At 42.3% G+C, this 72,089-nt stretch overlaps 2 protein-coding genes across 4 annotated transcripts in view; both read right to left on the minus strand.

Annotated features, from left to right (window-relative positions):
- Positions 1–8,895: 8,895 nt before the first annotated feature.
- Positions 8,896–48,431, minus strand: LOC110489431 (brevican core protein). Of its 2 annotated transcripts, none has more exons than XM_036971024.1 (14): positions 48,212–48,431; positions 30,224–30,303; positions 29,140–29,526; positions 28,749–28,923; positions 28,240–28,367; positions 26,965–27,258; positions 23,529–25,271; positions 19,917–20,897; positions 15,779–15,886; positions 14,443–14,601; positions 13,792–13,874; positions 13,509–13,653; positions 13,013–13,195; positions 8,896–11,965 (listed from the first exon to the last, which is right to left on the minus strand). In XM_036971024.1, the coding sequence occupies exons 1-14, from the start codon at positions 48,229–48,231 to the stop codon at positions 11,886–11,888; spliced, it is 4,566 nt and encodes a 1,521-aa protein (XP_036826919.1). In that variant the 5' UTR covers positions 48,232–48,431; the 3' UTR covers positions 8,896–11,885. The 2 variants fall into 2 exon arrangements, with proteins under 2 accessions (XP_036826919.1, XP_036826921.1); XM_036971026.1 differs by lacking the exon at positions 48,212–48,431 and adding an exon at positions 31,884–33,040.
- Positions 48,432–68,659: 20,228 nt separating this feature from the next.
- The window catches only part of mrpl24 (mitochondrial ribosomal protein L24), a 4,912-nt gene continuing 1,482 nt past the window's right edge, over positions 68,660–72,089 (minus strand). For both annotated transcript variants that reach the window (XM_021560413.2, XM_021560414.2), the window contains exons 3-6: positions 72,011–72,089; positions 71,223–71,326; positions 70,600–70,730; positions 68,660–69,138 (exon numbers count right to left, since the gene is read on the minus strand). The exon at positions 72,011–72,089 is cut by the window's right edge and continues 17 nt beyond it. In XM_021560413.2, coding sequence (XP_021416088.1) covers positions 69,002–69,138; positions 70,600–70,730; positions 71,223–71,326; positions 72,011–72,089 — 451 coding nt within the window. In that variant the 3' untranslated portion in view covers positions 68,660–69,001. The remainder of the gene's footprint in view (positions 69,139–70,599; positions 70,731–71,222; positions 71,327–72,010) is intronic.

Genomic DNA, 72,089 nt, shown 5'->3' on the forward strand with positions numbered 1-72,089 from the left:
TAGACTGAGACCCGAAATTCCACATTGCTTGTGCAAGTATGGTACACTAAATTAGAAGGGTTGCAGCCAAGGGGTGGGGAGAGTCTGTGAAGCCTACAGGGAGAGGTGCGAACAAGTATGGAACACACACACATAGTTGACAAACCTACAAAAGAGCAAAATTAGAAAATCTGTTTAAAAAAAATAACATATCACTTCTGGATATATCTGGAGTCTTCTAGCTATAGAATGAAGTACAACGAGATGGAGCCTGAGAAGCTGGTTATATAGACTCAGAAAAGAGACTAAACCACTCCCTTTCCAATACAGCCACTGATTACTAAAACAAGTCACAAATTGCCCTGCCCCTTGATCCTGTTTGATGTGTAAACAACTATCTGCAAATGATGAGCAGTCAGCAGTTCACACACCAAGTAGGCTACTGGGAGACAGGCAGCACTTAAAGTAGATGGCTCTAGCTAGCAAAAAGACAGTACTAAACAACAGCAGATAAAAAACTTTTTTTTTAAACTTCACGATACCAGAACCATTTGAACAGTTTGCTGTTACAGTGGATGAAGGAGCAGAAAGAGAGTGAAGATGTGGAAATGGAGAACAAGGAAGAAGGTAAGGAGTGGTGTGGTGAAGAAGATTGGCGGCGTGTACAAAAATTTAAAAAACGTACTCTGGTAGCTCAGAAATCTAGCCTGGCGAAAGTGAGGATGAATTACCTGCGGTGGCAGGTGTGGTGAAGACCGCCGAGTTTGGGCCTCGTTCTGATGATGACGGATGATTCTGGTACAGTCAGAGTTAAGAAAATGGACCCTTACCTTCTGGCTGATCATATGTTGTGTCAGGATGGGTGGAAAAGAGGTTGTGAACTGTTGAAATGGGGAAAGTAAGTGTATTCGTGATGATTTTTTTGTGTCTTCCATCCAGAGGTCACAAGACCTGTGACTTGCTTTGCTCTCTGGAGTAGGGAAACGAGTGATAACCGGAGTAGCATTAAGTGTTGAGGAGGACCAACTGAAATTTAAGATTCACAGTGTTTGTTACGCCCGCTGTTTGGTGCGAATCAGACCTGGTGGAGAGCGTGGTGAAACCAGAAAGACTCTGTCTGTCCTGCTGAGTTTTCATGCAGAGTCTTTATCCGACAAAGTCAAGTTATGTGTCAGTTATCCCGTGAGGCTTTTGTTCCCGAACCAATTACAGTATTTTAGGTGCCAAGCTTTTGGTCATGTTGCAGCAGTGTGTAGGGGTGAGATTCCTAGAAGTGAGAAGTGTGCAGGAGGGCATGAGACAAATTAATGTGTAGTATCGGTGGAAAAAGCCGTGTGTGTTAACTGTAGGGCTACCCATGGCGCTGGAGATCACAAGTTTCCGGTGAGAGAAAGGCAGGTCGAGGTTGCCAGGATCAGAGTAGTGCAGAAAGTCTTGTATGCTAAGGCAGACATTGCACTGTTCCCATGAAACGTGTCTAGAACATTAATATCTTATGTTCTAAAACATGCCAACCATGTTCTGTGTTGCGGGAACGTTGACAGAATATTCTCCTAACCCACAGAAAACTGGACACTAATGTGTTTTCAATGTTCCCATGAAACGTGTCTAGAACATGAATATATAAAGTTCTGAGAACATGGTAACCACATTTTGGGTAAGTTCCATTTGTCATTAAGGAAATGGTCCATTGGAAACATTCCTTGCACATTACAGGAACATTCATATGAAAACACAGTTAATGAGCTAATGAGACTCTTAAGGAAACTAAAGTTGGGGGAACACTTTTTGTTAGCTGGATTACACTTTCAATATTGCACAGTTTGAAAATTGAAAATCCCAAAATGTTGACTAATGCTCTAGTTATGACCTTTGAAGCAGCTTTTGCCTCTGTTGGACACTGAAGGTACACATTGTCCACATTGGCCTATTTAGTTATGCAGTCCTAGTTTCTCTGTCACGCAGTTTCCTGGTTAGCAGCTATAACATGGGATACAAACTCGCTCAAAATGTCCTCGCTCACCATCTTTTCTCCATTTGAGGAGTTCAAGTTATCAATGCTATATGACTCGCTTCTTTTCCCGGAAATTGTTCATACTCCCTCCTCCTTTTCCTGTTGAATACTGTTGAACCTGTAACCACGAAAACTACACTTTATGTAAATACTGCATGCGACCGTGTGCCTGGAGTTGGACCTTCCATTTTGGGCCTAAGGATCATGGGAACCATAGTTCTATGATGTGTCCAAGAACCTGGCTGTACCATGTCTTTCACAAAACCTGCAACATAAACTAGAAATAGGTTAAAAACAACAATTTGCGAGCATATGTTTTAACTGAACAAATGTGTGTTTTGACTCAACTGTCACTTTGATATTCTCACCCAGGGAACCTTTCCTGATAATTTTGATTCTAATTATAGCTCCCTGAAGCCTTCACTATGTGTTCAGCATGGTAGACATACTGAAGAGCTGAGATCGGCCACCAGTCATTTTTATATGGCTGTTTAATGGTATGATTTAATGCTGACCAAGTTCGATAAACCTAATTTATTGCAACTTGAAGCCTCAAGTAAATGTGGATTATAACTGCAACATTATCAAATACATCAAATGTTTTTTAAAGTGGTATACACTTGTTCTTGTAAGGTTCCGTATGTATTTTCTTAGTCAACCAGGTGTTCTGTTTCGTTGTGATCTTGAACGTAGCCTGTTTCTTTGTGCTCTTGAACGTAGCCCTGTCTTTAATTTCTGTTCATTGATTTCACCTGTGTTAGTTACTCACCTGGTCTCATCAGCTCCTTCTGTTTGTGCTTTTGGGAGGTATTGTTCGTTTTGACTCTACAAAGCCTATTCCTAGATTATTTGCGAGAACCAGTTACAGCCTTCAGTCCTAGTTTTGATTCACCTGCCTGGTTTCCTACCTGTGTATGACCATTGCCTACCTGTGACCACGATTCCTGCCTTCTGCGAAGATGAAATAAACACCTGCCGCGTTCTGCACATTAATCTACACCTTTTTCTCCCTGAGTATTTATTAGTTCTTCATTGTAAGAACTTGGTTTAAGTGAACACTGTAGTGTTTTTAAACTAAACTAAGATATTAACAGTATTTTACACTGCGTTTGATAGCATTCACTGCATCTGGTAAAAACAATTGTAACAAGGCACAGTCTCTCACACACACTTGTGTCATTTTAGTGTTAGCACACAGTTAGGCAACGCACTATCAAGATACACTTCCACATTCCATCCCCAGGGGGCAGCAGCAACCAGTTTAGGGGATGTGCTCCTGCCAGGAAGCCTTGGTAATCATTCAGGTGTGGGCAATCCGTATGATGGCCAGAACCCTCTCAGCTGGCCATTGTTTCTAAGTTAACCTATTCAGTTGGGCATGCCTTGTATTTTTTTTGTACATATTTATTTTGTCACCATGAACATATGAATAATCTGCTTGGACAAGCCGAAACCAAGAGGTCAAAATGGTGCTGGGCCTTAATTCTCTAAATTTGCTGTCTCTTGGTCACATGTACATACAACACAGTTCTCATACGCTGATTTCTCACATAGATGCACATCTTAAATCAGGTTACAGACCAGTTAACTAGGCCGAAGACCAACTTAGCAAGTGTGTCAATATTAGCAGGCTAGTTATTGGTTTCAGAAGATATGGGGGGCTCGTCCGGGATAAATGTTGGCTTTTGTGGCACGGTAGAACACGGTTGCAGCAGTGTTACTGTGAGTGTCAGTTTTCTGGCTAGCAAGATAGCTCATTGTTTGGGGTGACGGCCATGTGTTTAGTCAGTTGTTTACAGCTGGTAGTCGCTAACTACTAGGGCTGGTGAGGTGTTTTGCTCATGGGCTAGAACATTTTGTGTTAACTGTTTTTGGCTATGGTTTTGGTAGCTTTTGTTGGCGCTGTTTGTAGGATTGGATTTCCTAGTTTGGAGTGTGGAGGACTCTGTGGCACATGCATTTGTGTTAACCACTAGCTAGCCTAGTGCTAACTGTTTAAATCAAATCAAAAGTATTAGTTTACAGCAGATATTAAAGGTGCAGTGAAATGCTTATGTGCTACCTCCCTTAACAATGAAGTACACTAATCAATAACAACAATGAAGAGTTTAGTCAAGTAAAAAGTAACAAATAGACTGCTCAAAAAAATAAAGGGAACACTTAAACAACACAATGTAACTCCAAGTCAATCACACTTCTGTGAAATCAAACTGTCCACTTAGGAAGCAACACTGATTGACAAATTTCACATGCTGTTGTGCAAATGGAATAGACAACAGGTGGAAATTATAGGCATTTAGCAAGACACCCCCAATAAAGGAGTGGTTCTGCAGGTGGGGACCACAGACTACTTCTCAGTTCCTATGCTTCCTGGCTGATGTTTTGGTCACTTTTGAATGCTGGCGGTGCTTTCACTCTAGTGGTAGCATGAGACGGAGTCTACAACCCACACAAGTGGCTCAGGTAGTATTGCTCATCCAGGATGGCACATCAATGCGATATGTGGCATGAAGGTTTGCTGTGTCTGTCAGCGTAGTGTCCAGAGCATGGAGGCGCTACCAGGAGACAGGCCAGTACATCAGGAGACGTGGAGGAGGCCAACAACCCAGCAGCAGGACCGCTACCTCCACCTTTGTGCAAGGAGGAGCAGGAGGAGCACTGCCAGAGCCCTGCAAAATGACCTCCAGCAGGCCACAAATGTGCATGTGTCTGCTCAAACGGTCAAAAACAGACTCCATGAGGGTGGTATGAGGGCCTGACGTCCACAGCTGGGGGTTGTGCTTACAGCCCAACACCGTGCAGGATGTTTGGCATTTGCCAGAGAACACCAAGATTGGCAAATTCACCACTGGCGCCTTGTGCTCTTCACAGATGAAAGCAGGTTCACACTGAGCACGTGACAGTCTGGAGACGCCGTGGAGAATGTTCTGCTGCCTGCAACATCCTCCAGCATGACAGGTTTGGCGGTGGGTCAGTCATGGTGTGGGGTGGCGTTTCTTTGAGGGGCCGCACAGCCCTCCATGTGCTCGCCAGAGGTAGCCTGACTGCCATTAAGTACCGAGATGAGATCCTCAGACCCCTTGTGAGACCATATGCTGGTGCGGTTGGCCCTGGGTTCCTCCTAATGCAAGACAATGCTAGACCTCATGTGGCTGGAGTGTGTCAGCAGTTCCTGCAAGAGGAAGGCCCGCCCGTATGGACTGGCCCGCCCGTTCCCCAGACCTGAATCCAATTGAGCACATCTGGGACATCATGTCTCGCTCCATCCACCAGCGCCACGTTGCACCACAGACTGTCCAGGACTTGGCGGATGCTTTAGTCCAGGTCTGGGAGGAGATCCCTCAGGAGACAGTCCGCCACCTCATCAGGAGCATGCCCAGGTGTTGTAGGGAGGTCATACAGGCATGTGGAGGCCATACACACTACTGAGCCTCATTTTGACTTGTTTTAAGGACTACATCAAAGTTGGATCAGCCTGTAGTGTGGTTTTCCACTTTAATTTTGAGTGTGACTCCAAATCCAGACCTCCATGGGTTGATAAATTGTATTTCCATTTCTAATTTTTGTGTGATTTTGTTGTCAGCACATTCAACTATGTCAAGAAAAAAGTATTTAATAAGAATATTTCATTCATTCAGATCTAGGATGTGTTATTTTAGTGTTCCCTTTATTTTTTTGAGCAGTGTAGTAGAAATAAGAGAAGATGTAGTATGCATAGTAATAATGGACTATATTTACAAATATAAAGTGGGTAGGGGAATCAATCAATCATTAATAATAAAACCGCAGCGTTGACTGTGTGTGTGTTTATGGGTGTGTTTGTGTAAGGCATGGATGTGTGGGTAGTCAGTGCAAATCATTTCTAAAATGCAAATAGTCTCTAAGGTGCAGGTCTGTGCTGGGAGATGGCTAGGTTTAGCTTTTCAGCAGTTTGATGGCCTGGTGGTAGAAGCTGTCTCTGAGCCTGTTGGTCCGAGACCCAATACTCCTATACCACTTGCCAGATGATGACAGAGTGAACAGTTTGTTACTCGGGTTACTGGTCCTTGGCAATCTTTCGAGCCTTCCTCAGACAACGCCTGGTGTAGATGTCCTGGAAGGCATGGAGATTGCCCACAGTGATGCATTGGGCTGTTCGCACCACCCTCTGTAGGTTCTTCCAGTTGAGGGCTGTGCAGTTGCCGTACCATGTGGTGATGGAGCCAGTCCAAATGCTCTCAATTGTGCAGCTGAAGAACTTATTTAGAATCTGAGGGCCCACTACGAATTTCTAAAGGCGCCTGAGGTTGAAGACTCATTGCTGTGCTTTTATCACAGTGGTGGTATGATTGGACCATGTCAGGTTCTCTGTGATGTGCACGCCGAGGAACTTGAAGCTTTTAACCCTCTCCACTGCAGCCCTGTAGATGAGAACAGGGGCGTGCTCTCCACCACTGTGTCATGGCTCTAACCTCCTCCCAGTAGGCTGTCTCGTCGACGATCAGGCCCACCACGTCGTCATCTGCAAACTTAATGATTGTGTTGGAGTCGTGGGAGTACAGGAGGGGGCTGAGCACACACCCCTGGGGTCCCCCAGTGTTGAGGATCAGTGTGGCAGAGGTGTTGCCTACCTCACCACCTGGGGTCAGGAAGTCCATGATCCAGTTGCAGAGTGAGTTGCTCATACCCAGAGCCTTGAGCTTAGTGTCAAGCTTGGAAGGGACTATGGTGTTGAAATTGGAGTAGGTCCAAGGTGTCAGGTAAGGTGGAGCTGGATGTGGGCCTTGACCAGCCTCTCCATGCACTTCATGATGTCAGAAGTGAATTCTACAGGGCAATAGTCATTTATGCAGGTTACCTTAGTTTTCTTGGGTACAGGGACAATTTTGGACATATTGAAGAATGTGGGGACCATAGACTGGGACAGGGAGAGGATGAATATGTCTGTGAACACCAGTCCTCTCTGAGGACATGGCTGGGGAGGCCGTCTGGGCCAGATGCTTTGCGAGTATTCACAAGCTTGAAGATCAAGAGGTCGTGGCTGTTCTTTTTGTATTCATCCATATCCTCAGCAATCCGACTGGAGTTGAATGTGTTGGTCCGTTCTCTCAGTTTTGCACGATGTCACCATTTACCCATGGTTTCTGGTTGGGATATGTGCGGATGGTCAATGTTGGGACAACATCCTCCATGCATTTCCTGATGAACCCAGTGACTGTATGTATACTCGTTGATGTTTTTGCCAGTGGCAACCCGGGAACTTAATTATTGAACCATGCTCCTATGCCTTTATTTTTCCCTCTGTTTTTGTTTTTGTCCATGAAATGTACAAAAAACCCTGCAGGCTGTATAGCCGTGTCAAGTACCTCTCCCGTTAGCAAACTTTCTCCATGATGCACTTCCACACTCCATCCCCAGGGGGTAGAAGCAAAGGTTTAGGGGATGTGCTCTGCCAGGTAGCCTTGATAATGACTCAGGTGTGGGCAATCAGTATGATGGTCAGTCCAGGAGAGGGAGGCCAGAAGCCTCTCAGATGGTCTTTGTTTGTTTCTTCGTGTTAAAGGGGAAGCCTGAAAGAGATTTGGAGGAGAAATCGGGAGAACCTGGAACCTTACCAGAACAAACTAGTGAATAAATTATTTCCCCCCTGATTGTCTGTAAAATAGGAATGTGGTGAGGGCTCCTCCTCGCACTTTGTATCCTGTTAATGTGTTTGTTGGAGGAGCCTGGAAGGTTGACATAACTAACTGGTGAATAACCTTTTCCCCTGGCCCCTGGATTTACAGTTCATATAAGGAAATCAATCCATTGAAATGAATTCATTAGGCCCTAATCTATGGATTTCACATGACTGGGAATACGGATATGCATCTGTTGGTCACAGATGCCTTTACAAAAAAGGTAGGGGTGTGGATCAGAAAACCAGTCAGTATCTAGTGTGACCACTTGCCTCATGCAGCACGACACATCTCCTTCGCATAGAGTTGATCAGGCTGTTGATTGTGGCCTGTGGAATGTTGTCCCACTCCTCTTCAGTGGCTGTGCAAAGTTGCTGGATATTGGCGGGAACTGGAACACGATGTTGTACACGTCGATCCAGAGCATCTCAATTATGCTCAATGGGTTTGGTGAGTCTGGAGGCCATGGAAGAACTGGTACATTTTCAGCTGCCAGGAATTGTGTACAGATCCTTGCGACATGGGACCGTGCAATATCATGCTGAAACATGAGGTGACAGCGGCGGATAAATGGCACAAATAAAGTCTCAGGATCTCGTCACAGTATCTCTGTGCATTTAAATTGCCATCAATAAAATGCAATTGTGTTCATTGTCCATAGCTTATGCCTGCCCATACCATAACCCCATCGCCACCATGGGGCACTCTGTTCACAACATTGACATCAGCAAACCGCTTATACACGTGGTCTGCGGTTGTGGGACCATTCAATTCTCTGGCAACAGCTCTGGTGTACATTCTTGTATTCAGCATGCCAATTGCACAATCCCTCAACTTGAGACATCTGTGGCATTGTGTTGTGTGACAAAACTGCACATTTTGGAGTGGCCTTTAATTGTCCCCTGCACAAGGTGCACCTGTGTAATGATCATGCGGTTTAATAAGCTTCTTGATATGCCACACCTGTCAGGTGGATGGATTATCTTGTGGACAAAATTGACAGAATGAGAGAGAAGCTTTTTGTGCGTATGGGACATTTCTGGGATCTTGTATTTCAGCTCGTTTCATGGGACCAACACTTTACATGTTGCGTTTGTATTTTTGTTCAGTGTAAATACAACCTCTGGATATAGTCTTCATCATCACCTGGACTGTTAAATAAATTCCACAATGTTTATGCATCTGAACCTCTGACTACCTCTCAACAGTTGATGCTCCACGTCAACTAAACAGCCACACAAACAGTCACAGAAACGTTCTGTTATTTTATTTTGTTTATAAAGGAAGAGTGTTACTGGAAAAGATACTTATAAAATCGGAAAATAAAGAACAAACAAAAAATATGTCTGAAAATGGCTTTGTGGTTAATACTGATTAAGTCCTTGCTTTATTCTACAAAACTTTATTACAACATAAAGCTTTTCATAGGACTGTATCAGTAAAATGTAGGGCATCTATCACAGGGAAGAGTGGACAGTAATTCAACAATATTTTGAAACAAAATCTAACCAATATCATTGATACGTACAGTAAAGACATTGTCACCCTTGTAAAAACAATTGCAGGCTACCCACTCTAGCCTTTTTTCACCCAAAAATAGTTAAGAGTGAATAAATAAACCACTGTGTGAAATGTACATTTTAGTTTGATAATGGAATTGGCTTTATAAACATGCTGTGTTTGGAGTCGTTTGTTTTGTTTTCAGTTTGTTTTCTGACATCCTACTGCACAAACGTGCCATTTTGATTCTTTGCGATTTAAAAGGAGGTCAAAATGCATCAGGCAAGGGTGTGAGCACCATATTTCATATAAAGTCTGTTGATGATAAACGTCTAAGAAGGCCTATCTATGGTTGTGAGAAAGTTGAGATGGAAATAATGCTGAGTTGAAGAGTTGATATGGGTTCCTAGGAGGACAGGGATTTCGATGCTCCATTTCCAAACCAACCATTGCTTCATTTCTAAAGACCTTGTCAAGTCACCTTGTGGATCTGAAATATTTGGATTGGTATCAGCAATGTGGTAATAGCCTCACCTAGCCCTCTGGTAGGCTTGGCAGAGTTCCCACAATATTGTGTACACCTATACAGTCCTTTTTAGTTCTATGAAGGGGACTCAAAGGACCTAGAAGTTGTGACGTGGGACAGGTTTGGATATGGACCACAGAGTCTGTTGTGTGTCTTCCCTGACACTCAACCAAACATCCCAATAATGACTCACCTGTCCTGGAGTGTACTCGGTGAGACAAAAAGGTTCAAAAACATTGCAGGTAGAAATATTATTAATAGAACTACATTCGTCCCCAAGTCTACAGGCAATCCAATGTGGTCTCAGGGCAATTCATATTATTCTGTACATACATCTGTGACAGTCTAAGACTCAATTTAGTATGATACGTTGCATTAGATTCTAAATGGAATAGCAGTAGTACAATATCATTCAAATTAGAGGACGTACAGTGTCATAGGTGTTACCCGGTCATACAAAACATACGAATTGGGTGACGTAACTTATCATACGTCTTGGAGGACGTATAGTATTGCAGGTCTTTATCTGAGGCCAGGTTCCTTGTTGCTCTGTAACAACAAAGGAGAATTACAGGGAGAATTTACATGGGCGGTTAGGGGAACTAACGGCAAAGGTTAGGAGAACTAAAACGACAAAGGTTAGGAGAACTAAAACGACAAAGGTTAGGAGAACTAAAACGACAAAGGTTAGGTGAATTTACATAGCAGGTTAGGTGAATTGGGTAAAGTTTAGAATAAGGGTTAGCTAAAATGCTACAGATGACCCTGATGACACATGCAAAACCTTGGATTGCTAGATTGTCGCAGATTACCCCCACCCATCCTCCCTGACCAACCTCCCTACTTGGAGTTTCTGTCTCAAGTAACTAGACCATTAGTAGGTATCATACGTCTTGGAGGTGCTCAGAAATAAATCAAGTATATTTAATATGGCTCTGAGGCCAGGCTGGACAATCATATCTGTTCTACACAATACATTTCTATCTGAACGTTCTGTAACATTCCCCCTCCTGAACAGACCCCAGGTAATCCCTAGCTGATGGAATATGAATGGAATTGCAAACAGACCAGCTGTCGTTTAAAATATGATGGGTGGATTTATAAAGCTGATTTGCCAATAATACTCAATAAACAATGATTGACACCGTTAGCGTGATAGCTTGTTTAAAACCAACAAGAGTCCTGGGCCTACAGTTGACATCGCACATTGAATGCAATGGCATCCTAGATCGCTATAATTTGGAGCCCGGGACATATTTGGTGAAAAATCCTTTGGCATCCAGGTTTCCAAAAATCCTGCTACCTAAGGCATATTTATAAACCATTACTACTTGTCCGTCCTTCTGGATTGTACAATGTGTGGATATCGTTAAAGAAACCGTCTGAACCAAATTTTCTCAAGACGAGCTACCGTGTATCCTACCACTGTCTAACACAGTTGGAGCTTCAGCACTTGGCTGTCCCGTTCTGTGAGCTTGTGTGGCCTACCACTTTGTGGCTGATCTGTTTTTGGTCCTAGACGTTTCCACTTCACAATAATAGCACTAACAGTTGACCGGGGCAGCTCTAGCAGGGCAGAAATTTGCCGAACTGACTTGTTGGAAAGGTGGTATCCTATGACGGTGCCATGTTGGAAGTCACTGAGCTCTTCAATAAGGCCATTATACTGCCAATGTTTGTCTATGGAGATTGCATGGCGGTGTGCTCGATTTTATACACCTGTCAGCAATGGGTGTGGCTGAAAACGCCAAATGCACTAATTTGAAGCAGCGTCCATATACTTTTATATATATAGTGTACAATCCTGATGGATGGACAAGGAGTTACTGATAATAGACATGTGTCAGTGACAGGATTTTCGGAAAGCCCAAGGACTTTTCGCGGAAAATGTTCCGTGTTCCGCATTCTAGCACACCATTGCAATTCATGGCATCCTATGTAGGGCTGCAAGAGACCCTAAAGCCCAGGCTATCCCAACTACAGATTCAGATCGATGTGCTTCGATGAGGAGTAGGAATGTAAAGCCAAACTGACCCTGTGTCCCAATACTCTTTCCTTGTCTCCTTTCAAGATCACAATATTGCCTTCACATGTTCAGCCATTTCAGATCTCTGGTCAATGAAGAAAGAAAACTCTTGAAGTGTAATGGGACATGGTATGGAATTGAAAAGTTCCACTTGATGTCCCAGTATTGAGGCGTTTTCTTTGTTTATGATTCCTCTCCAGTCAGCTCCTGGTTTCCTGTTGTTGGTGATGTTACTCCTGCTACCTGTGCTGTGTTTCCTGCCCCTGAAAGAAAACCCCAACATGTTGAAAATAAAGACTTCTGACAAATCTGTTGGATAAAAAGGCAGTGTCATATGTACACCCCTTTCATACATTTATCTTGTCCCCCCCCACATAATGTGCAGAGTGAGAACATTGTCCGATTTAGACACTAGTTTTCTTGGTTGGCTTTCCCTGCTGTTATGGCATTGCCTTGACTTGACCCATTATTTTTATTTCTACTTTGCACATTCTCCCATTGCAAATCTACCATTCCAGTTTTTTACTTGCTATATTGTATTTACTTTGCCACCATGGCCTTTTTGCCTTTACCTCCCTTATCTCACCTCATTTGCTCACATCGTATATAGACTTGTTTATACTGTATTATTGACTGTATGTTTGTTTTACTCCATGTGTAACTCTGTGTCGTTGTATGTGTCGAACTGCTTTGCTTTATCTTACCAGGTCGCAATTGTAAATGAGAACTTGTTCTCAACTTGCCTACCTGGTTAAATAAAGGTGAAATAAATCAAATAAAAATTGCCTTGACTTGAAAGGCACATTTCAACAAGAGCACAGCACTGTCGACAGCTGACACTGTACCTTCTACAGGCAATTCCCTGACGGTCGTGTAGATTCAATTTGCAGTAAACGCTGCGGATTTTGGCTCAAGTGTAAACTACCTTTAAAAGTGAAATGCAGTGCGCTTGTCGACAATGCGATTGATAGAATCCCAGCCTTGAACCCAAAGATTGATGTTTTCCTCCAGAGCTAAAGCAGATTCAGCAACTCCTCACTACAGAACAACAACTAACTTTCCAGTTAAAAAAAAACCTGTCTCTGCTCTTAAGCATCTCCTTAGTTCTTTAAAAGAATCACCGAGACTGATGTACTAAATCACAATTCTTCAGTATTTCTTTAGTGAGGCAGATTCTTGCTGACAGTCTGTCATGAGAGATGAACTGTATCCCAATAACTGTTCTTGAGTCATATTTAGCAATATCAGAAGTGCAATGGAACATGGTCATGGATTAGAGATAGGTGGGCTGATCAGAGAACTGTTCATACCAGGAATGCAGAGGATCTGGGGCTCCTCCCACTTGCCACCTGGCAGGCACTTGACCAGAGGGTTTTGTCTCTGCTGGAAGCCCTGGGCACAGTAGTAGCGCACAATGGCGTCTGTCTCGTACCTCTGGCGGATTCTGCCAAACGCTGATGCGTTCCGGACTTTGGGGGGAGGGCCACATGAAGCTGTGGGAGGAGTTACAAAGACTGTAGGTGATAATGTCCTCTAAGTCAAAAACATATGAATGAAAAGTTGAACGATTATTTGTCCTAATGTACACATTCAGTTACGTTTTGAGCATTACACTAGTTTGGGACTGTATTGAATGTGTACATTAAACATCTACTGCTACTTCTACATACCTCTAAGTTAACTACCTCTGTGACCTATTGCCTGTATACTGTAGCAATATAATCTATTGCACAGAGGTAGTTACAGGTATGTAAAGGCACTGGTAGATAGGTGCTTGCTTGTCGTAACATCCTGTCCATTACTCACAGGTGCCTTTCTTGCAGGTGTAGGCCAGGTGGTAGTTGCAGGGCACATCACTCCAGCGCCCGGCATCATGCCACACCATCACCACACAGTCCTCTCCAGACAGGAAGTAACTGTCAGGCTGGCCCCTGTACCAGTTCTCATAGAGCTGTGAAGACAAGGTAAGAGACACAGAGCTGTAGTTGTTTATGTCTTGTGTTCCTGTGTCTTTGTAGCTGCATGCCATCCTGTGGACATGTTTCGACACAGTACTTTTTCTATGTCAACCCAATCTGTCTGGACTCACCAATGGGTTACCATCGGACCAGCGGAAATCCCCCTCGATGGTCTTGTCGTTCAGTCCAGTCCACTGATACTCCTTATAGTTATCTGCGGATAGAATAAGCCATTTTATTTGCTTTTCAAGCAGTAGGCTTGTCACGTCTCGAAGAAATTATACAGTAGACCTTTGTCTTTGTGCTTCCGCTGCGAATATCAACACCTCTGCCAGGGTTTGTGTTTCCAATTGACTGGGCATGAAGTTACTCGGAAGTCATGTGACCACGTAATTTAGAACTTGCTAAAGCTGCCTCCATCACTCCCATTGTTTTTTTGGCAATGAATGCTAATGTCAGCAGTTGGTGACAGTGACTTAGAACACAGTCTGTCACTCTGGTTAAAAGTAAGCGTGCGTCTAATTTATTTAGTCATTTTGCTGAACTACCTCTTTAATGGACCAGATTAGCATTTGCATGTAGCACTTCCGCACAGCAGGGTCATGGGCCTTCCTACACTAATAAATAGCACACACAAACCCTTGAGAGCTGGCTGCTGCATTTCCAATGTATTAATATGCTGTAAAATGGTACGCTATGCTAACAAAGGGAGTTGCCTATCAATGAAAGAGAAAAGGTGGAGCATGAAGTTCGGTGGCTCGCTGTCACCACTCCCACCGTACTGTTAATGAAGTCCTGCTCCTCAGGGGTCATGATTGACACCAGGTGGCCCCCCACCATGCGACAGTGCTGCTCCGCCACCTCCCAGCTCAGCCGCTGGTTGAAGTGCTTGTAGCAGTTCCCGTGGAACTTCTGCCAGCCCCCCCCACACTGCTCCAGATCTAACAGACAGAACAGGAGGGAGGGAGAGATTTACTAGATGTCATTATTTTTATTTGAATGATTAAGAGGGAAAGGTAAGATCCGTTTAGATTTTCTGACCATTGAACAAGAAAGAGAGTGAAGGGGTGGTGTTGATGAAAAACAATGAGGGGATCCGAATGAAAAACTACCTTAAGACCTTGGCCGGGATTCAATCAACGATGCATTATCGACAAGTTCAATACACGTGACCTTTGAAGGAAATTGTTTAAGCTTGAGCCAACATGCCCAGTGTTGACGTGAATGTGATCGCCGCCAATGTCAGGAAAATGGCCTTTGATTGAATCCTGGCCTTACTCTGAAACTAGATGATTCTAACCCAGGGAGACAGTTTCCCTGATTCCCTGAGCAGATGGATCCATGAGGTTCATCCATCTAAAGAACACTTCTCATCTCACCTTCTTTCCATCTCTATTTTCACATCCCTAAATCTATGTGACAGGAACATGGTGGCATAGCAAGCAGGTCTCAAAGAAAAAGCTTCGCCCGACTGAACTGAAGGGGACAATTGTTCCAAAAACAAGGTTTTGTTCTTTCTTGAGTTGGGCTCAGGGATGGAACAGCCATTCTTGGATTGTCCTCTTCAAAACAAGGTGGGTCTTTGTGATTAATGGGCTCTTAAAGCCACAGTGTGTAATATTTATATTTTGATTAATTGAGTTAATAGTACTACTAGTTATTAATAGACTAGTACTACTAGACTAGTACAAATGTCCTACCTTCTAAAAACAAAACAATGAAGGACCTGTTACTTTGTTAATGTTTTGGCCGTATATATCCAATTACTTCCTTATTACGAAAATAACTGGAATGTGGATCCACTCATCGGAGCCTGACAATCTGCTCCATTACATACAAACCCACAATTATTATTACTGAATGTGGTGGTGCATTGCATTATATTTGAGTCATTTAGCAGACGCTCTTATCCAGAGTGACTTACAGGAGCAATTAGAGTTAAGTGCCTTGCTCAAGGGCACATTGGCATATTTTTCAACTATTTGAACCTGCAAATCCCTGAGCTTAACCCGCTAGACTACCTGTCGCCCAGTATTCTGCCACCTGGTGCAGTAGAACAATGTTTAATAGCACTCTTACAATTACAGAGGTACGGTAACAGCTGAATGAGGAGCTCACCCATCTGACAGAGGTCACCTCCATAGCTGGGCAAACAGAGGCATTTGGTGCTCCCGCCCATCTCGACGCAGGTGCCGCCGTTGGCACAGGGGTCCTCCAGACAAGCATCTGAAACACAGCAAGAGGCCAGTCCTGCCAGCTCTGATAATCATATGCAGCCTACTTCTGTAGTAATACTGGTAAATAATAAAGTTGTACTGTAGTAAAAATAACAATACAATGATAATATCATACAATTACAGCCTAGTGTGTAGAAAGCAGGGAGGGCAGCTGCAGCAAAGAATGTGAGTATGATGATAAAAGAGTTGAAGACAAAGAGTTTCAGAGATGACGTAAAGAAAAATAAAAGTTGGTGAAGGTCTGTAAGGCTGCCCAATCAGGTGCCTCGTCTCCTGCCAGAATGATGTTCACTAGGTAGCCTAGTGGTTAGAGCGTTGGGCCCCGAGCTGGCAAGATAAAATCTGTAACTCTGCCACTGAACAAGGCAGTTAACCCACTGTTCCCCGGTAGGCATTCATTGTAAATAAGAATTTCTTCTTTACTGACTTGCCTAGTTAAATAAAGGTTAAATAATAAAAAAATAAAAAAACATAGTCCTTGTCATATCTGCTGAATATATCACCATTACCTTGACTGACTCCCTGGCTATTCACCAGGGCAAGTACTTATTAACTCTCAGGATAATTATGCCCTCTCTGGCAAGGATGACTAAGGCATTTCTATCACGTTGCCAATTACGATGATGATTTCAGTGTTGTGATGATGAAGGTGATGTGATAGAGTGCAAGGGAATTAGTATTACTGTCTTTATCTGCAATTGATTACCTACAATGAACCTCTCATGCTGTTTTGCATTTGTTATACTTTTGCAGGTATCTCTGTGTAGATGTTATATTTTGGTTTGAGAACACATTACCAAAGTACAGTGTTAAGAGTGCTGACAATTGTAAAAATGAACTATGACACATTATGGATGCCTCATACCTTAGTGGTATTTCTGCAATCTACTGTAAATGTAACCTGGGCTGGAACCAGAAGTGAGCGAGTGAGACTTAGACATTAGACGATTTGGTGTGGAAATGGGTGAAATCACCAAAATAACACCAAAAAGAATCTAACTGAAAGCATCACATTGCCTCATGTGTCAGACTAGAGGACACGCAAATCGGACATTATGCAACAGGTGGTTCTAATCCGGAATGCTGATTGGTTAAAACCGCATTCCAGCTGGTGTCATTTTACCCCTACCTACATGTACAAATGACCTCGACTAACCTGTACCCCCACACATTGACTCGGTACCATTACCCCCTGTATATAGCCTCGTTATTGTTATGTAATATTCTTGTGTTACTTTTGATTCAATTATTTTTTACTTTAGGTAATTTAGTAAATATTTTTTCTTCACTCTATTTCCTGAACTGCATTGTTGGTTAAGGGCTTGTAAGTAAGCCTTTCACAGTAAGGTCTACACTTTTTGTATTTGGCGCGTGACAAATACAATTTGGTTTGATTTGATGTGGTCTATTCCACAAGTTACCTCCCAATTAGCCAGTAGATGGCACCAAAGTTCACATATTGAGTTGATAACAACACTCACAAAGCCTGAATCTGGCATTAACTCAGTGTCGAGAAAATTTGATGTAGAAGTTGTCCTTAACTACAGATGTACAGATGTAGGAACAGATTACCCAACCCAGTATTTTAGCCATTAGATGGCTCTACTTTCCGGCTACCCGGATAAAGCACTAAATAAACTTCAGTTAGTGCTAAATACAGCTGCTAGAACCAAAAACTTTGATCATATTACTCCAGTGATAGCCTCCCTACACTGGCTTCCCGTCAAGGCAAGGGCTGATTTCAAGGTTTCACCGCTAACCTACAAAGCATTACATGGGCTTGCTCCTACCTATCTCTCTGATTTGGTCCTGCTGTACATACCTACACGTACGCTACGGTCACAAGACGCAGGCCTCCTAATTGTTCCTAGAATTTCTAAGCAAACAGCTGGAGGCAGGGCTTTCTCCTATAGAGCTCCATTTTTATGGAACGGTCTGCCTACCCATGTAAGAGACGCAAACTCGGTGTCAACCGTTAAGTCTTTACTGAAGACTCATCTCTTCAGTGGGTCATATGATTGAGTGTAGTCTGGCCCAGGAGTGGGAAGGTGAACGGAAAGGCTCTGGAGCAACGAACCGCCCTTGCTGTCTCTGCCTGGCCGGTTCCCCTCTTTCCACTGGGATTCTCTGCCTCTAACCCTATTACAGGGGCTGAGTCACTGGCTTACTGGGGCTTTTTCATACCCCTCTGCGTCACCTGAGTGGGTTGAGTCACTGATGTGATCTTCCTGTCTGGGTTGCATTTTTTTGCTCTTTTGCACCCCATTATCTCTACTTGCACATCATCATCTGCACATCTATCACTCCAGTGTTAATGCTAAATTGTAATTATTTCGCCACTATGGCCTATTTATTGCCTTACCTCCCTAACCTTACTACATTTGCACACACTGTACATCATTTTTTAAATTGTGTTATTGACTGTACGTTTGTTTATCCCATGTGTAACTCTGTGTTGTTGTTTTTGTCGCACTGCTTTGCTTTATCTTGGCCAGGTCGCAGTTGTAAATGAGAACTTGTTCTCAACTGGCCTACCTGGTTAAATAAAGGTGAAATTAAAAATAAAAAGGGAAACATCTACCTAACCTGTCAGGAATGTAAAGCACCAGTGACAAAGTAAACCTAATATTAAAGGCCATGTCCTCTAATTTAGATTTTCACCTTTAATGGTTACGGCTCTGTGAAAAGGCACATTTACTAAAACGAGAAGGCAAATGTAACATTCTATACAATTCTGTGCAAGTTATCCAACAGGCTGGTTTATGGTCTGTTAGTTGAATGGTTTTATGGATTGGGCCGTCCTGTATGAGTTAATTCCTTAGAGGAGAAAGCACACATGTTTAAAGAATAATCCATGCTGTTAGCTGTGCTTGTGAGATGCTGCTTCTGACTCTCCATCTATAGTACAATCACAATCTGCAAAGACCCATTTTAGATGACATGGCACTAATCATGCCACACTGACTACACTTTCACGTCAAACAATAAACCAGCCTCAGTAGTTTCCATTTTGCATTTAGCAACTCTTACTCATTACAAATGTTTAAAAGATTTGGGAGAAACTATGATCAGACCGCCATCTGGGAGGTCATTGTCATTTTTCAAATGGTACGTCCTGTTACAATGGGAGATTGATGGCAGTACAGACATTTTCACCTCAAATAACATTACACATATTCTGATAGATGTCATTTACATATCTACAAGACTTGAAAACCAGATATTCCCTTATTATGGTTATGAAAGGCACATTCTTTGCCATACATTCTCCACTAGAAACTAACTCAATAGCTGCTGAGTTAGTTTAAAAAGTTGCTGATGTTCTGTAATTGGGATACTGTCCCTCTATTAAATCAATAATATCTGTGTTCGTGACCAATAAAATGTCAGCGGTGTTGCATTTGGGAGTCAGTGCTGTTACATTCAGAGTTAGTGGAGTTACAATGCAAGGACAAATGTTTGTCCGGTTGAATAACACTGTTTTTTTTCCCCCACTTGGAATTGTGCTGAAACTAATATGGGCCCCCCGGTAAGAGGAAATTGACTGTTTGAATGGAAAAACATTCAGGACAGTCATGGTGCAAGTTGGACTTCACTCTTGCAGGAAGAGTAGAGGGAGACAATCAAGCATAGCAATTCTCTTTCACAGAAATGGTGTGTCCAGGCAATACAGTACTTCACAGAAGTCAATCTTTGAGTGAAAAAAAAACATCATGCACCGCAAGACTGGTTTGTTTGACAAATGTCAAAAGGGGGTTGTCCCATATCTCTCTCAATGCTCAATTCTTGGGCATCACAAGGAGCAGGGTGCTCTTTAGGGGGAGGGAGGGGGAGGAGGGTGAGTGGGCTGCTGAGACAAACAGTGAGACAGACGAAGAGGGGGGAGCCGTTGGGAGGGTGGCAGTTTACAGAAAATGGAGCAAGGCAGCTTGGGGTGGGAGAGGCCGGGGTTTAGTGCATCGCCGTGTCGAGCAGCAAGAGGAGGGTGGTTAGGCTGGTTAGGGTGGCTCGAGTGTTACCTGAAATCTTCCTGGAACTGCCCACAGCAGCTCTCTCATTGGGCAAGATGAGCAGGGTTGGCGGCTGGGTGAGGCCAAATTCCAGATCCATCTGGCCATGATCCACAGGGCGTTTAAGAGCCGTCACCCTCTCTGGCTCTGGGGGACTTTGTGTAGTGGAGGTGACGGGGCTCCAGGTCTGTGTAGCCCACTCTGTGGATGTGTACACGGTGGATGTGGACATAGTGGCAGCGGTAGGATCTGTACTTGAGGTGGACAAGGAGTTTGACCCAAACAGTTCAGGTTCTGCTGAGGAGTCTGGAAACTCTGTCTGGGAAGAGGAGGAAGCGGGTTCCCCGCTGTATTCAAGGTCGTCCTGAGACTCTTGGGGTGCAGAGGTGGTACGGTGCAGATCCCAACTGGTTGTTTGCGACTCAAGGGGGAAGACTGTAACTTTTTCTCCGAGGGACGGTTCATCAGTGCCTGGCTCATGTCCACTTCCGTCTTCTTCAGGGTCCGTGGTTGTGTGATCCACCTCTAATCTGGACATGGCCGTTGTTTGATAGCCCATTGTGGTAAACTCGACAGGCAGCTGGGAGGTGGTGGACAGGTCTGGAGACTCAGTCGTAGCTATTTCCACTCCAGACCCCAGGTGCTCCTCTTCAGACTCCCCTGGTGCCAGCTCCACTGCTCCTGAAGGTTCCAATCTCTCTGGATTGACGATACCCTCGAAATCTAGACTGGTGCTGCCTTCCGGTCTAGCGGAGGAAGTTCCCTGGGAGGTTACTGGTGGACGGAATACTGTGGAGTACACATCCAGTCCCAGCTCCTCAGAATGATCCAGTCCAGATGAGATGCTGCTTGAATGTGGAACTCCCGTCTGCTGCTCATTGGAGATGCTGGTGGCTCCAGGGGAAGCAGACATGTGAGTGGTGAAGTCAGAGGGTTCTGAGGTGGGGGATCTGTCTGTGTGCATTCCCTGCTGGACACCTAGGTCAATCTCTGTAAAGAAGGTACGATATACATTATTATTGCATGATTATCAAGTCTTAAGTTCTACACAGCCCTACAATGACAAAGTACATACTTTTGAGAAAAGGAGTTAGGAGTAACATCTGTAAGATCAAACATCTACAGTACCTTGCGAAAGTATTCGGCCCCCTTGAACTTTGCGACATTTTGCCACATTTCAGGCTTCAAACATAAAGATATAAAACTGTATTTTTTTGTGAAGAATCAACAACAAGTGGGACACAATCATGAAGTGGAACGACAGTTATTGGACATTTCAAACTTTTTTAACAAATCAAAAACTGAAAAATTGGGCGTGCAAAATTATTCAGCCCCCTTAAGTTAATACTTTGTAGCGCCACCTTTTGCTGCGATTACAGCTGTAAGTCGCTTGAGGTATGCCTCTATCAGTTTTGCACATCGAGAGACTGAAATGTTTTCCCATTCCTCCTTGCAAAACAGCTCGAGCTCAGTGAGGTTGGATGGAGAGCATTTGTGAACAGCAGTTTTCAGTTCTTTCCACAGATTCTCGATTGGATTCAGGTCTGGACTTTGACTTGACCATTCTAACACCTGGATATGTTTATTTTTGAACCATTCCATTGTAGATTTTGCTTTATGTTTTGGATCATTGTCTTGTTGGAAGACAAATCTCCGTCCCAGTCTCAGGTCTTTTGCAGACTCCATCAGGTTTTCTTCCAGAATGGTCCTGTATTTGGCTCCATCCATCTTCCCATCAATTTTAACCATCATCCCAGTCCCTGCTAAAGAAAAGCAGGCCCAAACCATGATGCTGCCACCACCATGTTTGACAGTGGGGATGGTGTGTTCAGGGTGATGAGCTGTGTTGCTTTTACGCCAAACATAACGTTTTGCATTGTTGCCAAAAAGTTCCATTTTGGTTTCATCTGACCAGAGCACCTTCTTCCACATGTTTGGTGTGTCTCCCAGGTGGCTTGTGGCAAACTTTAAACAACACTTTTCATGGATATTTTTAAGAAATGGCTTTCTTCTTGCCCCTCTTCCATAAAGGCCAGATTTGTGCAATATACGACTGATTGTTGTCCTATGGACAGAGTCTCCCACCTCAGCTGGTAATCTCTGCAGTTCATCCAGAGTGATCATGGGCCTCTTGGCTGCATCTCTGATCAGTCTTCTCCTTGTATGAGCTGAAAGTTTAGAGGGACGGCCAGGTCTTGGTAGATTTGCAGTGGTCTGATACTCCTTCCATTTCAATATTATCGCTTGCACAGTGCTCCTTGGGATGTTTAAAGCTTGGGAAATCTTTTTGTATCCAAATCCGGCTTTAAACTTCTTCACAACAGTATCTCGGACCTGCCTGGTGTGTTCCTTGTTCTTCATGATGCTCTCTGCGCTTTTAACGGACCTCTGAGACTATCACAGTGCAGGTGCATTTATACGGAGACTTGATTACACACAGGTGGATTGTATTTATCATCATTAGTCATTTAGGTCAACATTGGATCATTCAGAGATCCTCACTGAACTTCTGGAGAGAGTTTGCTGCACTGAAAGTAAAGGGGCTGAATAATTTTGCACGCCCAATTTTTCAGTTTTTGATTTGTTAAAAAAGTTTGAAATATCCAATAAATGTTGTTCCACTTCATGATTGTGTCCCACTTGTTGTTGATTCTTCACAAAAAAATACAGTTTTATATCTTTATGTTTGAAGCCTGAAATGTGGCAAAAGGTAGCAAAGTTCAAGGGGGCCGAATACTTTCGCAAGGCACTGTATAAGATCAAAAACATCTGTAACATCTAAGATATTATTGATTTTATTTTTTACATTATACACGATTTTCAAGTATGATCAAAGTACACTTGCTTCTAAAATAATAAGCATGTTTTCATGCAATGGGCAGATGCAGTTGGTCTAGAACAGAGCAGCACGTATCACACTTAGATGTGCACAGAGGGCAAATGTCAATGACATGCATGTCAATCTCTTCTGTCTCAAAGTTGAGGAGAGATTGACTGCATCGCTAGTGGTCTATGTGTTGAAGGTACAGAACTGTCTGTTCAAGCAGTTGGCACATAGTTGGGACACTCATCGGTATCACACAAGACATGCAACCAGAGGTCTCTTCACAGTCCCCAGGTCCAGAACTTAGGCTAGGAAACACACCATATTAAATAGAGCCATGACTAAATGGAACTCTCAGCCACCCCAGGTAACTAAAGCTTGCAAATAAAACCAGATTTAAAAATGTGATAAAATAACAACTAACGGCACGACGGGGACTGTGAAGAGGCACACATACATTTTTATGCATTTTGCATTGAATTATGTATGTGATATGTGTTTGACTGTGATATGTGGTTGTCTCGCCTGGCTATCTTAATTTTATTTTACCTTTATTTAACTAGGCAAGTCAGTTAAGAACAAATTCTTATTTTCAATGACGGCCTATGAACAGTGGGTTAACTGCCTGTTCAGGGGCAGAACGACAGATTTGTACCTTGTCAGATTGGGGATTTGAACTTGCAACCTTTTGGTTACTAGTCCAACGCTCTAACCACTAGGCTACCCTGCCGCCCCAAGATGAATGTACTAGCTGTGGGTCGCTCTGGATGGGAGTGTCTGCTGCAAGGTATCCATACCTTGGGACATATCTCCAGATCCATCCAAGGGCAACCACACTGAGGTTGCCCTTCCGTGGGGGGAGAGTGAAGACCCGACTGGGTGAGGATCAAGCTCACCCAGGGATTCGGTCGAGATGGATGTCTCTTCAAGTTCTCCCACGATCGCCTCTTTGTGTCTTCTCTCTGCGGTGGGGTCACGTGCCTCGGTAGCATTCTCTATGGGGTCAAAGGCCATGTTGGTAGTCTCTTGTGCTATCTCCCGATGACTCTGGTTACCTGCTGTTGTGCTGTAGTTGGCTTCCAGTTGATCCAACTCCAGGTTGGTCTCTGGCATTGGCTGGAAGTGCTTGGAAGAGCCTGACTGCTGGTAGTCGGGTTCCTCCGGGTTCATCTCTGGCATCGGCTGGTAATGTATGTGTGGCTTGTAGGACGGCTCTGGGAATTCTGGGCTTGTTTCCAGTTCGAGTCGGTAGAAACTGGAGTTGCCTTCGTGGAGGGAGTCTGGCATGCTGGAGGTGCTGGGTAATGAAGTAGGATGCTGGGAGTGATAATCTTCTTCGTGAAGGGAGTCTGGCTCACTGGAGGTGCTGGGTAATGAAGTAGGATGCTGGGAGTGATAGTCTCCTTCGTGAAGGGAGTCTGGCACACTGGAGGTGCTGGGTAAAAAAGTAGGATGCTGGGAGTGATAGTCTCCTTCGTGAAGGGAGTCTGGCACACTGGAGGTGTTGGGTAATGAAGTAGGATGCTGGGAGTGATAGTCTCCTTCGTGAAGGGAGTCTGGCACACTGGAGGTGCTGGGAAGTGAAGTAGAATTCCGTGAGTGATAGTCTCCTTCGTGAATGGAGTCTGGCTCACTGGAGTTGTTGGGTAATGAAGTAAGATGCTGGGAGTGATAGTCTCCTTCGTGAAGGGAGTCTGGCTCACTGGAGGTGCTGGGAAGTGAAGTAGAATGCTGGGAGTGATAGTCTCCATCGTGAAGGGAGTCTGGCTCCCTGGATGTGCTGGGTAATGAACTAGAATGCTGGGAGTGATAGTTTTCTTCGTGAAGGGAGTCTGGCACACTGGAGGTGCTGGGAAGTGAAGTAGAATTCTGTGAGTGATAGTCTCCTTCGTGAAGGGAGTCTGGCTCACTGGAGGTGCTGGGAAGGGAAGTAGAATGCTGGGAGTGATAGTCTCCATCGTGAAGGGAGTCTGGCTCACTGGATGTGCTGGGTAATGAACTAGAATGCTGGGAGTGATAGTTTTCATCGTGAAGGGAGTCTGGCACACTGGAGGTGCTGGGAAGTGAAGTAGAATTATGTGAGTGATAGTCTCCTTCGTGAAGGGAGTCTGGCTCACTGGAGGTGCTGGGTAGTGAAGTAGAATGCTGGGAGTGATAGTCTCCATCGTGAAGGGAGTCTGGCTCACTGGAGGTGCTGGGAAGTGAAGTAGGATGCTGGGAGTGGTAGAGTTCTTCTACAGGAAGTGAAGTCTCATCAAAAGGCTGGAGGAGGTCCTGGGTGGAAGCTGTACGGGTGAGTGGGACCTCTGTGCTTGACATGGAAGTAGGGGGAGATCCTTGCAGGTCCTCCCGAGCAGGGGCTGACTGGAAGACGGGGAGGGATTGCAGGACACTCTGGGCCTCTCGCTCCACTTGCTCTGGATCCAGGCTCGGATGGAGCTCCTCCGCAGGCTCCATAAGAACAACAATATCTTGTCCGATGTCCTCTGGTTCAGTGGCCATGTAGTCCATGGGGGCATCCGTGTGAGGATTCCCATTACCTGAGAAGAACAGGGAGTGGACAGGAGACTCAGTGAGGTTGTTTAATGAATGGACATAAAACTAAGACATTCTCTGCATAACACAAAATAATCCATAGAAGCATGCAATCTAACAAATATCTTGCAATAAAAAAAACTATTATCTATGCAACAACTATTTAGTCCAGTACAAAAACAGACCTCTGAAATAGGCACTGTACTATCTCTTTTATCTACTAATTAGGCCAGTACAAAACAGACCTCTAAAATTTGTGGGGAATATGGAAATATTTTAAGATGGTCATACCATGGATCATATGGATATCTGATTAGAATTTTAGGACCCATTTAGGCATCAACTTTTTTTTACTTTAAAAAAAAACATTTTTTTACATTATTTGATTAAATATTGAATTAGGACTTTACGACTATAGCCCATAGAAACGCATTGAATAACACATTCAAACATGGCAAAAAATAGTAAAACAATAAACGTCATAAGAAATAAGGTTTTGAAGTGCATGTCTTATATTTAGGAGATATAAGAAAGCTCAGGATACATTTAAAAAAAATTCTTCACACATATTTAAACCCTTATTTTTGTAGGCACAAAACGACCTTCACACTTCCATTTGTTTGTATGGGTTACCTTCAGACGAGACCAGTGTCCTCGTAAAGATAAACAGAAAACGTGTTCGTGAGGGTCTCCCTTTTCCATAGAGTGGTCATAACAGTTTTTTAGGCCAAACCGTTCAGATGCTACATCCGTTTTTGCGAGAAGACCGATTTTCGGGATGTCTAATGGTTTGACAAACACCACTGTAGCTTGGCCACCTTCCACCGCAGATACGGAAGGCCGACATAGACAGTTGTTATGGACTGAGACGCAGCCCATGCAAAAAAACCTGATATCTCTAGCTTAAACTGACAGATTTTGATGGGGATTTTATTATTATGTTACTAAGGTTTAACACACGGGTGCGTCAATATACTCTTAAGAATCTTTTAACTAGTAATTAGTCCAGTACAAAACAGACCTCAAATAAGTACTTTGCTATCTCTTTTAAAATCTCTTAAGGAGCCAACACTTTTTTGCAATATTCGCCTAAAATGACATACCCAAATCTAACTGCCTCTAGCTCAGGACCTGAAGCAAGGATATGCATATTCTTGATACCATTGGAAATGAAACACTTTGAGGTTTGTGGAAATGTGAAATTAATGTAAGAGAATATAACACATTAGATCTGGTAAAAGATAATACAAATAATACACTTTTTTTTTTTTTTTTTTTGTATTGTCATTTTTTAAATGCAAGAGAACGGCCATAATGTGTCATTCTAGCCCAGGCACAAATTTGGCCACTAGATGGCAGTATTATATGTGCAAAGTTTTAGACTGATCCAATGAACCATTGCATATCTGTTCAAAATGTTGTATGAAGACTGCCCAAATGTGCCTAATTGGTTTATTATTACATTGTTAAGTTCATAATTGTGCACTCTTCTCAAACAATAGCATGGTATTATTTCACTGTAATAGCTACTGTAAATTGGACAGTGCAGTTAGATTAACAAGAATTGAAGCTTTCTGCCCATATCAGATATGTCTATGTCCTGGGATTTTTTTTGTTACTTACAACCTCATGCTAATCACATTAGCTCAACCGTCCCATAGAGGTTAACTACTAATTAGTCCAGTACAAGACTCAGACCTCTGAAACAGTAAACATCATGGCGGCTGGAGGATTCAGGGAAGCCTGTCTGGTTGCTGTAGCGATACAGGGTCTTGACCCCTGGCTGTGGACCTCCACAGCGCGCTCTAGGGGTGATGACGGGGTAGCGCACGCTGCCATCAGACAGCCAGCCAGGGTTGCAGCGGTCCAGACCCTCACTCCATGCCATGTACAGCTGCCCTGTGGTAGCCAGCTCTGCCCCTTCCTTCTCGCAGTACGCCCAAGCCTCATTCAATGACAGCTGCTTAGGGGCAGAGCCATGGAACACCTCCCCTGCACAAAAAAAGGTAATGTGTTAGAGTCCTAATGGGATTTAGATTCCGAACGATTGTCCTAGATCCTTCATTTTCCTGCAGTATCTGGAAAAATACAAAAGGCTGAACACATGGGAGAATGAGATCTCGGTTGGGAAAATGACATCAGTATTTGATATGTATTGTACCTGTAAATACAAATGATCTGACTCATCTAAAGTGTGTATTCTGTCCACTAGCTAAAATCCCTACATGCCTGTAACTTAAAGGGATAGTTCACTCAAATTAAAAAATTATATATTGGTTTCCTTGCCCTGTAAGTGGTCTATGGTAAAGTTATGACAGCAATCCATGATTTGGTTTAGTTTACCTGGCACTGTTACCATGTTTTAGCATTTGTGGCACACATCCCATTCAAAGTCATGGGACCGATGTTAGCATTTTTTGCACGTCATGTCCAAATAATCAGAAAGTATTTAAAATTGTGAAGCTCAACAAAGTCACTTATAAATGATTTGAATATGATGCGTGAAAAATGCTAATATCGGTCCCATTACTCGGATGGTGCCACAAATGCTGAATACTAAAAGGTTAGCATGTGGAAACAGTACCAGGGAAACTAAATGAAAGCATGGATTGCTGTCATACTTTGTTCAGAGAATGTTTGGAGGGTAAGAAAATGTTGCAATTTGGGTGAACTATCCCTTTAAGGAGACCCAACACAGTCATTTTATAGAGTGCCTTCAGAACACATGATGATGTACAATGACAAAGCATCTGTCTTGGCAAAATGACATATTGTCCTTTATTCTTTTTTGACACAATGACACAAACATATGTTATTGCTCAGTAGAATCACATTTATTCACACTGTCACTATTTACACTGCCTTTTTACGAGGAGCTATTCACACTGTCACTATTTACACTGCCTTTTTACGGGGAGCTAATCACACTGTCACTATTTTACGGGAAGCTATTCACAAGTTGTTGTTCTTTACCATCAATATGCTCCACATAACAATACACATCAAACAGCTCCTCTGGTTCCAGTGTCCCATAGTTCCTCACTCCCGGGCGACCATCCATGTCACCATAGCAACCTTCCCGGGGAACTTGGATTGGATATCTGCGAAATAGAAAATATTAGTATTTCCTGTGCTAAGAAAATGTTGCAAAGACTAACTCTGATAGGTGAGGGGCCTCAGTCATTGTTTTTTAATCTGTTAGCGGGAATTGATGTGTGTGTTGGGAACACAGACCAAATAGAGTCCCTATCTTACACATGTAAGCCATGATAATGCTCATGAGGAAATCTAGCTTAATTAACATCAGGACTAGAGTGAAACTGATTCAGGTCAACATACAGTCTGCCAGAAAATAGTATTACATACCACACAGTGGGCCAAATTCAACATTCCCAGTAGCCTATAGGCATGTGAATTAGTCAAAACAAAGTATTGCACCTTTAAGAAATGTGTCTTTGCATTATAAGACAAGTTGTGGATACCTGACAGATTGGTCAGCGAGCCAGCCGGCGTCACACTGCTCATAGCCATCGTAATAGGCTGCCAGAAGCTGGTCGGGAGTAGCAATGTGTGCCCCAATGCTCTCGCACACCGCCTGGGCCTCACTGAACGAAAATGCATAGCGACCAGAGGCATGTCTGTAATGGAAGACCACACCTACATGCACACGCGTGTACACAAACACAAACATACACACACAGAGAAATATTGACAGGTTCAAATACACAATATGTGGTAAAAACTGAAAGAAAAAATATTAATAGTTGCATATAAGGCTAAATCTGGTTGTTTCTAAACCTGTTAGACAAGTTTTAAAAAATCCAAAATATTCACAGACTCCTATAGCCTTAAAAATCCTTATCCTTTTGTTACCTTTGACCTTGATCTGTGTGAAGTCGCTGGCGTCGTCCAGGCCCTGCTGCACCTCGCAACGGTAGTGCCCTGTGTCTGTTGAGCGCAGCTCCCCCAGCCAGAGGGAGAGGTCCTCGGGCGAGTCAGCAAAGTTGACCAGGGAAGCTCGTTCTCCGTAGGCCTCGTTGACCTTCACCCTTTGACCCCGCGCCACCAGGATCTCCGTCTCCTCCTGCTCCCCATCATGCAACACGCTCCACTTGACCCGGGGCGGGCTGGGGGGCGAGGAGGACGAGGGGGGCCCAGGGGACAGGGACACCATACATGGGATTGTGATGGAGCCTCCTAGCTGTGCAGTGGAAATCGGGATTGCCTTGGAGATGGTGACCTGGAGTTGTCGGTTGTCATCTGAGTCAGGAAGGAGAGACACAGTGAGTAAATGATGCTGACTGAGTAAGTGGCCGGCTATTGACCTCTAGTGGTGATGGTGAATAATGCATTTCGGGGACAATCTTCAAAATTCTGCAGCAATGGTTATATTCCATGGATGAGTGTAATTTCCCCTCAAAATATTATATGATTACGGAGTGGGCAGAAAAACAAACGCTTTAATCAGCTACATGTTGAATATATAGAAATATAAATTATACATAATCCATGTTTATATTAACTATCTTCTATCCAAAGCAATTGTAATACAGCAACTATTATGCAGCAATTACTATACAGCAACTGAGTCTTTAAATTTCAGTTCATGAGGACCACAGCGCTGCTAAGGCTAAAGGGATACTTTGTGATACTATTTTATGTCTCTGCGTCCAGTATGATGGAAGTTAAGAGGTAGTTTCGTGAGCCAATGCTACCTAATGTTAGCACAATGACTAGAAGTCTACAGGAACCGCTAGCATGCTATTTGCGCTAATGCTAGCAGAGACATAAAAATGGTATCCACATGTTCATCTGACTCTGGGGAAGTAGATAACGGCTACAATCCAGAAGTATCCCTTTAAAATAATAACCTGAAATCAAAATAAAAGTTTTAATGCAATGCATTGTCATCCCAAATAATGATAATGCATCAAAATACACGTTAGAAGATCTGTACCTTCTGAGTATCCTGTTTGAGCGGGGAAAGCCAGGGTCAGATGGCAAAGTGCGCACAGGAAGAGGAGGAACCTTACTGGTCTGTGGAGGAGAGATAGTGAGAGTGAGATAAGGGAGTTTTTTTTTTTTTTTTACATATTACATATGGCATATGCACCTCATTTAACAAACAATCTCTACTTCGCCAATTGGTTACAGTATTATTTTTGTTGGCTTATTTTACTCCTACATGATATACCCTCTATGATTCGAGTGTAGATAAGGACAGAGAGGGCAAAGAGTGATGAATGATGAGAACTAAAATGTTAGATCAATGCCAGACGGTAAACAAGTAGTTTGAATGACAAACAGCGTCTAACTGATCGATGAGAGATGAGAGATGAGAGAGAGCAGGAGCTGAGAGAAGGATGTGTGGAGAAATGGAGGATGATGAGATTGAAAGTGTAGTTGATGAAAAGCACATGCAGTATGAGGAAAAAATGTGGTGGTGACAGAAAATGGACCATTTATGGGAATAAAGTAAAGACTAAACGGTCTTAATTCAATAATATAAAAAGATCAAGGACCTTGAAATATCCTAATACAGGACACAGAGACATTGGAGGAGCAGTTGCTCAGACCCCAGAAAAGGAATCCGGCGGCACATCCACATCTGACCGCAAGCGATTCATCACCTCCAAGAGAAAATTACACGTCTGCATTGCCCAGGGTTTTCTGCCAGTGCCTCTTCACCAGTCTGACCCTGTTATTAGCTCAGCCGGCATGGCAGGCGGCTCTCACTGACCTCACACAACCTCAGAGGCAGCCACGATGGAAAGGGGAGGGGCCATAAACATCTACCTCACACAAATAAGTGCAGAGGCATTTTTGACAAAAGACAGCTTATGTTTTTCAAAAATACTTTTCAGAAAGGACAAGGCAACAAACTGTACCTCATACTTTTGAGTACTTTCAGAACCTTCTCCAAAAGGGTATGCTTTTTACCTTTGACCTCATATAAATAAAAATATTTCAATTTTGTGTGTCTTGAACACCAGTTGAATCACCTATACGATTATGATTCACTCATTATATCTTTATGCCATCCCCATTTTTACTAGATGCACTTTCCCAAAATTCTGCAGACTTGAAAAATGTGCCTAAATTACCATTTAGAGCAAACATTTAAATTGTCAAAAACCCTCTAAACCTGATAAGTTGCCTAGTTTCCTGCGTTTGGCTTAGCTGGTCGTAAAAAACCCTCTTCCTCCATGAATGATGAAGGGAGAATCTCAATTGGTACTCTCAATTCCTTGCATCCTCTTCTCCTCACTTCTTTTTTTAAAAAGTCAAAAGGTAATCAAGGAGAGGAGGGGATGAAACATGGAAACAAATGCACTTCTATGAAATGAGACCTTCTTCACTAGCGCGTCATGACAGTTACAGACGTGGTATCCCAACATAAATGTGTGAAGCATTAAAAACAGATACAGATAGTATAGATAAAAGGATAAGTAGTGTATCATTTTTAAATATGTGCAACAGCCGATTCAAAGGTGGTGTGGCGGATTTCAAAACTCTTCTGCGGAGGATTTCGCGAGAAGAGGCTATCGAGGTGCAGAGGACACTCCGGCATTCGCCTACTGAAAACTGACACTCTCCTCGACCACTTGACCACTTACCGGTTTCCGGGTCACAGAGGAGAGCGGAGTTGAGGTCAGGACAGACTTTCGGCCAATTGAGAATCTCCCTGAATGTTTGTCGACTGGTAGCATTAGCAGAGTTGCCAACAAACGGAAGTTAACGAGGCGACACTCCATCTTAACTTCTCCTTCACATTTACTGGATTGGTTGAAAAGTGCAGAAGAGAACCTTCCCTGCCAGGATCTAGTTTCAGGTGTTTCTTTTACGCCTAGCTATGTTAGGTTAGCTGACTGGGTAAGTATACAGTGTGGCTGGTGCCATCTAGTAGCGCTGAAGAAAAAATGCATTTTGGGGAAATTCTGCAGCAATGGTAAATTCTGCGGATAAAGGAAAACTTGAGTGCATTTTCTGCAAAAATTGCAATGATTGCAGGAAACCAACCTCTAGTTATCTGTCTTTGTTACACATATTTGTGAATATTGTTTCTGTTTCATTTGTATTATTTTTCAGTCAGACACAGTAGACTTTTAACAGACACAGTAGGCTATTAAGTGACTTGGACTGCAGACACTGTTTCCGAGACAAGCAGAGTCTGTGAGCTGCTCGAAAAAATACAACCCTGCTCACATTAAATGAAGAATGTCTTCTTGTCAAAATATACACAAATACTCTCTGTGTGTGTGTGTGTGTGTGTGTTTGTGTGTGTTCGTCTTTGTGTTGGGGGAGTACACTCCTATCCAGCTGGCTTGATTCAGGCTTTTCTAGTCATTCTATGTGACTGAAATTAAAATAGTCAAGCACCAGTTGCACCAATCCACCACCCACAGTTTCACAAAGCTTACTACTAAACCTACTAAACGAGCCCCAGACACCCTCAAAACAGAGCCACGTTCATTCGACTGACCAAGGAAGACCCAGCACATATGTTATACCAGTACACTTCTCTGGATATCCAAGATCAGCTTCCATCGTGATACAAGTCATGGTAAGGGATATGTAAATGCAGGAGACAACACATAGTTTACTCTGAGCTGTCTGTGTTACTGTGCTACTCTGATGCGGGTTGTAGCTACAAATGTATAAGCGGTTTTCGCTTCATCTCTTAGAGGCTTGAAGTACTTAGAACTGTGCAGACCTATACTCATGTCATTCATACTTTTAATTGATGCTTGTTTTGCTTTTCAAGTGCTTTGAGATTTGTTACTTGTATATATGCTGTGTACTGCAATTCAGCTTTAGGCTGCCAAGTACGGCCTACATGTAAAATGTAATAAACTACTACTACTAATACTACGATTTGTGGATATTCACTCTGATGAGATAAGTGAAAATGAAAGTCATGTCCTTATATGACCCTTTGAATGTGAGCATTTCGGGACCACTTCAAAGCATTTGCCTAAAAATGTGTCTTTACAAAGTAATTACGTAGGCAGAGACAGTTTAACTACAGTGTAAATACATATTATTCCATAATATTTAAAGGTAGACTCAGCGCTACGACATTGGCACGAGCAGCACCACAGAAGTTGAGCTGAGAACGATGCAAGACGTTGCTCTCACACAGTCACACATATGATCTACACATGTGTGCAGGTGTGCTTCATGCTGCTACAACGTAGTAGATACAGAACCAAAACAGCGGATAAGTTTAGCCTCACGCTTCAACATTGTTGAGGAAATCAGCCCGATATTGTGTATACATCTTGCATCGCTGAGTCTACCTCCTCTACAGGATCGGTGTCCCCGCCACGGGACGGTTAAGCTAACATAGGCTAATGTGATTAGCGTGAGGTTGTAAGTAACAAAATAAAATCCCAGGACATAGACATATCTGATATGGGCAGAAAGCTTCAATTCTTGTTAATCTAACTGCACTGTGCAATTTACAGTAGCTATTACAGTGAAATAATACAATGCTATTGTTTGAGGAGAGTGCACAATTATGAACTTGAAAATGTATTTAAAAAACTATTAGGCACATTTGGGCAGTCTTGATACAACATTTTGAACAGATATGCAATGCTTCATTGGATCAGTCTAACACTTTGCGCACACACACTACTGCCATCTAGTGGCCAAAAGCTAAATTGCGCCTGGGCTGGAATAATACATAATGGCCTTTCTCTTGCATTTCAATGATTACAGTACAAATAAATAAATAAATGTGCAGTTTTGTCACACAACACAATGCCAATGATATCTCAAGTTTTGAGGGAGCGTGCAATTGGCATGCTGACTGCAGGAATGTCCACCATAACTGTTGCTAGAGAATTTAATGTTACTTTCTCTACCATAAGCCACCTCCAAGGTCGTTTTAGAGAATTTGGCAGTATGTCCAACCGGCCTCACAACTGCAGACCACATGTAACTATGCTACCCGGACAGCTGATGAAACTGAGGAGTATTTCTGTCTAATAAAGCCCTTTTGTGGTGACAAACTCATTCTGATTGGCTGGATCTGTCTCCCCAGTGGGTGGGCCTATGCCCTCCCAGGCTCACCCATGGCAGCACCCCTGTCCAGTCATGTGAAATCCATAGATTAGGGCCTAATTAATTCATTTCAATTGACTGATTTCCTTATATGAACTGTAACTCACTAAAATTGTTGAAATTGTTGCATGTTACACTTATATTTTTGTTCAGTATAAATATATATATATATATATATATATATATATATATATATATATATATATATATATATGTATTTATTTATATATACCTATAGTACCGCTCAAAAGTTTGGACACACCTACTCATTCAACTGTTTTTGTGCACTCTTTCTTGGGCCAAGAAACACGAAAAATTGACATTAGACCGGTGGAAATCTGTCCTTTGTACTAATGGACCGCAGAGTGAAGCAGCCAACAAGTGCTCAGCATATGTGGGAACTCCTTCAAGTCTGTTGGAAAAGCATTCCTCATGAAGCTGTTTGAGAGAATGCTAAGAGTGTGCATAGCTGTTGTCACGTTCTTGGTAATGATGAGACCAAGGCGCAGCTTGATAAGAATACATTCTTCTTTAATTAACGAAGAACACTTAAACAAACTAACAAAACTAACGTGAAGCTATGATAAACTGAGTGCTGACATGCACCTACACAATAACCCACAAAACCAAAATGGAAAATGGCAACCTAAATAGGATCCCCAATCAGAGACAACAATAAACAGCTGCCTCTGATTGGGAACCAATTCAGGCCACCATAGACCTACATTTACCTAGACATACCAAAACCCCATAGATGTACAAAAACCCTAGACAAGACAAAAACACACATACCACCCTCGTCACACCCTGACCTAACCAAAATAATAAAGAAAACAAAGATAACTAAGGTCAGGGCGTGAGAGCTGTCATCAAGGCAAAGGGTGGCTACTTCGAAGAATCTGAAATAAAAATATATATTTTGACACTTTTTGGTTACTACATGATTCCATATGTGTTATTTAATAGTTTTGATGTATTCACTATTATTCTACAATGTAGAAAATAGTTTTAAAAAAAATAAAGAAAAACACTTGAATGAGTAGGCGTGTCCAAACTATTGACTGGTACTGTACATAAGCACACATGCACTATAAAGTATGTGTTTCTTTCTGAGTCAAAATTTAGGCCGGAATACCATCCAACACAGATTAGTGAGCTGCGCACAACAGTATACTTTAAAAGGCAATCATGTTAGCTGAAGACTCGCAATCAAGTCAATCGCAGTGCACAGGTCATTCATCTGTGTTTTTTTAATCCTTACTCTCATCATTACTGTTACTTTATATCAAATGACAACCTATCCATGCAAAGGTCTCCAAAAACAAGGACAACAAAGAGACACAAGTGTAGTATAAAACAGCACTCTCTTGTGGTCGAATAAATGTTGTTTGTATTCATGCCAGCTGGGTTAGCTCCACAGACATGCAGCCATTAGTATTCTCCACTAGAAAATGTCTCACAAAAGACGAGTGGCGGGCAAGAGGACAGCTGCACACTGTGTTTCACTTTATATCAGTTCTCTTACAAAAGTCCATGTGGGAAGATTACAGGACAAGATGCTCTGACACACTTTATTCAATTTTTTTTATGGAAAAGGAAGCCGAAAACCACTAGGAATCCCTTTAAACAGGACTTGACCACATGAAGAGGACGCTAACCAGGGATGTCTGAAACTATATAATTGTTATATGAGTATCCATAAACACAGGTTTGTATCCATCCTAATGGCGACAGACTGATGACGGGGAATAAAATGGAGGTCATGCCTGGTTATCTTTCAGGAAGAACGTCCTTGGACTTGAAGTCATTGCGCCGCCAGCTTTTCTGCTCTTTTTAATTAAGAAAACAGTGAATAGAACTCAAGCATCACCCAGAGACACCACCAAGAGCAATTCCATATCCAGAAAAAGCTGCCTGTGCAATATCCTCAAGTACATGATACACACAGTATAAAATAGGGCTCTTTCAACCGGTTCTTAACTTTTACCAGATCTATTTTGTATATTCTCCTACATACCTTTCACATTTCCACAAACTTCAAAGTGTTCCTTTCAAATGGTACCAATAATATGCATTTCCTTGCTTCAGGGCCTGAGTTACAGAAAGTTAGATTTGGTTATGTGATTTTAGGAGAAAATTGAAAATAAGGGGGCATATCCTTAAGAGGTTTTAAAGCGTAAATCATAGTCCATAGACACTAAGACTTGATAGTCCGGCGTCCCATTGTGACATACGCGGCTCTGAGACCATTGTCCCCGGGGGACGCACAGCTCCAACGCACACCTTCCCAAACTTCACAACCAACGCGGCTCCCATGTACAAGTTATTTTTTTCATCTGAACGTGTTGACAGTTAGAGAAATTGCTTGGGCCGCGCTGAGAATTTGACAAGTATGAATGCCAACGGTACAATGTTCTAGAACACTGCTGTGCAAAGGCATACAAGGTTTGGACTATGTTACCCGTTTTATGCAGACACAAAAAGACAGGTAGAATGCAAGCAAAACGTTGTTGAGAAGTAACTGTGGGGAAATAGGTTATCACAACCCATACTGCACTTTATTATGATATCAAACACTTATACTGTACTGTACTGTGTTGTGATGCACTGTGCACTATAGTCACCAACCCTGAGCCAAGGGGGCTGTGTTTTTTAAATTTATTTTATTTATTTCACCTTTATTTAAAAACCTCTTGTAACTACCCATCCCGGATCCGGGAGCGTAATCATCAACTGACACTAATTAGCATAACACAACGGACATAAATATTACTAGAAAATATTCATATTCATGAAATCACAAGTGAAATATATTGAAACACAGCTTAGCCTTTTGTTTATCACTTGTTAAGCATTTGTGTACGTTTATCAATAGCCTAGCATAGCATTATGCCTAGCTAGCAGCAGGCAACCTGGTCACGAAAATCAGAAAAGCAATCAAATTAAATCGTTTACCTTTGATGAGCTTCGGATGTTTTCACTCACAAGACTCCCAGTTAGATAGCAAATGTTCCTTTTTTACAAAAATATTATTTTTGTAGCCGAAATAACTCCAAACTTCACATTTGGCTGAGAATTCGACCGGAAATTGCGGTCACGACAACGCCAAAAAATATTCCAAATTAGCTCCATAATATCGACAGAAACATGGCAAACGTTGTTTATAATCAATCCTCAAGGTGTTATTCAAATATCTATTTGATAATATATCAACCGGGACAGATGGCTTCTTAGTAGGAAAGAGAGAAACAATGGCCGCATTTGTCCCTTACGCACAAAACACTCTGAGAGACTCCAGCTGACCACTGACGCAATGTTGACGTTCAGGCTCATTTTTCTAAATAAAAGCCTGAAACTATGTATTGTGACACTAGACACTAGACACATTAGGGAAGCCATAGAAAAAGGAATCTGGTTGATATCTCATTCACTGCTCAATAGAGACGCATAGGAACGCAGAGGTTTCTAAAGGGTCACTTCCTGATTGGATTTTTCTCAGGCTTTCGCCTGCAATGTCAGTTCTGTTATACTCAGACAATATTTTTACAGTTTTGGAAACTAGAGTGTTTTCTATCCTAAGCTGTCAATTATATGCATATTCTAGCATCTTGTCCTGACAAAATAGCCCGTTTACTTTGGGAACGTTATTTTTCCAAAAATGAAAATAGTGCCCCCTAGATTCAAGAGGATATTATTAACCAGGTAGGCTAGTTGAGAACAAGTTCTCATTTGCAACTGCCACCTGGCCAAGATAAAGCTTAGCAATTCGACACATACAACAACACAGAGTTACACATGGAATAAACAAAACATACAGTCAATAATACAATAGAACAAAAGGAAACAAAAAGTCTATATACAGTGAGTGCAAATGAGGTAAGTTAAGGAAATAAATAGGCCATGGTGGTGAAGTAATTACAATATAGCAATTAAACACTGGAATGGTAGACCGGCAGAAGATAAATGTGCAGGTAGAGATACTGAGGTGCAAAGGAGCAAAATAAATACATAAATACCAGTATGGGGATGAGGTAGGTAGATAGATGGGCTGTTTACAGATGGGCGATGTACAGGTGCAGTGATCTGTAAGCTGCTCTGACAGCTGGTGCTTAAAGCTAGTGAGGGGGATGTGAGTCTCCAGCTTCAGATATTTTTTCAATTCGTTCCAATCATGGACAGCAGAGAACTGGAAGGAAAGACGACCAAAGGAGGAATTGGCTTTAGGGGTGAGCAGTGAGATATACCTGCTGGAGCGCGTGCTACGAGTGGGTGCTGCTATGGTGACCAGTGAGCTGAGATAAGGCGGGGCATTATCTAGCAGAGACTTGTAGATAACCTGTAGCCAGTGGGTTTGGCGACGAGTATGAAGCGAGGGCCAACCAACAAGAGCGTGCAGGTCGCAATCGTGGGTAGTGTATGGGGCTTTGGTGACAAAACGGACGGCACTGTGATAGACTGCATCCAGTTTGTTGAGTAGAGTGTTGGAGGCTATTTTATAGATGACATCACCGAAGTCGAGAATCGGTAGGATGGTCAGTTTTACGAGGGTATGTTTGGCAGCATGAGTGAAGGATGCTTTGTTGCGATATAGGAAGCCGATTCTAGATTTAATTTTGGATTGGAGATGCTTAATTTAATGTGAGTCTGGAAGGAGAGTTTACAGTCTAACCAGACACCCAGGTATTTGTAGTTGTCCACGTATTCTAAGTCAGAGCCGTCCAGAGTAGTGATGCTGGACGGCCGAGCAGGTGCGGGCAGTGATTGACTGAAAAGCATGCATTTAGTTTTACTTGCGTTTAAGAGCAGTTGGAGGCCACGGAAGGAGAGTTGTATGGCATTGAAGCTCATCTGGAGCTTAGTTAACACAGTGTCCAAGGAGGGGCCAGAAGTACACAGAATGGTGTTGTCTGCGTAGAAGTGGATCAGAGAATCACCAGCAGGAAGAGCAACATCATTGATGTTTACAGAAAAGAGTTGGCCCGAGAATTGAACCCTGTGGCACACCCATAGAGACTGTCAGAGGTCCGGACAACAGGCCCTCCGATTTGACACACTGAAGTAGTTGGTAAACCAGGCGAGTGTGTGTGTGCAGCTTTTTGTTCCAGCCCACCACAAACACTTCTGTTCCAATCAATTAGTTGAATCAAATTAGTTCATTATGGTGCCTTTAGTGCAGGGCTGAACCAAAAGCCTGCACACCCTGTATCTCTCCTGGAACCTGGGTTGGTTGACTACAGGTGTACTGCCGCAGTACATGTCTCATACAAGAGGCATACCAAGGTCAAATCACATAAACAGCTACAAGATGGCACTGATAGAGATGGAAGCTTCGCTTCTAGTCCTTAGGAAACTGTGCACTATTTCGTTTTTTAAATGTATTATTTCTTACATTGTTAGTTCAGAAAAACTTAAGTGTTATTACATACAGCCGGAAAGAACTATTGGATATCAGAGAGATGTTGACTTACCAGCACAACCAGCACTACGACCAGGAATACGACTTTCCCAAAATGGATACTTTGTCTGCACCTCCCAGGGCATTTGAACTGATTCCAGAGGCCGACCCAAAACAACGCCGTCGGAGGAGAGGGTACCGGAGCGGTCTTCTAGTGAGGCTTCAGATGTGCGCACACCACCCACCGCTTCAGAGTATATTACTTGCTAATATCCAGTCCCTACAGTAGTTAACAAAATGTATGAAATCAGGGCAAGAGTTGCTTTCCAAAGAGATATCTGGGATTGTAACATACTCCGTTTCACAAAAACATGGCTAGCTGGGGACATGCTGTCGGAGTCCGTACAGCCAGAGGGTTTTTCAGTGCATCGAACCGACAGGAATAAACATCTCTCCGGTAACAAGAAGGGCGGTGGTGTACGTTTCATGATTAACAACTCATGGTGTAATTGTAACAACATACAAGAACTCAGGTCATTTTGTTCACCTGACCTAGAATTCCTCACAATCAAAAGCAGACCATATTATCTCCCAAGAGAACTCTCCTCGGTTATCATCACAGCCATGTATATCCCCCCGCAGCGGATACCAAGACGACCAACAAGGTACTTCACTGGACTTTATGCAAACTGGAAACCATATATCCTAAGGCTGCATTTATTGTAGCTGGAGATTTTAACAAAGCTAATTTGAGAACAAGGCTACCTAAATTCTATAAGCATATCATTTGCAGTACACAAGCGAGTAACACGCTCGACCATTAAAACCTTCCCTAACCAGAAACCGTGGATTGATGGCAGCATTCGCGCAAAACTGAAAGCACGTACCACTGCATTTAATCATGGCAAGGCGACTGGAAACATGACCGAATACATCAGATTAGTTATTCCCTCCATTGCCCTCCAGGCAATTAAACAAGCAAACCATCAGTAGAGAGACAAAGTGGAGTCGCAATTCAATGTCTCAAACACATGTCATCATGAAGTGCTTTGAGATACTAGTCAAGGATCATATCACCTCCAACCTACCTGTCACACCCAACTGCTTACCGCGCCAATAGGTCCACAGATGATGCAATCGCCATCACACTGCACACTGCCCTATCCCATCAGGACAAGAGGAATACCTATGTAAGAATGCTGCTCATCAACTACAGCTCAGCATTCAACACCATAGTACCCTCCAATCTCATTATTAAGCTTGAGACCCTGGATCTCGACCCTGCCCTGTGCAACTGGGCCCTGGACTTCCTGACGGGATGCCCCCAGGTGGTGAAGGTAGGAAACATGACCACCGCTACGCTGATCCTCAACACTGGGGCCCCACAAGGGTGCGTTCTCAGCCCCCTTCTGTACTCCTTGTTCCCCCATGACTGCAAGGACATTCACGCCTCCTGCAGATGCAACTACAGTGGTAGGCTTGAGTACCAACAACAACAAGGCAGCCTACAGGGAGGAGGTGAGGGCCCTAGGAGTGTGGTGTCAGGAAAATAACCTCTCACTTAATGTCAGCAAAACAAAAGAGATAATCGTGTACTTCAGGAAACAGCAAAGGGTGCACCTCCCTATCCACTTCGACGAGACAGCAGTGGAAAAGGTGAAATGTTTTAAGTTCCTCGGTGTACACACCACCGACAAACCGAAATGGACCACGCACATAGACCGTGTGGTGAAGAAGGCGCAACAGCGCCTCTTCAATCTCAGGAGGCTGAAAAAAAATGTGTCTTGTCACCCTCACTAACTTTTTTGTGTGTCTTGTCACCCTCACTAACTTGTCACCCTCACTAACTTTTACAGGTGCACAATTGAGAGCATCCTGTCGGGCTGTATCACCCCCTGGTATGGCAACTGACCGCCCACAATGGCAGGGCTCTCCAGAGGATGGTGAGTTCTGCACAACGCATCACCGGGGGCAAACTACCTGCCCTCCAGGACGCCTACAACACCCGATGTCACAGGAAAGCAAAAAAGATAATCAAGGCCACTGCCTGTTCACCCCGCTTCTATCCAGAAGGCGAGGTCAGTACAGGTACATCAAAGCTGGGACAGAGAGATTGAAAAACAGCTTCTATCTCAAGGCCATCACTAGCACAGAGAGGCAGCTGCCTACCTACAGACTTGATATCATTGGCCACTTTAATAAATGGTACACTAGTCACTTTAATAATGTAATGGGTGCGGGTTGGTGGCAGGGAAGTCAGGCGCAGGAGAATCGAACTTGGTGTAAACGGAGTTGTTTAATCAGTGCTTCACAAAACTCCAAAACCAAAATGACTAAATAATAAAAAGTGGGTATAAAACCCATCGCGCACCAACACATAATACACAAACATACAATCAAACAATCTCAGACAAGGACATGAGGGGAAACAGAGGGTTAAATACACAACATGTAATTGATGGGATTGGAACCAGGTGTGAAGGAAGACGAGACAAAACCAATGGAAAATGAAAAATGGATCAGTGATGGCTAGAAGATAAGTGACATCGACCACCGAACACCGCCCAAACAAGGAGAGGGACCGAGACATCGGCTGAAGTCGTGACAAATAATGCCACTTTAAGAATGTTTACATTCTCACATCACTCATCTCATATGTATATACTGTATCCTGTATCCTTCACTATCTATTCTTTACTATCTATTGCATCTTAGCCGCTCTGTTACTGCTCATCCAATTATACTTATATATTCTTATCCCATTCCTTTACTCGATTGTGTGTATTAGGTTTTGTTGTGGAATTGTTAAATATTACCTGTTAGATAGTGCTGCACTGTCGGATCTAGAAGCACAAGCATTTCGCTACACTCACAATAACATGTGCTAACCATGTGTATGTGACCAATACAATTTGATTTGATTTGAAGCTGTGTAGCTCTTGCACCCATTTTAGTGAGGTTGTGTTTTCTGTCACTTAATTTCAAGGTTGGGGGATGCTTAATGGAGTGTTTAGTTTAGATCAAATCTTGCTTTCCCTCCTTACCTCCTGCTCTCCATCCCTTCACTTCTGTCAGGACACCTCTCACTTCTCTGCTTATGCTCCCACTCCTCCATCTCCCCCTCTCCTCTCCACCCGCCCAGCCTATATGTTGTGTCCATTACTGAAGTGAATTAAATGAGCCCACAGTCCCAGAGGCTGCGTGGTGAAAGCCAGAGAAACAGAGTGCACTCATGGCAGCCCGGCTCTCGCCTCCTGCAGGGTGGGATGAAAGACAAGAAGGTGCATGATGTCCTGGTTTCCCTGGATGAGGAGACAGTGTCACGGGGGAAGCAGAAGATGTTAGCAGTCTCTGCACGGCCCAGCGAGGCACAACATCCGCATTTTGTTTTATAGAAAACTACAAAAGGAACGGTTCTGGCACAGACACACAAGAGAAGGTTGGCGGCTTGTTTTTAATTCTCTCAGCTCATTGTCTCTTCATCGCTGGTCTGTCCTCCGTAACCCTAGTTCATTCATCTAACTTCCCCTTTTTCAATGAATACCGGAGGCTCATTCAAGTTCCTTTATTAAGTACTACCTCTGACTCTTCCCCGCAGCCTTGTCTGTTAAAGGGATAGTTCATGCAAATTACGATGCAATTTGGGTGAACTATCCCTTTAACAACCATGTAGAACCCAGTTACTTTCTGTTTAGTAATTTAACCTGCTTTCACATATTCATAAATCACTCATGCCCCGTTACCACAAAAAAGCCCCTTAGGGAAGATTACTCTTCAACTCCCCAGTGTCTGTTTTCTCTATCACACATCCCAAGAGTTTGCTCATCTTACCTCTACAGTCATTTATGGCTGCATTGTAAGTTGAGAAATGTGTGTGTGCTGTAACTTGAACTTTCACGTAAGTCAAGTATTAATGTCAATGGGAGATTGATGTCATTGACGTGGAAATCTCTAGTAAGGATAATTACATATTATTTGGGCTGGAGATTCAATAGATTATAAATCCTAATGGATTTATCTATTTATCCATCCATCCTTCCTTTTCATGTAGCTAATAAAAAGTGTGTGAATCACACAACCACCCCCACTATTGCAATTTCAGATTCTTGGTTGAAAATTATTTTTGTTGTGATTCTTTTACCTCTTTTTCTCCCCAATTTCGTAATATCCAATTGCTACAGTCTTGACCCATCGCTGCAACTCCCGTACGGACTCGGGAGAGGCGACGGTCGAGAGCCATGTGTCCCCCGAAACATGACCCTGCCAAGCCACAATGCCTCTTGAAACACTGCGATGCAGTGCCTTAACAGCTGCTCCACTTGGGAGTGAAAATGACATTTGATTGAACCCAAGAGTCTATCAGAAAGTGTCTTCAAATAAACTGAAATAGCATCAAAAAAATGGAAATTGAATTTTAGCCAACCCCCTGATTTGACTTAATTGAAATTGAATTGACCCCAACCCTTGTGTCAACATAGTTGTACTACCTACCAGTGGTTGACAAACTCTTCAAAAGTTCAAATTCACAACCAATGGTGGCAATAACATTTGTTTGTCAAGACTGAATCTTCAGACGTAGCTTGGGAGGGTGGATGTTCTACACTAATGTGGGCTCTGGACAACAACCTTTGTGACCACAAAGCACACAAGCCAAGGATAATAACAAGTAATATACTCCCACTCTGTCACCAGCCATTTTAAATCACGTCTGGCAAATTAGGTTGGTTAAAATTAGCCCTGAAGTTGAATATTGATAATAGTTTGGTAGTTATGAGCTAGAATCCTATTGGTGCCACTAGATTAAAGTGCCAAAGCAGTACCGCGGGGGTCAGATCATATATGTGCAATGATCTTCTTCAAGCAGGGTTGTATTGAGAGGAGAAGAATACCCATCATAAACTCTACGTTTGGCATTTGCCAGAGAACACCAAGATTGGCAAATTCCCAACTGGCGCCCTGTACTCTTCTCAGATGAAAGCAGGTTCACACTGAGCACATGTGACAGACGTGACAGTCTGGAGACACCGTGGAGAACGTTCTGCTGCCTGCAACATCCTCCAGCATGACCGGTTTGGCAGTGGGTCAGTCATGGTGTGGGGTGGCATTTCTTTGGGGGGCCGCACAGCCCTCCATGTGCTCGCCAGAGGTAGCCTGACTGCCATTAGGTACTGAGATGAGATCCTCAGACCCCTTGTGAGACCATATGCTGGTGCGGTTGGCCCTGGGTTCCTCCTAATGCAAGACAATGCTAGACCTCATGTGGCTGGAGTGTGTCAGCAGTTCCTGCAAGAGGAAGGCATTGATGCTATGGACTGGCCCGCCCGTTCCCAAAACCTGAATCCAATTGAGCATATCTGGGACATCATGTCTCGCTCCATCTACCAAAACCACGTTGCACCACAGACTGTCCAGGAGTTGGCGGATGCTTTAGTCCAGGTCTGGGAGGAGATCCCTCAGGAGACCATCCGTCACCTCATCAGGAGCATGCCCAGGCGTTGTAGGTAGGTCATACAGACACGTGGAGGCCACACACACTACTGAGCCTCATTTGGACTTGTTTTAAGGACATTAGATCAAAGTTGGATCAGCCTGTAGTGTGGATTTCCACTTTCATTTTGAGTGTGACTCCAAATCCAGACCTCCATGGGTTGATAAATTTGATTTCCATTGATAATTTTTGTGTGATTTTGTTGTCAGCACATTCAACTATGTAAAGAAAAAAGTATTTAATAAGAATATTTCATTCATTCAGATCTAGGATGTGTTATTTTAGTGTTCCCTTTATTTTTTTGGAGCAGTGTATATTTACAGCAGCCATGAAGGTTTTAAATGATATCACTGAAGCCATTGACAAAAAACAGCACGGTGTCTCAATTTTTATTGATCTCTCTAAGGCTTTTGATACAGTTGATCATGCTATACTAAGGCAGAGATTGTCGAGTGTATGTCTTTCGGAGCATGCAGTTGCATGGTTTGCTAACTATCTGTCTGATGGAACTCAGTGCACTCAATTTGATGGTCTTATGTCTGTTAAATTGCCTGTCTTGAATGGTATGCCCCAAGGCTCTGTACTTGGTCCTCTCTTATTCACTATTTATATAAATGATTTAGACAAAAATGTCCAAAATGCACTTCATTTTATGCTGATGATACTGTTATTTACTGTTGTGCCTTGTCTCTTACAGAAGCTTTCCAGAACATGCAAACTGCTTTTTATACTGTTCAACATACCTTGTGTCAATTGAAGCTTATCCTCAATACTGACAAAACTAAACTAATGGTGTTTTCTAATGCAAGAAATAGTCCTCTGAACCTTTCACCTATTACTACCTGTCAGGGCAAGGAGATTGAGGTTGTAACCTCATATAAATATCTTGGAATTTTCATTGATGACGGCCTCTCTTTTAAATTGCATATTCAACTATTTACAAAAAAATTGAAGCTGAAATTGGGATTTTATTTTAGGAATAAGGCCTGTTTTTCTTTTGAAGCCAGAAGGAGGCTAGTATCAGCTACATTTATGCCTTTACTAGACTATGGGGATATTTTATATATGAATACTTCCGCTCAGTGTTTGAGATCAATTGACAGTCTTTACCATGGCACTTTGAGATTTATTTTAAACTGCAAAACCCTTACGCACCACTGCACTTTGTATACCAGGGTTGGCTGGCCTTCTCTAGTCACTCGTAGGCTGTCACTGGAATACTTTTATTTACAAAGCCATTTTGGGTTTACTACCTTTTTAGTAGTGCATTTTTATTGTTCAGAAATGTGGTGAGTACTTTCTTCGTTCGCTGGACTATCCTGCTAACTGTTCCAAATGTCCGAACTGAATTTGGTAAAAGGGCTTTTATGTACTCTGCGCCATCATCTTGGAACACCTTACAAAATACTTTTAAACTGGAAGAACTTGTCCCGATTGGTATTTTTAAATCACTGATGAAGGATTTTGAGGCTGATTCCCTGACCTGTCAATGTTTTTAATTTGCTGTTTTATACTCTTGTGAATTCAATGGTTTACTAGATTACTTGTAGTTTTTCATGTTGTCCTGTCTGTAATTCTTTTGTAATGACTTGGTGGTGCCTATCTTGGCCAGGGCGCTCTTGAAAAATAGATTTTAACCTCAATGAGCTCTTCCTGGTTAAATAAAGGATAAATAAATAAATACATTTATTTACTATATTTACTACTTTGTTTTCAATTAAAATTGTCAAAATGAAACAAAAAATAGCTTCTTAGCAAAGAGCATTTCTCAAGCAAGAATTTTGATAGGACTGTCTGGGAGTGGTCTGAGTGGGGAGGGGAAAACTGAAAACTAGATGTTATTGGCAGAGAGGTTTGGAACTCTCTTATTGGTCTATTGATGATGTCACCGGGCAGGCCAAAACTCCATCCCACCAAAACAGGCTGAAAATTCAAGCAGTCTTTTCAAACAGCTCTTACACAAAAAGGGATTTGTCCTAATTTCCACAATATTATTCCAACTTCATAGTGTGGAAATAAATAGAAAACACAGGTAATCACGATTTTGACTGTACTGGACCTTTAAAGTCGAATGTCACTGACAGAGACTGAGGCTTCTAGCCTGTGATGCCAAAGGCAACATGTCCACTAAGAGACTGCATTAGAGGGGGGAGTGAGAGAGAGAGCAGGAGAGAGAGATAGAGAAATAGAGGTAGCAGGGAGGAGACAAGAGAGGGAGTGTAAGAGAGAAAGAAAGACTAAAGGCAGTGAGAGATGCTATTTATGACCCTGTCTAAACTGAGAGTTACTAGGAGGGGTACTGTACTAGTGGAGAAGAGCAAAAAAGAAAGTGGTGAAGGAAAGTATGGAGTTGAATTATGTGTAAATTTCTACATTAGAAAAAGGGTGAAGACGTCTACTGTACGCTTCTTAATGTCATTAAAGAGCTTTGCAAGATGTTCCACAAACCATATCAGAACTCTCAAATGTCCACATAAAAACCCTCGTTCATCAGCAGCATTTAATAGGCGACACCTTCGGCACATAGTTGGTTCAAACTTTAAGCTCCAAAACAAAGTTTAAAACGTATCAGCCAAAAGACACTGCATTAAGATTATGTCATGAAAAGTTATGTTACTGGGTTTATCCTCAATCTGATGCAAAGACGTTAAAATTACGCTGCCAAATGTCACAGTAGAATAAAGAAATTGTTCTTAACATATACTTTTGTCCTGACAGTGCGCGGGTGAGCTTCAAAGAAATACGACCCTAAATGGTCTAATCCTGTTTGTAGCCCTATTATAGCGCATGTAAATAAGAGTAGGCTAAATTCAGGACCACCGGGGGAGGAACGCAATGCGAGGAAAGAAAGAAAAGCTCCATGTCACACATAAGTGCAGGTTATGGGTAAATACAATAAATATACTTTGACATGGTCAACTATAACTTTCTGCCCTCATTTAAGCGGCATCGGTCCAAAGCTGTTAGGCTAAATTAAATAAAACGTCACCTACCGCATTCTTTTGACAAACATTTCGACTAATGGTTGTGAAGTACTGGACTTTATAATATTTTTGGTTGAAGTGAAGTGAATTATTTTCGGTATCGGCTCCCTCTTGGTGCAGTGCGCGCGGGATATTGCGGCGTTCGATAAGGGACGGTCCTCAATAATGCAGGGAGCTCTATGCAGGTATGGGACGCGTGCGTCCGACCGGCTGCAAAGAACAGGGAGAAAAGAGGGAGTTTGAGACAGTGAGGGCAAATATAAAATCTTGAACTGCCCACTTTTTTCATGCAACTAAGAGGATGGAGGAGAATGTGTCCGTCAAAAAGGGATGGGGTATAAAGTGGGATGGAATGACAGCCTACAGAGCAATGCAGTTGAACTGCTTGAGCAACGTCTCAATGTAGGCTTATTCGTCAGAAAACTGATGGTGAATATGACATTTAATGGAAAGGACACAGGGTTCTATTGCAGTAAAAGGGCGAGAGAAGAGAAATGCCGTGCGTAGAGAGGAGACAAATGGGGATAGTGCGTCAGTCAGTGCAGCATGCGGGCAAGTTGCTGATGCTGCAGGCACGCGCTGAAAGAGAGTATCCACTAGATTAGCAGGAAGCAGGCAAGAAAACGATGTGAAGATGGGCTGCAGCCTACGAAAAAAGTATATTGAATATAACGTATGCCTGCAGATAACCATGAATAATGCATTTACAATAGGCTTATAATGCACTTACAATAGTTTAATATTGGTCAATGAACATAATGCAAATTATTTAGAAATTCTATATATTATGTTAAATTAAGATATTATTTAGATCAAAATGAGTACATGCAATGTTTATGTCCACAAAGGTTGACAAAGACCTTTGAACTTCAAAGTTAAAGCAAGCACAGTGTGGCATCCCATCCTAAGGGTAAAACTGTGAATTTTGGGAAACAGAGTAGAGTTGAGTGGTTGGTACACAGTACATACAGTGCCATCAGAAAGTAGTCACACCCCTTGACTTTTTCCACACCTGGATTGTACAATATTTGAACAATATTCTTTTTAAGTTTCAAGCTCAGTCAAGTTGGATGTTGATCATTGCTAGACAGCCATTTTCAAGTCGTGCCACTCAGGAACATTCAATGTTGTCTAGTAAGCAACTCCAGTGTATATTTGGCCTTGTGTTTTAGGGTATTGTTCTTCTGAAATTATAATTTGTGTCCCAGTTTCTGTTGGAAAACAGACTGAACCATATTTTCCTCTAGGATTTTGCCTGTGTTTAGCTCCTTTTTATTTCACATCATAAATAACTCCTTAGTCCTTGCTGATGACAAGCACACCCATAACATGATGCAGCCACCACCATGCTTTAAACTATGAAGAGTGATGTGTTGTGTTGGAGTTTCCAGAAGATAAAGTTAATTTCTTTGCCAAATGTTTTGCAGATTTACTTTAGTGCCTTATTGCAAACAATATGCATGTTTTGGAATATTTGTATTCTGTACAGGCTTCATTCTTTTCACTTCTGACAGAAAACAAATATTGCAAGATAAAGTTAATTTCTTTGCCAAATTCTTTGCAGCTTTACTTTAGTGCCTTATTGCAAACAATATGCATGTTTTGGAATATTTGTATTCTGTACAGGCTTCCTTATTTTCACTTCTGACAGAAAACAAATATTGCAAAACGTAAAGCTGCAAAAAACGTATTCATGATTAGGTTAGTATTGTGGAGTAATTACAATGTTGTTGATCCACCTCTGTTTTCTCCTATCACAGCCATTAAACTCTGTAACTGTTTTAAAGCCACCATTAGCCTCATGTTGAAACCTGAGCAGTTTCCTTCATCTCTGGCAACTGAGTTAGGAAGGACTCCTGTATCTTTGTAATGACTGGATGTATTGATACACCATCCAAAGTGTAATTAATAACTTCACCATGCTCAAAGGAATATTTAATGCCAATAGGTGCCATTCTTTGCGAGGCATTGGAAAACCTCAAAGGTCTTTGTGGTTCAAATTCACTGCTCGACCTTACAGATGTGTGAGTTACAGAGATGAAGTAGTCATTCAAAAATCATGTTAAACATTATTGTTGCACACAGAGTGAGTCCATGCAACTTTATTATGTGACTTGTGAAGCAAATTTTTACTCCTGAATATATGTAAGCTTGTCATAACAAATGATTTGATTTATTAGGCTCCCCATTAGCTGACGCCAATGGCAACAGCGAGTCTTTCTGAGGTCCGACAAATAATGAAAAAGACATTACAGACAAAAGACTTTACAATTTACATACATTAACATGTAGTCTGTGTGTGCATCTATCAGTTACACATACATGTCAGTACATACACACAACAAGTAGTTCACATGGGGGAAAGGCGTTGCTTTATTTGTTTTTTGAAACCAGGTTTGCTGTTTACTTGCACTATATAAGATGGGAGTTCCATGCACTCATGGCTCTGTATAATACTGTACGTTTCCTTAAATGTGTCTGAACCTGTGGACTGTGAAAAGACCCCTGGTGGCATGTCTGGTGGAGTAAGTGTGTGTGTTAGTGCTGTGTATACATTGACAATGCAAGCTATTTTGAATTTCCAACACGTTTCTTATATAAAGAAGAAGTGACGCAGTCAGTTTTTCCTCAACTCTTAGCCAAGAGAGACTGACATGCATAGTATTAATGTTAGCCCTTTGATTACAATGACAAATACTTATTGACTAAAATCATTTCAGCTTTTCATTTGTAATGCATTTGTAAAAATGTCCCAAAACATAATTCAATTTTGACATTATGGGGTATTGTGTTTAGGCCAGTGACAACAAATCTCAATTTAATCCATTTTAAATTCAGGCTGTAACACAACATTTGTGTCACACCCTGGTGGAAGTATTTTGTGTTTATCTTTATTTATTTGGTCAGGCCAGGGTGTGGCATGGGTTTTTGTATGTGGTGTGTATGTATGGGGATTGTAGCTAGTGGGGTGTTCTAGCTAAGTCTATGGCTGTCTGGAGTGGTTCTCAATCAGAGGCAGGTGTTTATCGTTGTCTCTGATTGGGAACCATATTTAGGCAGCCATATTCTTTGAGTTTGTCGTGGGTGATTGTCCTTAGTGTCCTGATGTCATTGTTCTGTGTGAGGTTACACAAGTATAGGCTGTTTTCGTTAAGTTTATTGTTTTGGTAGTGTTTGTGTTTAGTGTGTTACTTCATTAAACATGGATTGCAATAGACACGCCGCATTTTGGTCCGACTCTCCTTCTCATCAAGAAAACCGTTACAATTTGGAAAAAGTCAAGGGGTGTGAATACTTTTTGAAGGCACTGTATTTTAAGCAGCACCATCTTCTCCAGTTGTGTGAATCACAATTCTCTAAGCTTATTTAATTGGTCAAAAAGATATACAGTGGGGAAAACAAGTATTTGATAACCTGAAAAATCGGCAGTGTTTCCTACTTACAAAGCATGTAGAGGTCTGTAATTTTTTTTTATCATAGGTACACTTCAACTGTGACAGACGGAATCTAAAACAAAAATTCAGAAAATCACATTGTATGATTTTTAAGTAATTCATTTGCATTTTATTGCATGACATAAGTACTTGATACATCAGAAAAGCATAACTTAATATTTGGTACAGAAACCATTGTTTGCAATTACAGAGATCATACGTTTCCTGTAGTTCTTGACCAGGTTTGCACACACTGCAGCAGGGGTTTTGGCACACTCCTCCATACAGACCTTCTCCAGATCCTTCAGGTTTCGGGGTTGTCGCTGGGCAATAAGGACTTTCAGCTCCCTCCAAAGATTTTCTATTGGGTTCAGGTCTTGAGACTTGCTAGGCCCCTCCAGGACCTTGATGCTTCTTACGGAGCCACTCCTTAGTTGCCCTGGCTGTGAGTTTCGGGGTCCTTGTCATGCTGGAAGACCCAGCCACGACCCATCTTCAATGCTCTTACTGAGGGAAGGAGGTTGTTGGCCAAGATCTCGCGATACATGGCCCCATCCATCCTCCCCTGAATACGGTGCAGCCGTCCTGTCCCCTTTGCAGAAAAGCATCCCCAAAGAATGATGTTTCCACCTCCATGCTTCACGGTTTGGATGGTGTTCTTGGGTTTGTACTCATCCTTCTTCCTCCAAACACAGCAAGTGGAGTTTAGACCAAAAATATATATTTTTGTCTTATCAGACCACATGACCTTCTCCCATTCCTCCTCTGGATCATCCAGATGGTCATTGGCAAACTTCAGACGGGCCTGGACATGCGCTGACGGCGTAGTGTGTTACTAATGGTTTTCTTTGAGACTGTGGTCCCAGCTCTCTTCAGGTCATTGACCAGGTCCTGCCATGTAGTTCTGGGCTGATCCCTCACCTTCCTCATGATCATTGATGCCCCACGAGGTGAGATCTTGCATGTAGCCCCAGACCGAGGGTGATTGACCGTCATCTTGAACTTCTTCCATTTTCTAATAATTGCGCCAACAGTTGTTGCCTTCTCACCAAGCTGCTAGCCTATTGTCCTGTAGCCCATCCCAGCCTTGTGCAGGTTTACAATTTTATCCATGATGTCCTTACACAACTCCCTGGTCTTGGCCATTGTGGAGAGGTTGGAGTCTGTTTGAGTGTGTGGAAAGGTGTCTTTTATACAGGTAACGAGTTCAAACAGGTGCAGTTAATACAGGTAATGAGTGGAGAACAGGAGGGCTTCTTAAAGAAAAACTAACAGGTCTGTGAGAGCTGGAATTCTTACTGGTTGGTAGGTGATAAAATACTGATGTCATACAATAAAATGCAAATGAATTACTTAAATATCATACAATGTGATTTTCTGGATTTTTGTTTTAGATTCAATTTCTCACAGTTGAAGTGTGCCTATGATAACAATTACAGACCTCTACATGCTTTGTAAGTAGGAAAACCTGCAAAATCGGCAGTGTATCAAATACTTGTTCTCCCCACTGTATACGGAATAGAAAACCAGCACATACATGCTGCATATGGGCATTGAGTTGGAGTTCAACACACCTGGTGGTAGTGTGCCATGGTGGCACCTGTGTTGTTGGGCGGGCAGTGAGTGAATGGTGCTTTGTAGATGTCCTCCTCTGCCTTGGCAGAAGTGGCAGGGCCCAGAGGAATTTAACACTGATGAGACATTGCCAGGACTGTCTAGGCGGAAAACTGCAAAGCAGGAAGGGCTAGGTCATGTTCATTAGGCATCAAATAGAAGAAAACGGACTGAAATAGGGAGGGAATACCTGGACTTGTCCAATAAGATATATACATTTTATTTTTCCATTGCAAAAACATTTTAGGCTGTTTTGCTGGCTATGTATGGGATTACTTTTAAAAGTCCAGAAAAAGGTGCAATTTCTGTGGTGAAAATCTCACCGGACTCACAGAACTCAATCTTAACAACATTACAAACCTTTAAGGCTGTTTTGTCCAGGGTTTGAGGGCCTACAAACCATGAATCTTGAGAGCAACAATCTCCAGACCTTGAGTAAGACTTTCAAGGAGGGTTTGCAAAAACTAGACATTGGATTTGACCGGAAATAATCTTAAATCAATATGAACAGAAAAGCTTATATATATATTATAGTCAATCATTTAGATTTACCTGGAAATCAAATGTTCCATTTGGAACCCGGGGTCTTAGAGCGACTGGCCAATGTTACAATACTCCATCTCTCATTAAATCCAGTTGATCAATATCATATAACAAGTGCTGTGGTCACAGGACTAAGAAGCTTACGAAACCTTGAAACATCCTGTAATGCTATCTTCTATAAAACAGATATACCAATCTCTCCACCGTTCTCTAACCTGTCATCTCTAGATTACATGATGATTGACAATCAGGATCTCTGGGAGTACCTTGTAGTTTACCGCTTAACTGTCTAGGTAGCCTAGCAGTTAAGAGCATTAGACCAGTAACCGAAAAGTCGCTGTTTTGAATCCGAGCCAATGAGGTGAAACATCTGTTGATATGCTCTTGCGCAAGGTACTGAAATCTAATTGCTGCTTGTAATTAACCTATTGGTTGTCATCCTTTTATATAATGTCTTCTCAACCAGAATAGCAGTTTACAACCAGAATATTTAGAAATTTTACCCACTGAGTATGTGATTCATCTCCAGCCAGAGTCAGGAAATTTGACAGTAGTATTTGTATTTGTATTACTTAAGGATCCCCAAAAGCCAAGGCAGCAGCTTCTCTTCCAGGGGTCCAGCAACATTAATGCAGTTAAATACAATTTAAAATATTACACAACATTACATTAACACTTTTCACAACACATTAGGTGTGTTCCCTCTGGCCACTTCTCTACTATCACGTATCCACAATACAAAATCCATGTGTACTTGTGTGTAGAGTGCGTGTCACATCATATGTATCTGGGTCTGTGCCTGTGTGTGTGTCTCAACCGTCCCTGCTGTTCCATAAGGTGTAATTGTATCTGTTTTTTTTTTATCTGATTCTACTGCTTGCATGAGTTACTTTATGTGGAATAGAGTTCCATGTAGCCATAGATCTATTTTGTCCTGTGCGTTTCCCAGACCTGCTGTTTTCCACTCTCTAGAGACAGCAGGAGCGGTAGAGATACTCTTAATGATCGGCTATGAAAAGCCAACTGACATTTACTCCTGAGGTGCGGACTTGCTGCACCCTCGACAACTACTGTGATTATTATTATTTGACCATGCTGGTCATTTATGAACATTTGAACATCTTGGCCATGTTCTGTTATAATCTCCACCCGGCACAGCCAGAATAGGGGTGGCCACCCCTCATAGCCTGGTTCCTCTCTAGGTTTCTTCCTAGGTTTTGGCCTTTCTAGGGAGTTTTTCCTAGCCACCGTGCTTCTACACCTGCATTGCTTTCTGTTTGGGGTTTTAGGCTGGGTTTCTGTACAGCACTTTGAGATATCAGCTGATGTAAGAAGGTCTATATAAATGAATTTGATTTGATTTGATTCTTGACTTGGGGATTGTGAAGAGACCTCTGGTGGCATGTCTTGTGGGGTATGCATGGGTGTCAGAGCTGTGTGCTAGTAGTTTAAACAGACCTCGGTGCATTCAGCATGTCAATACTTCTTTCAAAAACAAGTAGTGATGAAGTCTATCTCTCCTCCACCTTGAGCCATGAGACATGTACATGCATATTATTAACGTTAGCTCTCCATGTACATTTAAGGGCCAGCCGTGCTACCCTGTTCTGAGCCAATTGTACATTTCCGAGGTCCCTCTTTGTGGCAGCTGACCGCATGACTGAACAGAAGTCCAGCTGCAACAAAAATAGGGCCTGTAGGACCTGCCTTGTTGATAGTGTTGTTAAAAAGGTTGAAGAGCGCTTTATTATGGACAGACTTTTCCCCATCTTAGCTACTGTTGTTTCAACATGATTTGACCAAGACAGTTCACAATCCAAGGTTACTCCAAGCAGTTTAGTCACCTCAACTTGCTCAATTTCAAATATTTCTATTACAAACCTAGTTGAGGTTTATGGTTTAGTGAATGATTTGCCCCTAGTACAATGCTTTTAGTTTTTTTTTTTATATTCAGGACTAACTTATTCCTTGCAACCCATTCAGCTCTTTGTTAAGTGTTGCAGTGATTTCACTCGCTGTAGTAGCTGATGTGTATAGTGTTGAGTCATCTGCATACATAGACAAACTGGCCGTACTCAAAGCCAGTGGCATGTCATTAGTAAAGTTTTTTTTTAAAGTAAGGTTCCTAGACAGCTGCCCTGGGGAATTCCTGATTCTACCTGGATTATGTTGGAGAGGTTTCCATTAAACAACACCCTCTGTGTTCTGTTAGACAGGTAACTCTTTATCCACAATATAGTAGGGGGTGTAAAGCCATAACCTATACTTTTTTTTCCATCAGCAGACTGACCGATGTCAAAAGCCGCACTGAAGTCAAACAGCTCCCACAATCTTTTTATCATCAATTTATCTCAGCCAATCGTCATTTGTGTAAGTGCTGTGGTTGTTGAATGTCCTTCCCTATAAGCATGCTGAAAGTCTGTTGTCAATTTGTTAATAGTAAAATAGCATTGTATCTGGTCAAACACAATTTTTTAACAGACTGATTGGTCGGCTATTTGAGCCAGTAAAGGGGTCTTTACTATTCTTGGGTAGTGGAATTTCTATTGCTTCCCTCCAGGCCTGAGGGTACAAACTTTCTAGTAGGCTTAGATTGAAGACATGGCAAATAGAAGTGGCAATATCGTCCGCTATTATCCTCAGTAATTTTTCATCCAAGTTGTCAGACCCCAGTGGCTTGTCATTGTTGATAGACAATTTTTTCACCTCTTCCACACTCACTTTACGGAATTCAAAATTACAATGCTGGTCTTTCATAATTTGATCAGTTATACTTGGATGTGTAGTGTTAGCGTTTGTTGCTGGCATGTCATACCTCAATTTGCTAATCTTGCCAATGACAAATGTATTAAATGAATTGGCAATATCAGTGGGTTTTGTGATGAATGGGCCATCTGATGTAATGAATGATGGAGTTGAGTTAGCTTTTTTGGGCAAAATTTCATTTAACTTCTTATGGCTGGGGGCAGTATTGAGTAGCATGGATGAATAAGGTGCCCAGAGGTGCCCAGAATAAACTGCCTGCTACTAAGTCCCAGTTACTAATACATAGTATACGTATATTTGGATAGAAAACACTCTGAAGTTTCTAAAACTGTTTGAATGATGTCAGTGAGTATAACAGAACTCATATGGTAGGCAGAAACCTGAGAAAAATCCAACCAGGAAGTGGGAAATCTGGAGGTTGGTCGTTTTTCAACTCATTCCCTATTGAAGATACAGTGGAATATTGGTAATGTTGCACTTCCTAAGGCTTCCACTAGATGTCAAGTCTTTAGAACCTTGTTTGATGCTTCTACTGTGAAGTGGGGGCGAATGAGAGGGGAATGAGTCAGGGCTCTGCCAGAATGCCTTGAGCTCGTGACGCTCGTTCACGTGAGAGCGAGCTCTGTTCCATCGCAATTCTACAGACAAAGGTTGGAACATTATTGAAGATTTATGTTAAAAACATCCTAAAGATTGATTCTATACATCGTTTGACATGTTTCTACGGACTGTAACGGAACATTTGGACTTTGTCTGCTTGTGCGTCATGAAGTGGGATTACTGGGCTGAACGCGCTAACAACAAGGAGGAATTTGGACATACATGATTAACTTTATCTAACAAATCAAACATTTATTGTGGAACTGGGATTCCTGGGAGTGCATTCTGATGAATATCATCAAAGGTAAGTGAATATTTATAATGTTATTTCTGACTTCTGTTGACTGCACAATATGGCGGATATCTTTTTGGCTTGTTTAGTTTCTGAGCGCAGTACTCAGATTATTGCATGGTTTGCTTTTTCCGTAAAACCTTTTTGAAATCTGACACAGCGGTTGCATTAAGGAGAAGTGTATCTAAAAGTTCCATGTATAACACTTGTATTTTCATCAACATTTATAATGAGTATTTCTGTAAATTGATGTGGCTCTCTGCAAAATCACCGGATGTTTTTGGAACTACTGAACATAACGCGCCAATGCATACTGAGATTTTTTTATAGAAATATGACCTTTATCAAACAAAACATACATGTATTGTGTAACATGAAGTCCTATGAGTGTCATCTGATGAAGATCATCAAAGGTTAGTAATTCATTCTCTCTATTTCTGATTTTTTGACTCCTCTCTTTGGCAGGAAAAATGGCTGTGTTTTTCTGTGACTTGGCTCGGACCTAACATAATCGTTTGTGGTGCTTTTGCCGTAAAGCCTATTGGAAATCGGACACTGTGGTGGGATTAACAAGAAGTGTATCTTTAAAATGGTGTGAAATACTTGTATGTCTGAGGAATTTTAATTATGGGATTTCTGTTGTTTTGAATTTGGCGCCCTGCACTTTCACTGTCATATTGCTCCCGTAAGTTTGCCAATCAGACATTTGCCATTGCTTTTGCCTCATCCTTCTCAACCATACAATTTTTCAATTTTCATCAATCCACAGGGATTTAACAGTCTTCACAGTCATTGTCTTAATGGGTGCAAGCTTATTAGTAACTGGAATAAGCCATTTCATAAATGTGTCAAGTGCAGCGTCTGGTTGCTCATCATTACACACCACAGACCAACAAATATTCTCTACATCAACAACATAGGAATCACTACAAAACTCTTATACACTATATTTAGCCAAGCCTTTGGAACTTTGGTTTTCCTAGATATGGATACTATATTGTGATCACCACATCCGATACTGCTTTAAAGCAAATTTCTGCAGCATTAGTAAAGATGTGATCAATACATGATGATTTTATTAATTTGCTGTTTGTAACTATCCTGGTAGGTTGACTTGATTACAGTTTGAAGCTTTTTCTTGAGTGGGCAGATTGATGAAAGCCAATATATATTTTTTACATCCCCTGAAAATATACCTCTGCGCTGATATCACATACATTATCAAGCATTTTATCCAGATACTGACTGTTAGCACTTGGTGGACTATAGCAGCTTCCCACAAGAATGGGCTTTAGGTGAGGCAGATGAACCTGTAGCCATATTACTTCAACAGTATTTAATATGAGATCCTCTCTAAGCTTTACATTGTGGTTCTGAATATAAACAGTATTTACCAAGGATTGGTTTGCAACTGTATTCCACAGGCAAAATAATCATAGACAACATCACAGACGGGAGCAGAAAGACCATTTGTGTGATCAGCCGTTTTTACCTGGGGGCGAGTGGTGCTCCATATAGTTCCAGGTCGCGGGGTGGGTCTAATGTCCTTTGAATCAGACTGGGGTGACTCGAACAGGTACCTAATACAGCAAATGCCGATTTAAACCCTGGGTTGTATGTCCTATGGGGTTACTCTCTTTTCTATGCACACACACAAACACAACTCACTTTTATTCGCGCCTCTGGTCTGTTTGATGAGCAAAAGAATGTGTTGATCCTGGTGTTTCTGGAGAGACGCACCTACTTGAAATGGCTCAGAGCTGGGGAGCACACCGGAGTCTTCTGACAGAAACTTAGGGGGGCCCTGGAGACCAGGGACTGAGAACAACATCCTCACTGGGGTGAAGAGCCCATGACAGAAACAACTGAACAATGTTTCTAATAGATTGAAGGGGAACAACAGCAAAACATGACTTGGCAGCTGAAGCACAGGTCCTAGTCCAGGCACATGTCATCTCCTGTCTGGACTACTGCAACTCTGCTGGCTAGGCTCCATGCCATGAACTCATCTAGAATGCTGCAGCACCCTGCGTTTCAACCTGCCCAAGGTCTCCCATGTCACTCTGCTCCTTTGCAATCTCCATTGGTTCCCAGTAGCAGCTTGCTTCCAATTCAACACCTTGGTTTTTGTCAAGGGAAACTGCTCCTCCCTACCTCCAGTAAGAGATGGGTATTTGAATTACTTTTGAGTATTTTATCATTTGTATTTGAAAGGCCTGGGAAAGAATGTATGTGATTTGTAACAAGATACTTCAGAACATTTACAAAATACTTTCTACCATTTTTTTTATAGAGGTTCCGAATTTTGTGGCTCCCTTTACCCCAAATGTAATGCATTGGTATCATAAGTCTTATGGCAGTATCCATTGAGGCCATTAGAGGTGTTGATGGATGAGGGTAGGAGCTTGAAAGACAGTTGAAACAGGGATGCACTTCCAGAGCGAGGATCATGCAGTGAATTTGGTCCACAAGGGACTCTGCTTTTGTATTTTAAATAAAATATTTATTTTATTTGGCATCAGTATTCTGATCATTTGTTTGGGGGGTATTTTGTAACAATATACATTTTTATGTATCTTTGCCCATCTCTGCCTCGGCTCAAGCACTCTGTTCAGCAATCTGTGGACACTTGGCTTCCCCACCCTTCATCCCAACCACAGCTCTTCTCTGTCCTGGCACCTCAGTGGTGGTAGGACAACATAGTCCCTTGATATGTGCCCTCCATTGACAGAGAATTTGGTACTGAAAGGTTGATGCTCCGCTGTATACCACCGTGTGACAAGAACATGTAATAGAGTGGAACTTCTCTGCATAAAGGTTATCTGACTGAACAGCTAAAGTGAGTCAGAGAAGAACACCATCATAACATATATGAGGTCAAAGCCGTGACTGCATGCCAGCGGTGCACCCAGAGCCATCCAGTAGCTAGCCATAAGCATGCTGCAGGCATGATGGGTCTCAAATATTTTATACATTTGGTATACCGGGGAATCAAAAGGTCAACAGTGTGCCAATCTGGCACTTCGGTCAATGCATAGCTGCCATTCACATGCCCTCACAGTGGCAGCTACGTGCAAAGTTAACTTTTGCCCAGTGCATCCATCCATCCCATCCTGCTGGTGTCCAGAGGACATAATTCCATAGAGATTTGGGCTGGCTGTCATTCAACTGTGGTTAGCCAAGGCTATAAGGAGAGAGGGCTTTTCTTTTTGATGACTTGGCTGGCTTATTCAGGCATCCAGGTGGACGACTAAATACACATTGGAGGAGGTTGATTGGTGGTCCTGAAATACAAGACTATTTGCGCCATGTCTCAGAATGCAAAACCTTGGGGAATTCCTTTGGGCAGTTTCTTAGCATAAGTGAGGTCCACAAATCTGTCACTGTCTGTCAGAGATAAGAACATGCCATAAGCTTGAAATGTCTCCAATAGAGCCATCAAATTGGATCCTTTTCCATAGCTCAATTGTTGTCAAGGAGGGCAGTCGTGTATGCGATCAGAGGATCACTGGTTTGACCCGGTTTGGGGACGGTGGAGGAAGCTATACTGTTAGCAGTACACTGATGTCAGTATCATGAGCATCAATTCTGTTTCATTTCGTTTCCAATTACCCTTTGGTGAGGGAAGCTATGCAAAATGGAGTCAACCAAACATGCAAGTAACCATCATTGACACAGGTCATTTAGTGACTCATGGGCATGATTGCAAATGCGGTTCAACATTACATCAGAAGTATGCCGGAACTCTTTGAAACAAATAACCCACAATAAGAAGGTTAACAATTTAGGTAAGAAAAAAATGCATTAAATACAGGCCTATAGGTGGGATGCATTTGTTTTCCATGGACAAGTAGGGTCACAAAGTGAATCACCTAAATTACAAGGAACCGAGTTGTGTTTATTAGAAGTCTCTAATTTAGCCTGTCTGAGTCACTCTCAGCGGTATTATTTAAATGGCCTGTTATCCTTCCTGCTGTTTTACCACATAAAGGAAAATACAAGTTTACATATTTTTCAAGGTCACTTTTCCCATTACTGTGCAGGCTCAAAGATGGGTTGTTGAGAAATCTGTTTCATCTGCCAATTAAATATTGAGAATTCCAGAGGGAGATTCTTCTGTCATCATTCAGTCAATACGTCCCTATACGTTTGCTTTGGTAATGTAAGTTCCTGTACATTCTAAGCCAATATAGCTTCTTAAATTTAATTCAGAAAGTGAGACAGAGATCCCACAACACACAGGTGTAAAAATGTGAGCAAGAGTTCGGCTACAGGCCTTCTCTCCATATTCCTACTTCCATAACTTACTCACACGGCAGTGGGAAGAGAGACGAGCTGTTAAGTCATTTTCCCCATTCATTCCTTTCCTTTAAAAGAAACCACAAAACCAGACTTTTTTTTTTGCTGACTGGACGTTCTTTTTCCTTGGATGCAAAGCCTGGGCAAATAACTGTGCTTGTCTCACTTACAGTACGAAGCGGACTGCCCTGGCCAAACCTCTGGCTAGTCATACTCCCAGTTGATGATGGTATTGCATTGGCCAAGGGAGGATATGGATGACCATGAATGAGGTAATGATGTATTTATATGACACGTGACACATCATTTCTCTTGTCTCAGCGGCTGGCGGTGACGGTAGTTTTTCCAGAGGATTCACTGGGAGGAAATGGACACCAGTGGACAGAGCATGTCAGCGGTGGTGTTTGGAAGAATATATACATTGGGGTTTTACACACACACACGGTTGCGCCTCAGAGTCAAACAGACGATGATTCATGACAGACCACCCCTATGGCAGTCTGCGGCAGAACTAACAGTATCCTTTGTTCATAGTGCAAAGAGTATGGGTACAGAGAAAATGGGCTATTTATAGTGGACAGACAAGGCAAGCTAGGCACTGAATCAAAGACACACACGCCAACAGAAAACTGACAAGTTAATAGCTAAAAAGACTCACAGAAAGCCACTCGACAAAAAGCGAGGGAGCACAATACAAACCATTGAGCGAGTGGAGAACTGCTGAGCAAGCGGAAGAGATGATGAGATCTGGAGATGGGATGTCTTCAGATGAGGTGTTTGATCAAATCAAATTTTATTGGTCTCACATGTTTAGCAGATATTATTAGCTAAATGCTTGTGTTTCTAGCCGCAACAGTGCAGCAATATCTAACAAGTAATATCTACATTTCACAACAATACACACAAATCTAAAGTAAAGGAATGGAATTAAGAATATATACAGTTGAAGTCGGAATTTTCCATACACTGAGGGGGCTGAGACGTTTTCCATACACTTAGGATTGGAGTCATTAAAACTAGTTTTTCAACCACACCACAAATTTCTTGTTAACAAACTATAGTTTTAGCAAGTCAGTTAGGACATCTACTTTTTCCAACAATTGTTTACAGACAGATTATTTCACTTATAATTCACTGTATCACAATTCCAGTGGGTCAGAAGTGTACATACACTAAGTTGACTGTGCCTTTAAACAGCTTGGAATATTCCAGAATATTATGGCATGGCTTTAGAAGCTTCATATAGGCTAATTGACATAATTTGAGTCAATTGGAGGTGTACCTGTGGTGTGCCTTCAAACTCAGTGCCTCTTTGTTTGACATCAAGGGAAAAACTAAAGAAATCAGCCAAGACCTCAGAAAAAAAACTGTAGACCTCCACAAGTCTGGTTCATCCTTGGGAGCAATTTCCAAACGCCTGAAGATACCACATTCATCTGTACAAACAATAGTACGCAGGTATAAACACCATGGGACCACACAGCCGTCATACCGCTCAGGAAGGGGAAGCGTTCTGTCTCCTAGAGATGAACGTACTTTGGTGCGAAAAGTGCAAATCAATCCCAGAACAACAGCAAAGAACCTTGTGAAGATGGAGGAAACAGGTACAAAAGTATCTATATCCACAGTAAAACGAGTCCTATATCGACATAACCTGAAAGGCCGCTGAGCAAGGAAGAAGCCACTGCTCCAAAAGCGCCATAAAATAGCCAGACTACGGTTTGCAACTGCACATGGGGACAAAGATCATACATTTCGGAGAAATGTCCTCTGGCTTGATGAAACAAAAATAGAACTGTTTGGCCATAATGACCATCATTATGTTTGGAGGAAAAAAGGGGAGGTTTGCAAGCCAAAGAACACCATCCCAACTGTGAAGCACGGGGTGGCAGGATCATGTTGTGGCGGTGCTTTGCTGCAGGAGGGACTGGTGCACTTCACAAAATAGATGGCATCATAAGGGAGGAAAATTATGTGGATATATGGTAGCAACATCTCAAGGCATCAGTCAGGAAGTTAAAACTTGGTCGCAAATGGGTCTTCAAAATGGACAATGACCCCAAGCATACTTCCAAAGTTGTGGCAAAATGGCTTAAGGACAACAAAGTCAAGGTATTGGAGTGGCCATCACAAAGCCCTGACCTCAATCCTATCGAAAATTTGTGAGCAGAACTGAAAAAGCGTGTGCGAGCAAGGAGGCCAACAAACCTGACTCAGTTGCACCAGCTCTGTCAGGAGGAATGGGCCAAAATTCACCCAACTTATTGTGGGAAGCTTGTGGAAGGCTACCCAACACATTTGACCAAAGTTACACAATTTAAAGGCAATGCTACCAAATACTAATTGAGTGTATCTAAACTTCTGACCCACTGGGAATGTGATAAAGAAATAAAAGCTGAAATAAATCATTCTCTCTACTATTACTCTGACATTTCACATTCTTAAAATAAAGTGGTGATCCTAACTGACCTAAGACAGATCATTTTTACTGGGATAAAATGTCAGGAATTGTGAAAAACTGAGTTTAAATGTATTTGGCTAAGGTGTATGTAAACTTCCGACTTCAACTGTAAATATTTGGACGAGCAATGTCGGAGCAGCAAAAACTAAAATACAGTAGAATATAATAGAATACAGTATATACATCAGATGAGTAATGCAACATATGTAAACATTTTAAAAGTGACTAGTGTCCCATTATCAAAGTGGCCAGTGATTTCAAGTCTACGTATATAGAGCAGGAGCCTCTAACGTGCTATCGATGCCTATTTAACAGCCTGATGGCCTTAAGATAGAGGCTATTTTTCAGTCTCTCGGTCCCAGCTTTGATGCACCTGTACTGACATTGACTTGTGGATGATAGAAGGGGTGAACAGGCAGTGGCTCGGGTGGTTGTTGTCCTTGATCTTTTAGGCCTCCCTGTGACATCGGGTGCTGTAGGTGTCCTGGAGGGCAGGTAGTTTACCGCCGGTGATGCGTTGGGCAGACAGCACCACCTTCTGGAGAGCCCTGCGGTTGAGGGCAGTGAAGTTGCTGTACCAGGCGGTGATGCAACCCGGCAGGATGCTCTCAATTGTGCATCTGTAAAGGTTTGTGAAGGTTTTAGGTACCAAGCCAAATTTCTTCAGCCTCCTGAGGTTGAAGAGGAGCTATTTAGCCTTCTTCACCACACTGTCTGTGTAGGTGGACCATTTCAGATCGTCAGTGATGTGTAAGCCGAGGAACTTGAAGATTTCCATCTTCTCCACTGCGGTTCCGTTGATGTGGATAGGGGGGTGCTCCCTCTGCTGTTTTCTGAAGACCACGATCAGCTCATTTGTTTTGTTGACGTTGAGTGAGAGGCTATTTTCCTGGCACCACACTCCCAGAGCCCTAACCTCCTCCCTGTAGACTGTCTCATCATTGTTGGTAATCAGGCCCACTACTGTTGTGTCGTCTGCCAACTTGATGATTGAGTTGGAGGAGTGCGTGGCCACAGTCATAGGTGAACAGGAAGTACAGGAGGGGGCTGAGCCATTGAATTGCGACTCCACTTTGTCTCTGTATTGACATTTTGCCGGTTTGATTGCCTTACGGAGAGAATAACTGCACTGTTAGTATTCGGCCATATTCCCAGTCACCTTGCCATGGTTAAATGTGGTGGTCAGCGCTTTCAGTTTTGCGCTAATCCGCCATCTATCCACTGTTTCTGGTTAGGGTAGGTTAATAGCCACAGTGGGTACATCTATGTATTTCCAGATAAACTCAGTCATCGTATCCATGTATTTGTCTATATTGTTCTTAGAGGCTACCCGGTCTGCGTGATCAAAACAATCTTAAAGCATGGATTCTGATTGGTCAGACCAGTGTTGAATAGTCCGTAGCACGGGTACTTCCTGTTAGAGTTTCTGCCTATAGAAAGGGAGGAGCAAAATGGAGTAATGATCAGATTTTCCTGAAGGGAGGACGGGAGAGGGTCTTTGTGACGGAAAAGTCCGTCACTGGCCAAGGGCAGCGTTTGGTACACTAACACACACACTCAGCGCGCCTCCCTGCTCCGTTATCAGCTCCGTTAACAATGTAGGTCGACACACAAGTTAACTTCCCTATCTTAGTACATACATTTCATACTTTATTCTTACCTCCAGTCAGTAACAGTTTAAAGAATATACAGACAAGCGTTCATGTTTAATTTAAGCAACACATTGTAGTTATCAATTTTATAGGCACGCGCGTTGTTTGTTTGGTTCTGTTCTGTTCCTCTCTTTCCATCTCTGTAGCTTCCAGGTATGCTGGGATAAGGACCAGAGCTACGGTAATCGGGCTGGCTTTGTCGTGCCTGACCCGAATGGCTCGTTCATGTGAATGGGCATATTGGAAGACTCCATGTCAGTAGGGATGGGATTTTGTGTTATATTGGTGTGTGTTATATTGGTGTATTGTATCATGATAAACGTGTTGCAATGTATATAATTCATTATGTTTAGCTGAGTGGAAAATGTAGGCTTTAATGAAGGTAATTGCGTAATTAATTAGTGCTGGGTATGTTCTGATGGGAGGGGCTTCCCCTACAAAATTAGCCTCACAGTTCAAGGGGGGAACTATTTTGGATTGAGCTGTTGATGGGGCAGCATTGTTTTAAAGCTGTCCCCATAATGTATACTTTGGATGGCAGTACAGTTGTTTTTCTTCCGGATTCACTATGTAAATAAACACCCTTGCATATAAGTACTTTTACGGCTCAGCCATCTTTTTATTTGATAGAGGTTAGGTTTTTCAGTTTATCCTTCTGGCCTACTCTACGTGACAGTTTTGTAGGCATTTTGTTGAGTAGCAGTGGGCCAATGTTCTCAGAGCGAGTGCTACAGTCAATGTTTTGGTAGAACTTCGGAAACGTTTTCCTCAGATTAGCTTTGTTAAAATCCCCGGCTACAATAAATGTGGCCTCGGGATACGTGGTTTCCAGTTTGCATAAAGTCCAGTGTAGTTCCTTGAGGGCCGTCATGGTATCGGCTTGAGGGGGAATATACACAGCTGTGACTATAACTGAAGAGAATTCTCTTGGGAGGTAATATGGTTGGCATTTGATTGTGAGGTATTCCAGGTCAGGGTGAACAAAAGGATGAGTTTCTGTATGTTATCACATTCACACCATGAGTAGTTGATCATGAAACATACACCCCCGTCTTCTTCCCAGAGAGATCTTTATTCCTGTCTGCGCGATGAACTGAGAACCCAACTGGCTGTACGGACTCAGACAGTATATCCCGAGAAAGCCATGTTTCCGTGAAACAAAGTATGTTACAGTCCCTGATGTTTCTCTGGAAGTAGATCCTTACACTGAGCTCGTCAATTTTATTATCCAGAAACTGAACATTTGCGAGTAATATACTCAGAAGCGGTGGGAGGTGTGCGCGCCTCCTGAGTCGGACTCCGAATACCTCTGCTCCACCGGCAGTGTTTTGGATCAGCCTCTGGAATCAGTTCAATTGCCATGGGGGGTACGAACAAAGGATCAAATTCAGGAAAGTTGTATTCCTGATCGTAATGCTGGTGAGTTACCACCACTCTGATATCCAAAAGTTATTTCCAGTTGTATGTAATAACCCCCAAACAATTCTGGGTTAATAATGTAAGCTATAACACATAAAAAAAAAAAAAATACTGCAAAGTTGCTTCGGAGCTAGAAGCACGGCTGCCCTATCTGTCTGCGCCATTTTATCACCAGGGAGCATCAGCTAATCTAAGCATCAACTGGATCGACAGTATACATTGAAGAAATGGATGTATCCATATTACACTACACCTTTGCAGCTGCTATTTTAAAATTATGCAAATGAACAAGCAGGATGGCACAGTGACAAAAAAACAGACTTATGAAGATTGCTTTTCAGTTGAATAAGGGCAACTGTAGGTTTTCCACTATTGACCGACAGAATATTATTACACGTCTGTAAAATAAAATGTAAAGATTAATCAATTATAAATCATGGACTTTCAACAGTTCAGTACATCAGTATTGTTATTTTTTGGGGGTGGGCTTTTCCCTTCTTGACCATCATATAAAACCTGTATGAGTACTTTGTACACCACCCTGTGGAAAAAGTTTGAATGTCACACATCCAGCTTCCAACAGAGTCAAATGAGGTGACTGGGCATATAAGATGACGAACCCTAATCAAATGTGGCGAGTGTGGTCCTATTGAGAAGGCGGCCCGCTCCTCGCCACTCCCTTGCTAAGGATTTCCTTCTGGACTATGTCCATTACTTGGTCCTTCGCCTCTTTCCTTCAGACGGATTGAAAAGAGACCCAGACATTTGTCTTAAAGCTTAAAATGGCATTATTACACCCTGGCCCAAGTAGTATAACTAATTTGAACATATAAATGGCCAAAGTGGCGGTGAGTTTTCCCCAAGAAGAGTAATGACTTAAGGTATTTTCTACTTCATCTTCCCAAACCCTTTTTACAAGAAAGGCTGGCAACTACATTTATTTTCCTGGCTCTGCGTTTGCTGCAGCTCGAACTTCAGAGTCTTGATGTATTTCTCCTGAACTCGCCTGTCAAATTCTGAGCTCTCCATTTGTCAAAATGTCCCTCAAAAGCCACGCCGTCCTGCAAAAGTAAAAACCTGTTTAAAAAGCTTGAACTAGTTGCTGACGGTGCAGTTCTGGTAACAACGGGACGTCATTGCAGCTTTAGACATATTCATCAGGTCTCAGACACAAGTTCACTTAGGGATGCTTTGAAAAGACCACTTGTTCAACATCTGAATGGATAACTAAAATAGCCAATTCTATAACAAATGCAGATGTAGTATTTACAGCATGTTACCTGCTCAATTTGTAGCACAGAAACATTAGGATTACTTCCATTGTTCATTTTTATCTCCCACTATCTAGGAAAACTCAAAGTCAAATCAAGAACAGGATTGTAGATTACTTAGACATTTATTTATGATAAAAACAAACCAAAACATTTGAGACAAACTCTGAAAGCATCATAAATAGTGACTGCTGCTGAATTTACGCCTGGCAGAGGACCTGAAATGCAGTTACATCTCTATGTGCACATGAAGATTCCCATCACGTTACTGTACTCACTCAACCCATTCCTGATATCCATCTGGACTGAGCGATGTGGAACATTTCTTTACTACACAGATATAGGCCTACTGTAGGTCCATAAAGAGCATTCAGTAGGGATACCGTGGATGCAACGCCCCAACCCAACCTGTGGCTATGTGGCCCAGACACCAGAATGGTATTCCCCCTCAGTACCAGTAGGTCTTCCGGTTCCTCCTGGGTTCCTCGATGCCCAGTTTCTCCATCACCTCCTCCTCCAGAGTCTTGAGGGAGGGCGTGTAAGTCTTCTCCAGGGTTTCCTCCGGACTGGTGTCCTTGGGGCCGTCTGGGATGGCAGACACCAACCAATAAGGGGATTCCAAAATTAGGGGGGGGGGGGTCAATTCAGAAGAAAGGGTATACTTACACTAAGTACACAACATGTAGCTGACCCAACTCACCTAACTTCCAGTCTATCATATGGTACACATCACCCTAGTAATTGTTTTGTGATTGCCTGTTACGAAAATGCACTGACGAAGGAAAAAGTTTGTTGGCTTGATTGAACCATGTTATGCAGTAAATGTGAGTGATTTGTTTAAACGACGAGCCCTGTTATCGTAGTGTGTGATCGGTCACCTTTTTGTGATATTGCGATGATTTTACTGTTTTATGCTGTAATTGATCAAATTTGCAGAGAATCGTTGACTTGGCAAAAAAAATCTAAAATGCCATCGCAAAATCATGGAGGGACTGCAAAATGATCCTAATCATAGGCCAAATTCTGACTAGAGATGCAGGAAACTTAACTTCAGCACAACTCTCACATTGCTATAATATAATTATTTAAAGGCCCAGTGGAGTCGAAATTAAGTTTTCCTGTGTTTTATTGTGTAATAACAGCTGATGAAACTAACACTGTAAAAGTATATATTTTTTTTTTTGTTTTGTTACCAGTGTTATTTTCTGATTGTATTTTCAACCAGAAACTATCTACACAGGACCTTCTAATTAGTAGGTTTTGCATGGGTGGAGTTATGGCCTGTCTGTTGATTTCACAAGGCGGTATATTTCAGCCTGTTTTGGTGGGATGGAGTAAGAAATAAGAAAGACCTCTGCCAACAACAGCTAGTTTTCCCCTTCCCACTCAGATCATTCCCAAACATTCCTAGCAAAATTATTGCTTGAGAAATTGCTCTTTGCTAAATATTTTAATTGAAAATCATTACAGTAAGTTACTTAATCAGAAATGACTTGATACGGAGATAAAAATAGCTGCATTGGGCCTTTAAAGGGGCAATCGGAAGTTGCTACCAAATTCGTTTAACTCACAAATTAATGATAAATCCCATTGATTCTTGAAAATATAACTTATTAATGCCTCATGAGCTTAGTTCAACTGTCATACCCTATCAGAACCCAAAAGGTAAGCTTGTTTACCTCCAATGTTTGTAAACAAAGTAAAATGTGAACAAACATTTACATAAAGACATTTTTTAAACTAGAACGTTGATATCATGGACAGTTTGCATCCATAACTCTGAAGAAATTTGAGTGGTGACATTCCTCCAGTCCCATCCCTCAGCTTTTACCAAAACAGTGGCGGGGAATAAGCTTAGTTATTGTTTCAACTGCTGATTACCGCTTTAAACAAATAAAGTCGTTCCTTATACATCACCCAGACCAGCTTGTGTCCTGCTTTTCCACTCATCTTCACCCACATTCTTGACAAGCTTGACTCTCATTCACAAAAGCTACCTCAATCCATCTAGATTTCTGTGCCCCTCCTCTAGCCTCTGTTCCTCACCCTTCCACTGCTGCGGTACGATGCCGTCTCTGCGCTGGAACACTGGTTTGGGGACAATGCGGCCCGTCCTGAGGGAGACGCGCACCTTCTCCCCCTCCTCTGTGAACCTCCACTCCACCTCAGTGGGTTTCCTGTTGGAGCAAGACAGGAGTCAGGTTTGGTATCAAACTCAGGACTAAAGTAGTCAGGATCAGTCAGGATTCAAGTCAAAGCATTCACTAATCATAAACTATTTAAATAAAATAGAAATGTGGGTGCATCTGTGCACAAAAATCCTACTTATTGCAACTTTAAATCCAAGCCCTGCACATAAAATCTACTGAAAACTAAACTAAATCCAAAACTAAACTGAGCATGGACACAAACCCTGGCTCTGGATAGCTACTGGGTGAGCAAGCTATTGTTCTGCTTCTTTTTTTGCATGGGTGTTTTCTGCACCACTCTGTGGTAAAGGTTTGAATACCATGAGACTTTTCCACTGAAGCCCTGTTTAACTGAATCAGTTGTTTCAGTTTTGGGCTGTTACCAAAGCCTGCACACCCCACACCCAGAAACAGGTTTGGTGATCATGGGCTTAGACAAATGTTAGAATCTGGACCTCCCCATAATGCACTGGGACTCACCTGTCAGTAGGGTCGACAAGTGAGATGTCTCGGATTAGAAGGGGAGCCTCGCTGGCAATATAGGTCCCCCGGTAATCTGCAGTTTTCCCAATGTACCTGAAATGCTAAAATGGAGAAATACTGGGTTAATTTAATCTATTCAAACAATGCAGAGACAACAGAACTTCAATTGCTGTTGAAATCAATGTCCATTATTTGTAACGCAGTCTAAAAAGAGCCATATTCTTTTTTAATAATATAAAGTGGGGTTCAACATCATAAATACAGTATTTGTTAACATAAACATTCCATACTTGTTTATCATCACAGTCCAAAACATGACAATGGATTCTCACTAAATTCACTGTAATGATGGTAGCAAAATAAATTACTGGATGGCATTAAGTCTAGTTTGTGAGTTGCTCTTAAAATAGGATCCTATGGTTCTAGCGATAAAACCGGGTCCTGGTCTTTGCTTTTGCAACTGTAGCTTGGCCTGTGAAGCCATTTGAGAAGGCTACCCAGATTCAAAGACAGTGCACTAGAAACCGGTATGATAAAAATATTAGAAGGTAGCCCATCAAGCATTTATGAAGCTCCTCATTGGTAGTAGGGACAGTTTTCTAAAATGCTCAAATAAATGTGACTACAACAACCATAGCTGACACTATATCAAGTGGGTTATACAGTATGTAAACAAAATAGTATACAACTGTTGGGTGTTTATACTGAATGTAGTGTATGAATGTCTTCTCTGTTATGGAACTGGTAAACATATCCCCTCTGACAACGATGACTAGGATTCTTACCGTGTTCAACCCGTCCAGGATGACCCAGTTTCTGTGTCTGAAGACCTGGGCCACTTTGCCCTGCTTTCCTTTGTCTTTC

The sequence above is a fragment of the Oncorhynchus mykiss genome, chromosome 32 (genome assembly GCF_013265735.2).
Source record: "Oncorhynchus mykiss isolate Arlee chromosome 32, USDA_OmykA_1.1, whole genome shotgun sequence".
NCBI lineage: Eukaryota > Metazoa > Chordata > Actinopteri > Salmoniformes > Salmonidae > Oncorhynchus > Oncorhynchus mykiss.

Excerpts from the sequence above, each read along its gene's own strand:
- LOC110489431 (XM_036971024.1), bottom strand. The coding sequence starts at position 48,231 with ATGTTTGTCAAAAGAATGCG. Across the intron at positions 28,368-28,748 it reads CTCGCTGACCAATCTGTCAG|ATATCCAATCCAAGTTCCCC; the intron begins GTATCCACAACT and ends TCTATTTCGCAG. Across the intron at positions 13,196-13,508 it reads CACCTGCAAGAAAGGCACCT|CTTCATGTGGCCCTCCCCCC; the intron begins GTGAGTAATGGA and ends CTCCTCCCACAG.